Source organism: Diadema antillarum, unplaced genomic scaffold, assembly GCF_040938485.1.
Source record: "Diadema antillarum isolate AM-2024a unplaced genomic scaffold, OU_Dant_1.0 seq00000398_RagTag, whole genome shotgun sequence".
In the NCBI taxonomy this organism is placed as follows: domain Eukaryota; kingdom Metazoa; phylum Echinodermata; class Echinoidea; order Diadematoida; family Diadematidae; genus Diadema; species Diadema antillarum.
Genome location: NW_027271389.1, coordinates 1616535 through 1688623, shown reverse-complemented (window position 1 = coordinate 1688623; position 72089 = coordinate 1616535). Strand labels below are relative to the sequence as shown.

General features: G+C 38.4%; 2 protein-coding genes across 2 annotated transcripts; one reads left to right on the top strand and one right to left on the bottom strand.

Moving 5' to 3' along the window:
- The first annotated feature begins 20823 nt into the window (after positions 1-20823).
- On the top strand, positions 20824-23865 carry LOC139732031 (galanin receptor type 1-like). Its single transcript, XM_071642906.1, has 2 exons — positions 20824-21298; positions 22416-23865. Exons 1-2 carry the CDS (start codon positions 21032-21034, stop codon positions 23427-23429), a joined length of 1281 nt encoding a protein of 426 aa, XP_071499007.1. The 5' UTR covers positions 20824-21031; the 3' UTR covers positions 23430-23865.
- Positions 23866-43870: 20005 nt separating this feature from the next.
- On the bottom strand, positions 43871-68809 carry LOC139732072 (monocarboxylate transporter 9-like). Its single transcript, XM_071642947.1, has 4 exons — positions 68626-68809; positions 51015-51161; positions 47387-48616; positions 43871-44458 (listed from the first exon to the last, which is right to left on the bottom strand). The coding sequence occupies exons 1-4, from the start codon at positions 68807-68809 to the stop codon at positions 44259-44261; spliced, it is 1761 nt and encodes a 586-aa protein (XP_071499048.1). The 3' UTR covers positions 43871-44258.
- Between the last annotated feature and the right edge of the window lie 3280 nt (positions 68810-72089).

Sequence of the window (72089 nt, the reverse complement as noted above, 5' to 3'; positions counted from 1 at the left end):
AGAAGAAGAAGAGAAAATCTGGCGAGGGAGGAGAACAAGATGTCAAAATGTATGATGTTGGACTGTAGCGATTTCTTGACGTACTTGACGTCAGCGTGAGGAAAATGTATTAAAATTGAATAAGTATAGATAAAACAATAATAATATGATCTTATTTCATCCAGGGTACCCTCTGAGAACTAGATATGTATTCTGCTAGAGGTTACTACTATCATTAGGCCTGTATACCAAGCATTGTCAAGTTCCGATTTTTATAACTGGGTCGAGAAGGCTAGTTTGCAAGCACAAACCCTTCATTGGTCCGTGCAAAAGCTTCTCCTTCTTATTCCATCCACTGTATAGCTGCTTCCATTTGGGAGCAGTTGACAGTAAGGACTATGGGACAGTGCCAGTGATGCATATTGTCTATGTTTGTGGCGCAGACTCCTAATACGACCGACAAGTGTTTGTGCCTACAAACTAGAAGGCAAACTAGAAGGCAATTGTACGTACAAACACCTTGTCCAAGGACGCAAGCACTTGACCGGATTCGAACTCGGAACGTCCGCTTGAAGGGTCTGTATAATCCGGTACGCCACCGTGCCTTCAAAATGAGCGTTCGAAAATCGATGTTACGTCTGTCGGAACTCTGTGAAGCTTGTAATCAGATTGAAAGATTGAAGAAACACAGTATACGTGTACACGACGCTATTCATAATATTGTCGTATAATGAATTAAACATATCAATATCGAATAATATTTCCGCATTACTTTCTGCGGTGCAACTGAGTTTGTGATAATAGAACTGTTGAATTCGCCTTTGTACTGTTTGACATATTTTTGAGATTGAAAAGTCTTATCGTGACTGTTGTACAGCAATTTCCACTTCAAGTGCTGATCATGACATCAGTCCTTATCGTTACTGGACTTCGGGGAACTGATTTGGTTTACAAGGAAGTAGGTTAGTACCTACTTGGGTTTACAATAGAGTTCAAAGGTATATTTGTCTCTTGAGAGAAGTACACGTGCACACCATTGAAATTTTCTTCAGCGACTCCATTTCAAAACTTCCACTTGTTGAACGTGCAATCAATGTGTACGCACCCAATACGGACTACAGAATTTTGACGGATGTCAATCCACCAAAACCTAGCCCCTGGTTCCTGCAACCATGCATGCGACAGAAGTTTTATTTGTTGAAAGCTCTCGCATTCTTCCTCAGTGGAAAGTTGACCCCGCTGGGTTCAATCCAAGGAGACATCCTTTGATCACGGCAGTTCACAATGGGTGATGGTCCCTGTACGTATCATGTGGATAATTGTCTGCTGCGATTAGGCATTTTCAAGATGTCATTGAATGAATCCATCCATGACATGGAGGACAAGGAAGCCGTGGGTAACAAAGGCGCAACAGAGCTCTAAATCACGCAGCAGACAAGAAATTAACCGAGTTTTCAGCGATAGCGATCCGATCTTTACGGCACAACAATCGTCCACTCTCGTATACGTGAGACACAAAATACACAGTGCACGCCGTTAAACTGCATGAGTTCTTACCTCAATTAGCGAGTCGATGTACGGAACACAGAGTCCACACTCTGCTGCTTGAAACATGCGATGTGTTACAAAACCTGCACTGTTATAAAGTCTGTTTGAACAATCGGAAACCTCACATTGGGATATTGATTCTGCCATTGAAATTGCGGGAATGCGCGCCGGAGTAAATAGCAGCCCGAGACACACCTGCTCCGTAAGTAATGTTAAGCTAACACACTCATGTTGTTGTGTTATACATGTACGTACTTGTGTTTCTGACATAAAGTTGTTCCTGACAACTCAAAAGCTTGCCCGAGGCTTGCCCCGAGACATGTCAGACATTGTAACAACTTAATGGTAGTAAACTGATTATAGGTCTTTTAAAGAAAGACATGGAATTCGCTGGAATAGCCAATGACAATTAGGACTATAAGGTCGTCAGACACGATGTCAGAGAAAAAAATTACCCATTACTCGGAAGACAGTAGTACATCTACTAATTGCGCTACCAAGTACTAATGTTCTCATAAGTTTCGAGACAGAGAAAAGGATCTAAAAACTTTCAAGGTACTCCCGCATGTATACTTTTGTTTTTGATCAATAAATCTCATCTGAGCCCAGAATACCAACTTGGGTGAAAGACAACTTCCTATCACACTATAATGGTGATTGACTTCAACTTGGTAGCAGTGCAACGCAAAGTGCATTGCACTTCATTGCCGTAACGGTTGCTGTTCGTTATTCCGAAGGTTCGTTATTCCGAAGGTTCATTGTTCCGAAGGGTCGTTAATCCGAAACACGCAAATTCCCTATGCCTAGAGGTTCGTTAATCCGAAAATGAAAAAGGGTTCGTTAATCCGAAAATTTGTGGCGTTATTCCGAAGGTTCGTTATTCCGAAGATCGGTTAATCCGAAAATAAAATTCGGAACAATGAACCTTCGGAATAACGAATCTTAGGAATAAAGAGCCTTCGGAATAACGAACCTTCGGAATAACGAGCTGTAACCGCCGTAACATACGTTAACATTGCTCTCCTTGAGTCGCGCTCCTCCAACCCCTCCCCTTCTCCATCTCACCCCACCACCACCGTAAATGTCAATTTCTTAATTAAAGAAGGTACCTTTAACATCCACACCTGCTCATGCGTATATATATAATTTCTATATCATGTCATATCCTGTATCTAATATTCATATCATACGAAACCCTATGACATGTGTGAAAACACAGAAACTCATTATAGTGTATCAATGTTTCGATCTTTGGTTAAGACCTCAATGGGATATAATGCATCAGACAAAAATTGTTATCATTGTCTATGTGCATGTGTGTGTGTCGGTGTGTGTATCGTTTCTATGTGTACGTGCGTATGTATATGTGATAGAGCGTAGCGGCGCTCTATCATCTTTGCTATAAGTACCTCCTTGGTTATCATAATAATCTGTCATGTTGTATTCTGTTTCACCATGGAGCTAGCTCCATGGGTCGATTTATAACCTAATGCCATGTACGGGTGGAACATTTCCAAACTTTTCCAAGTCAAAACAGAGATGCACGCCGGCGCTGGCAACACGACGACCGTTGCCATGGCAACATGAACCTTGAGTTGGACGATATCGTCTGTGGTTGCAAGTGGTTATGATGGGATGGGTATGAGGCCAAAGGAAATTTAATTGATCAAATATCAAGGGAACGACAATACATGTGTTATCGTTTGCAGTGATGCTATAGTAACACACAAGCAGAGAGAGAATGACGTCACATTACTATGGTTACTCCCGTTTGAAAAAAATAACAACCTTCAAAATCGCTTGAGATTCTGCTATACAACATAACTGACCAGGGAGGTGTGCCTCGCTTACACCTCCTTGGTCTGTCAGAAGCCATTTAAATTTTTTGTTTTGTTTAGGTCTTTTGTGCGTGTATATCGATATGAATCACAGGAATTTATTTAGTTAAATGGATGAAGTGATTGAAATGGGGAAAAACGCAGACAAAGTGATTTGCTCCAAATTTATACCTAGTCACTTTAATAGTCTTCTCACATTTTGTGACTCATTAGTCTTCGTATCTAGTGTCCCAATGTCATCCTCACTGACTAATCACGGCATCTGCAACAGAGCTTGCTGAAAATAGTTCCTGGTGTTTCAAGGGGTTTTGGCCAAACACTTTGTTCTTTCCTCTTACTGTATATGGAGATATGGAATGCCGGGCCCTTTTCTTTCAACGTCATGTTATACTTGCGTTAGAGTGTGGTGTCCAATCAGAGGCTTGGAACGTAGAGCGCGTTTTGTTTTGTTGATGTGTTTTCATTTTCCTGTTACAACCATGACACTGAAACAGTGCCATTGCCAAGGTCCCTGACGCTTCCTCACACAAAATGTAGTTCAGTGTGCTTGTCATAAGCGGATGGAGGACTCTGGCGCCAGTGCATCGTGATAACGGCGCTCCAAGCAGGAATTGTCTTCAATAATCTCTGGGAAGTGATACTGTCGATACCATTGATCGGTTCGTGATTATACCATATTTATACTAGTAGCTGGTGGTGTTAAAGGACAAGGCTGCATACCATTTACTGTGAGTATGATAATATTTTGGCTCATTTACCGTCTGTATATGAAGAACGTTCTTTGTGCGAGGAGTGTCTTTAGAGTTAAGATAAAACGTCGGACAGCAGTTTATAGGGCAGTATGCGATTTATCTACTCTTTGAAATGGAGAGCGAGAGGTAGTAATATCTCACGTTCTTGGTGTATTATGTTAGTTATCTCGTAAGTACGTGGATTGCCTAGCTACATTTTCTTTGCGTTAAGACATAAACTTTATCAAGATGGTTGTCCCAGATTTCAGATTAGTTAAAATGGTAATACAGCACGTTATTGGCTATGTGGAGACTGAATTGATAAATAAAAGCGAAAATAACATCCCCAATGCAGAAAGTGAATATGGTCAATGCAATTGTGAAGACTGAATCGATCAAAGAAAGAAAGAAAAAACCCACAATGTAGAAAGTGAAAATGATCAACGCGATTGTGTCTATGAAGACTGCACGTGACTACCCTAAACGCCTGCCGTTCGGCACGTTTTACAAACAAACAAGGAAGCGCTGGAAAAGGGTTTGCACAGGACGCAACGAGGGCGTATTTTGTTTCTTCGTTTATATCAATGCAGTCAATGGAAATGAAGGGAGGTTTAACTCAATAGGAGATAATTATAATTATTATATTTTTTTATCATTATTATTATTTTTTTAGCATCGCACATTACTACTAAACCTCATGGACTAGGACGTGTCACATGGGTCTAGGGCAATTACCCCCTGGGCAATTACCCCATACATGCTTTTCTCCCGACCCTAACCCTAATCCTAATCCTGAATCTAATCCTAACCCTAACCCACACTCTAACCCTAAAACCAAATCCTAACCCTAATCTTTACTCTATCACTAACCAGTATCTAACCGGGGAAGGACGGGGGGGGGGGGGGGGGGGGGGGGGTGGTAATTGCCCTGTGGAACCAATGAGGTAGGGCCTACTTACCTCCTTGGTAGAACCAGGGCGTTGGCCACTCCCACCTCCCTAGAACTCCTCACACATTGTGGCAACACTACGGTATACTTCCTAATAAATGCTTAATGAAGCTCTAGACTCTCCAATAAGAAGTCCTCAGTTCGAATCTTGTCCTGTGTATAAGGACATATGGGAAAGGCGTTTTATACCCCTTTATTTCAATTCTCACAGGCTTCTTTATCCATGTGTATGAATGGGTACATGGAAAAAAGAAAAAAAAAGACCTTCCATTTTACAGGACACGCTGTGAAGTATACGATTTCCTACTTGTAGAGTTGTGGACGTGCAAGCAGTAACGTTTCACTGCCAGCCGATACTATTCATATAGGTATAATGCGAACAAAAATTAATTCGTAAGGCTGATCACTGGACCATCGTTTATGTTTGCTGTTCCTCTCGGGTCGACAACAATAACAACCACCTCTCGTCGATCGTGAATCCGAGATACCTAAATCTAGTTTGGATGCCGATGTTGTCATGGGCAGGGCTGTAAAGCTCCGGATGTGCATGAAATGATGAGCACGAAAGGACTGTAATCCCGGCACGTAGGGCTCAAACTTCCGGTACCAACAACGAGCTGCCTAATTGAAAAAGCTCGTTACATTGGCATTGGGTATTCTTCCCCAATGCATTTGATGAAAATCAGTTCACATTATATTGCGAGCAGATATCAATTTCCGCTATCGGTGATGCTTGCGCGTCCACGCAAGTTGAGACCTTTCGCAGTATTACATGATCACTGCCAAATATACGCCGACGGAGGCGTGTAATATCTTTGACACTGCATTTATATTACTTTCGATATGCTGTATGATCATTTTATAATACTAAGAATTCTGTTTTGTTATGTTTGTGTGACCGCTATTCAAGTCCAGCTCTGCTACTGTTGACGGTCTGTGTATATTCCCAATCGTATATAGCGAACTTTAGAAGATAGGGACTCTTTTGACTCTCAACCACAAAGCCCAATGGTTGAATCCAGTACATCGGTATAGACAAGACGTAAACGCACCATGGTCCCTTCGATTCAAGTGCATGTACAAGTGCAAACCAGGTAGCGATGGGTTAAGATTAATGGCACCTCGGCAGAAGACATGAATAGCGTTAGGAATACAGCATACATTATCGTATTTTTATTATTATCATTTCTGGGATAAAAATGCAGATAAAATGCATCGACTGCGATTATTCTTGGGTGTAAATAAACCAATATGTGTGGTTTTTTTTTTTAAATTCAGTGATTCTTGAATGGGCTTAACTCAGCCGCTTCGAATAATTCCTTAATCCTTGAATTCCGAGTAGTGGCTTTGCTACTGTGGTCGTCGATTTTAACTGGGTGAACGCTTCATCCGTTATTAGTATACATGTATATAGAGCTTCCTTATCCGTAATTACCGAAGCTTATACGTGTATCGAATACCGCAGGAGACTTGTTGAAACCATACAGGGGGAAGAAAAGGAAGTTCATCCAGATGCCCTTTGTTCAGGGGAAGTAGACGAGAAGGAGGAAAAAATGACTTGAGTTTGTTTATGATTTTGTTTCCTTCCTTTTTCACAAGAAAGCTGCTTCGTGTGTGTTTGTTTGGTTGTTTTGTTTATTTGTTTGTTTATATGTGTGTGTGTATTTCTTTTTGTCTTTTCTTTTTAAAGGCAATTAGCCTAGTTTTGTTAGTTCAGCAGTTAATATTAGTTGTTTAGGACACTGCACACACCAACCTCTGCTCCAACAATTTGATTCTGTATTTTTCCATAAAAATCACGGCATCTGTTGTGTTCCAGTTCACGATATTTTCCTCAATTACAATGCTATACTGTTTGTGTGTTTTTTTTTACGTGTATTCAAATGTCTATTTTCAATCGCATTTTTGTTGAGAATGAAACGAAAAGAAATGAAATGAATATGAAAATTTTCCAAAGGGATAAGACACTTAATTTCTGATAGGCTCCTAGGAAGTATGGACCAAGTGGCCCTTTTGCCTTTTAAGATTGCTTTATAGTATCGGCTTTCCCTGTCCACAACTCCCCAATCCGCCGTAGTATAGTTGTAACGAACACGTTCTACGAAAACGCTGCATTATTAACCCCCGTCTCCCCAAATAATGATGATAATAATAATAATGATAATAATAATAATAATAATAATAATAATAATAATAATAATAATGATAATAATAATAACAATAATGATAACAATGATAGTAATAATTATAATAATAATAATAATAATAATAATAATAATAATAATCATAATCATAATGATAATAATAATGATAACAATGATAATAATAATAATAATAGTATTCCCAAGTAGTAGGAGTAGAAGTAGTAGTTGTAGTAGTAGCAGTAGTAGAAATATGAGGAGCAGTATCATCACATTCATCGTCATCATCACAATCTTGCATGAATTAGGAAGATGCTCTATTATCATTCCTATCTACTTAATACTTCTCAGTTTCGAGTCATTATGGTTGGTAGATGCATTACCATTGTCTTTCCTATTAATAAACTAGTGTAAAATTCAGAAACTTCCATCTCTTTCTCAGTAACTTGCCATTTTTTAACTTCCTTTTATCGGATGATACGTTTACGTGATGAGATACTGTTATACCTGTCCCCCCCCCCCCCGAAAAAAAATCAATTATCCAATCAAGTTCATGTCTGGAAATTCATATCGTCTTGTCTTTTAGCGCTTTATGTAGACAATGTATTAATTTGGTAATCTGCCCTTTTAGCTCCAGTGCTACGTGGTTCAGCCGAAGCGACGCCCATTCACCACCAAGCCGTTCGAGAGTGTGGCGTTACACCTACCCACTTCTCTTTAATCATGTTAATGAACATTCTCTGGTTTGATTAGCTTGTCAACTCTTCTGCGCGGGGGCCCCGTCCCGTCGTGACATCCCTAATCCCTGTGAGATCAGAACCGGATCTGCGGAGATTTGACCTGGTATTAGCCACTTACTTCCAATCTCTCCATTTCATATAAAGTGATTACGATCACCTCGTAACTGATATCTTCGGCGCTCACTTTTCTGGTATAGACACTGTAGAGGCTATGCTTACTTTCAGTTCCGATAATCACTGCAAGTTTATGGCGGGAAGTTGTGGTCAAATATGGTTTCGATTTCGTGTATTTGTACTAGGGAACATATTGACGCACAGGTATAGAATACATACTTGCAGCAAGAAAGCCATACACCGAAACTTTATTGTGCGATTATGACAGACAGACAGAATAAAAACTAAAGAAGAAGCAGAAGTAGCGGGAAAAAAAAGAATTTGGAGGTCATCATCAACAGCAACAACAACAACAAGAGAAAGGTGAAAGGATACACACTATATAGGAAATTATAAATCTCCGATAAACGCTCGTAAGTGGCGGTATGATAAGAGTTGATGAGAACAAAAATTTAGTAAGGAAGTATAGGGCTCACACCCATAAATATTTCCCCATAGGGATGTGTGTTAACAATCAAATTCCAAAAATTCTGTAAAATAGCTGGGAGAAATGAGGTGTTTCAGCTTCACTAACCTGGATAAGTGAGATATACCCTTTCATCCATCAAATTCTCAGGTTGGATTCTTCAGCTCAAATTCTGTCCAGGGGTCCGCAAAGCCAGACTACGAGTTCTTGTCACTCAAAAAGTCACCTATTTTCCGTACACGTACCCAATGAAATATAGTCCCCTCAAATTCCATCAGAAAAGCTTTCATCTTCCAACCAAAATGCAGTTTGTAGAGGAATTCATACTCAATATCTACAGCTATTCAGTTTTTTGCCAAACTACATCATTGATTTTAATTAATTTTTTTTCTTCATTTATTTTGGTATCGTTGGTACGAATTTGTGAAGGGGTCTGGGACATTCCATTGTATTTACGGGTGTGAGCCCTATATGAACGATGTTGGGGGTATGGAAACGGTGAACGGGCAGGCAGAGAAATCAAGAGAATGAGTTGACGGAGTCGTGCTCAGATATGGTTGAAACCAATTCTCTTGGAGCGGAAACTATTACAGCGCTTGTGGCAACCGCATTTTGTTTTGATGGGGATATGCACGAAGAAACAAAAGGCGGGAACTTTTGAATAATAATTGCAGTTTGGACTCATCAGGTTGTAGTAAAAAAAAAAACACACACACACAAAAAAAAACCATCTATATCCAACAGTTCGTCAAGTCTTATCATTACCTTGAAGGATATCAAATTTTGCGGTAAGCACTGTAAAATAGTGGTTACAACACCAGTATTCTAAAGAGATAGTTCTGGATTCGAGCCCTAGTCAGCACGTACTTTCATTTGTTCATGGTTTTGTATCCAAAGTGTTGACAATGCTTTTATGGTATATTATATACTTATATATAAATTTACAGAAGCACGTATAATATAAATGATAAGACCCTCATCAAGAGCAATATACTTACACCTTGGAGTCTGTCCTGTGGAAATAAATCCCCTATCAATATTCGCACTCGTAACTTTGTCATAAAGTAAAGGGCTTGAATAGATTTGAAAAGCTTTAATTGATTGTCGATCCGTGCTGAGTGCATCAATTCATAACTGCATGCTTTAGATTCAATTTTCATGGGATCATTGTCCTGAAACAAAGTCTAAAGAGGTTGAGGCGTGTAATCACAGTTTTAAGTGACAAGGACGTATTCTTAATTAATGATATCATTGCAGCTACACACAATACTCTCTGTTTGCGGAATGATACTCTCCTCGGAGTAATATATCTTATCCAGATCGACCTTTACATGTGATATGTACCGGAGAAGGCATTAACCTCGTTAGACAAAAGCAAATTAAAAAGAAAATCAAACAAGAACATTCAAATTAAACAGCTGGGCCCGAAGTCATGAAGATGGTTCAAATTTGAACCCTGGTGTATGCAGATTTCTTATACAAGTACGTAAATATACGATTGACAGATTACGAACGCCAACAAACGGCCAGTAACACGAGCATGTCAAAGGTACGCCTATATTTCACGCTTATTTTAAACCTTCGTAATTTCGGACCCCAGGGTCTACATTTTAATTCAACGTGCGCCTTTGAAAATCATCGATCTATAAAGATTACGTAAGTCGGTAGTGGGTGGAAGTCACTCATTTATTGTAAGAGGACGAAGTAGATTATGATGTAAGAGAAACACAGAAAATGAGGAATGAGAGAATAGAGAAAATAGATCCATGAATGAAAATGCGGGTTTTTTTTCATGGTGTCAAATGTCAAATATTTTCGATGAAAAATTATCATGACCGCCAGAAAGTCATCTACCTGAGAAACAGTTTTGCGCATCCAGCACTCCCAACCACCTAAATACGATATGAATAAGAAAAAAAGTGAATAAAAAGAACATAATCAATGGCTGTTTCTCTCCCTGTAATGAGAGAAAAGAAAAGTAATCCAGGATCTGTACCAGCGATTAATGATATACTAAAGACATTGCAAACAGCGTTGGAGTCTTGACGACTTGACAATAATATGAAAATCTGTTAGTGTTCATGATCCCTTCCTGCTGGAAAGAATTCCAAAGTGTCCCACTGTGTGTTCACACAGTTTGAAATCTCTTCACACTGTTTAAATTCGAGCGTTTTAACACTGTGAACACAATGTGTGTCATCAGTTCACAGTGTGAAGCAAAGCATTACTATGTGAATACTCTGTGAAACCACACCACAGTGTGAAATCATCTTCACACTGTTTTCACATAGTCGACTATGTCAACACACTGTGGGACACTATGTTCTTTCCAGTGGGCGTTGTGCATGCATGAGGCTAATATACCACTAATTTTCAATCCTTTACAGATTTATTTGTGCCCCTCATGTCAGAATGAACAACGATCAATCTTATATCCATTCATAATGTACTTACTCAAATTATCTGACAGCGACTGACGCAATTCAACCCAGTATCCCTGTTTGGAAATTTCAGTCAATTGCCATCATTCGCTAAAATAAATGGCGTAATGATATGAACGAAATGTTGACACACAAACACAACATAACCCTGCTGGAAAGAACACAGTGTCAAAATCTCTTTGACAGGGAGTGTCCCACAGTGTGTTCACAGTGTGCTCACATTGTAGACTGTGTGAAAGCACCCGAATACAGCATGCAGTGTGAAGAGGATTTCACACTGTGGTGTGGTTTTTCACACAGTGTTAACATAGTAATGTTCTGCTTCACACTGTGGATTGGTGATTCACAGTGTGTTCACAATGTTAAAAAGCTTAAATTTAACAAAGTGAAAAGATTTCACACTGTGTTAACAATGTTTTCACACTGCGTTCACATTGTGCTTCACACTGTGTTTCACATCGTGTTTCACACTGCAGGACACTGCTTCTTCCCAGCAGGAGACAGTGTTCCTCGCCATTAATCAGACGAACATCCGATAAATCACACGATGGCATAGAAATACCTTTCAGCAAATTACGATGTACTTGGCATCATTTTTGCAGGATCTTATCTGTTTTCCTTTATACATATAGTTGTTTTTTCTCTCGTTCTTCACCCTTCTTTCCCATTATTATTATCATTAGGGAGGAGTAGAATGGACGAAACGAGCCAGTTATTTTGTGCACTTGCAGTTCATTTTTTTTCTGTGAAGTGTACCAATTACAAACAAGACAAAACAAATTAAAAAAAACATGCATAGAAAAAGAGCTTACAATATTAAGGAACACATGGATTACTAGTATAGTAATAACCGATGTTTTATTTGGAAGATGAAGTCATATCTATTAGAAAGAGGTGGGCATTTTTCTCACGTCTCAAACAGATCTGCCATCTTCCGCTCTCTAACCATGGATGTTGTACTACCTGGTACACCGTACAATAATTATACCTCCTTGATCTAACTTCATCTCCACTGGGATCCCCACAGCTGTATTAGGTGACGTCACTTCTGATTTTAGAGAGCTATAATGTAAGCTAATCAATGAATCGAGTCTATGTGACGTCATTTCGACCATGGTCACCCAGCACTGTGGTATCGCGGTTTCCTGCACAGATTGTGACTGTTATAACTGTGATACTCACAGGCGTTTTTCGCTTTCATTTACCTTTTTGTTTTCGATTAAAATTTTACTTTTTGATTGAGTGATTTCTGTAGGAAGTCCACTATCCTGTAAAGACATTGTAATGCTTAAGAAAGCGGTTGAAAGTCCGGGTTTGCCGAAGAAATGTGAGATTCTGGCAGTCGTTAATGTTTGCCGACGTGCAACAATAGTCTCTTCTACATCCCTTGTTAAGTGTATGTTAGAGCCTGTAAAATAATGAATTGAGATTATTACTTTGCAAAAGGAGAAACGATTTCTAACCATATGATAACTGCCATAATTCTAGTAGTACGTGTTTCATAATGATAAACTCTGTTGTCGCTGTACGTATCATTTTAACAACAAATATTCCCCCTCAAACCAGACGCAGTAAATCCTGCATAAATGCATGGAAGCCTATTACATCTCAGACGCATCGATTATACTTTTAGGTCTCCAATAATGTATATCATTATATAGTAGTAATATGACAGATTAGGTATACATAAAATATATATTTGCATAAATGTGATTGTAGCAAACAGTGAGCCAACATAACGTTATTGGTCGAATTGAACTCATTTCCAGTGAAACAAATTATGTCAAGGGTAACCGATAAAGACTTTCAGCAATTAGATAGCGTTCGTGTTTCTCATTTCGACCTATAGGCTACATGTATATACTGACAGTGGAGAACCTCTCCAATATGGTCTTAACAATTCGCTACCCACAATTACAGTGTTCATTTCTCTTCCTTTTCTTTTTCTTTATTTTTCTTCTCCCACTTTTGGCGGTGAGTTGGCTCAGTCGGTAGCGCGTCTGCCTCACGATCACGCTGCCCGGGTTCGAACCCGAGTCTGGACTAAGCAATGTTGTGTGTACGCATACCGTCCCCTCTAACAAGAGGCGAAACACTCTGTCCCTCGGATAGGACATAAAATGGAGGTTCCGTGTATGAGAGAGTAACAACTCATACACGTAAAAGATCCCGCTTCATTCTATCATCGCAAAGAGCGCGGTGTTTAAACCCGGTGAAGTGGTCCCACCTCACATCCAACTGGACCCCATGGAAGACCAGCTTAACGTAGCTGAATATGGGCTATCAAGCCATCTTCTCAGATGAAAAATGAGCAAAAAAACAAAACAATTCTCGTCTGTTTGTTTGTTTGTTTGTTTTTGTAAGTCCTCATTGCTTGTTCAATTTGTGTTTCAGAGTTTATTTTGTAGACTTTTAACACATAGTTAAGCTGTGCTTTGAACAATATTCCATCACTTTGAATTGTTATTCATTTGTAAATATTGTTTTTACTGTACAAAATATCAAGTAAAATTTACTTTAGAAATTTACAAAGTTTCTTATGTTATTCAATGCTGAAATAGACAAGTTTTGAATTTCGTTTATGCACATGTAGGCTACACGATCTGGTTTAAGAGAGAATCGTTACTGTAAACCCACGATGACAGTTTCGGTCCATAATTGAAGCCTTAATCTTTCACACGTGATGATTGTGACATTTTAAATATTGTAAGTCGTCGCATCTTCCACCTCCCTGTTTAAACCGATACTTCTGATCGTATACACGTTCTCGGTCAAGCCTTGTGTATATAAATCTTCTTCGATCCTTTAATCCGCCCCTCCCCCTCCGACTTTCAAGAGAAGGTCTACGAATAAATTGTTGAAGCATGAGTTGTTGTGATTTCTGTCAAACAGTTCTGCGAATGATTAATAACGCGCGTTAGGGCCAGACGACGGCGCCTGGTGCGTGGCGCTGCGTATCTCGTGTCTGAGGATGCCCCTGTTGCTGTCAGATTCGATCACGTGAGCACATACGTCACTGAAGTAGGGAGGATGCAGTTTTGGTCGCTCCCCTCCTCCTCTTATAATCCGCACGCCGATGTATCTGTAGTTGTCATCTCGAAGAATGTTAATGAGATGGAAGATTCATCACTGCCATAGAGAGATATACTAAATATAATATGTTTCTATGATCATTGTGTGCATTTGAATGCTCCGTCCAGGGGTTATGATGTGTGTATCTTTGCTTAGTCGGCGTCCATACGTGTTGCAACGTCTGGTGTTACTGTTTTGCAGATCTTTTTTTGACATTTTGTAGTATCAATTAGGTAAACACCATTTGATGCAGTTTTCTCTTTCTTCCGCCTTCTCTCTGAGAAAAAAAAAACAGTCCATCAAATTCACATTATGATATTGTTCATCTTGGTTCTCTGTCCCCGAATTATTACAAGCTGTTGAGGAGAGAGGCACAACGTGACGGAGGCTCTGACCTTTCACCTTACAGAGGGTCAAGAAGCAGATTCGCGGCGTCTAGACGTGTCTTTACCATCCTTCAGTAATTGGCTTGAAAGGATGAAGCAAAATCAGACAGTCAGAATGTATACAAGTTTCATCAAAATGAGACTTGACTCACATAAGTCATGAAAGTTTAGAGTTTCGCATGTTTTTCACCGAATAGTGATCAGGTGGGGATATAATTAGATGGCAACAAAAGCAGATTAGCTGAGGTGGTGATGTTACAAGTCGCCACCCTCCCAGCAACTGGCTTATGAACCGAAATAAACTATTTTCTAAAGTCATATTTTGCGTTGATGATTTTACCGGAAAAAAAAAAGAAAAAAAAATGTATCTGCCGTTAGATATCTCAGGCAGTGCGATGTTATGCTTCTTATCTTTCGCTGACAAAAAAATAAATAAATAAATGAAAATCTCAAGCAAATTAGATCGTCTCCGCTCAAAAACACGGCATCCAAGTAGATCATGCTACGGCCAATGTAAAGAACCCATTAACTCATGCCTGGCTCCCTTGTCATTCCGGTTCGCTAAGTAGGACGGAGTTTAAAAGGGATGGTATAGTTTTGGTTGAGATGAGGATTTTTTTTTGCGAGAAACTAAGAAACGACTTTATGAAATGTTAAAAAGAATACAATACTAAAAGGAATTCAAAGTTTATTTGATGACAAGCGGGTTCGAAATGGCTGTGATATTCATAAACAAAGAGATCCTAATAAAAGGTGGGACCCACCTTTCATTAGAACCACTTTTGTATTACTTTGTTCTTGGATATCTTAGTCATGTCAAAACCAATTTTCATGAAATAAACATTGAATTCTTCTTAGAATGTTTTGTGCATGTGCTCTTTAATATTCTACAAGCGCTAAGTGGTTTCTAATTATCTCGCAAAAAGTTGAAAGCTGAATCTCCATTTCAATCAAAACTATACCAATCCTTTAACTCGTCTCATTATTGTAGGGAAAGAGCATAAACAGAATCCAAGCATTCTCCTCCAGCTCCGCCATGATGAGGAGACAGAGCGAAATCCATCTCGTTTTCATCCTCCGTCCTGACTCGTTTCAAGGGAAGTTTAACAGAGATGCGATAATTCCGTTCGCATTGACGCGTGAAACGAATCAAAGACAGGTTCATAATATAACTATTACACATAATCAGCAGTGCCCTACCTTTCTAAAAGATTTCAAATTAAAGGATATCGATCGTGACCCCCCCCCCCAACTTTTTTGTTTTCTAGTACATGCGATACCTTGGAGATGATTCTCATGAATGTTAGGAAACCAAACTGTCGACCGGATGATCGAATTTATGCTCGATTTCTGCGATCCTCTTCTTTTGAAAGATCTCCTTTTTTTTTATCTCAAATTCATTCTTTCATCACATGCTAAAAATAACGCATCACGACCATATCGTTTACAATATAAACAAAAGAGCAAAAATATATACATGTACATATATAGTACGTGAGGGATCAGTAAAGGTCCCCATACCCTCCTCCACTTCTTCCACCAAATCCTCATCCTCGTCCAACCACCTTGCAATCCTTTCTCCTCCCCTCAGCTTTTTCCTCCTGTTCTCGACATTCGTATAACCCATTCTCCAATTTTCTACTTCTTCTGTCATTTCTTTCCGGGTTCTTCAATCGATACAAACATGTTGATAGATCGTCTTGTTGTTGAGCATAATATTGTTTGCCTATCAGTCTGGCAGTCTATTTTCTCTTCCTCCCCCCCCCCCCCCCACCTTCCCACCCCGCCCCCTCCCTCTACATGTATGTGCTGGTTGTGTCTTTACCTGAGCCTCAGGTTACATTATAGTTGATCATTAACCCACACATCCTGTCATTCAATCAGCAATCGCGTGCTGATCGGAGCTCGCAGTTTTTATGACCACTTACCTGAGAGTAAACGCAACCCGACAGTCTACGAGATTGCCTTCCTTTTTGTATGGTCGCACATAATACACATTCATCGTCTGCCTGTATAGCGAAGGTTCCATTATGTGCTACTGGCTCAATCCGTTCTTTGGTGACCATGTTATTACACCCTCTCACCCAATTTACCCCCAAATAAATGGAGAGTATGTATAGCAACCTCGTGTACTAACGCTCAAATCATCAAAGCGCTCATCAAGCAAATGAAACCCTGGCATTTATGTATACACACGTAGTCAATTAGCTTTCACTGCACAAAGGCGTATCGAACACTTTGTAGTTTTGTTTTTGTCACAGCTTGGCGTTGTGAGTCGGGGGGGGGGGGGAGGGGGATTGAAGATTTATGGTTTATTGAATAGTAGGTAGCCATTATCTGTTCTCTTGTGGTACGTTAATCAAAAGGTGCATCAATCAACTTCACATACTAGTGTGTTGCTTGCTTCATCAACGTGCTGAATACGATCTCTTTACTAAAAGTATATTATCCCATTTATTCCCGTCACCGTATGAGTCATGACAAAGTTTGAAGTCCAACACATTGTGAAAGGGAATGGTGGTGATAGAGTTGCGCCGCTGCTTCAGAAAACTGAAGAAAAAGAAGGAAATCAGTGTTTGTTTATTTGTCTATATTTATTTTTCTTCTCTAGCCATTAAAAAAATAGAATTACATTATTCATATTCATGAAATTCTTCTGTCGAGTTGTTTCTATTGCAACTAATTGATTAACTACATCGACGTTTGTTTATATGACAATTTGACAATCAGTCGCAATGAAAACCACTCGACTGAAGAGACTGAATAATTACGCAGTACTGTAAGGATTAAAACCAGCACTGGCTGTCACGCGGAAGCTCAGTGGTCTAGTGGATAAGACGCCTGTACGGAGATTCAGGAGGTCGTAGGGTTCGGATCCTGCTCGAGTATGTATGGCCATGAATTCCTTTAGTCATGGCTACTACAAAAACACTGATCAACTCAGTGCTTATTCATAAAAGCGTCAATGAAGGGCACTTTGTCAATCAGTTGCTATAGAATTACAGTTTTGTAAATAATTTACGAAAGCATAACTTAATCACAAGAAAGTAAAAGACAAGTAGAATACCATTCATGTGATACGTACTACAGTACAGTCATTATAATTTTTTATTGTCGTATAAAGAATAAAATTTGATTCAACAAGGATGCAGGGGATCGTAAGCATGACATGACTGCGCTGACGGCCTTACGGGGAATTGAACTCAGCTCTGACTTCCAGAATGGATATAGATTTATGCAATTGGCCTACTAGTAGTGTGCAGTAAGAAATCGGTAGATGTATAGGGATGTGCGCGTGCAGAGCGTGTATGCTTTATCGCCGCTACAGGGCTACAACACCTTGTATCTCCAAAATATGTCAAATCTTGTTCAGGAGAGCTAAAAACGGCAGCCAAAGCACTGTAATTAATGTGATTGTCTTTCTTTTGACAAGACATGGTGGCTTAATTTTGGGAGTAAGACAGCCAGGATTTGGACAGGACCTCACTTGACTAATCATCTGTCAAATGATAGAAAAATGATTTGCACCAAAATTTGAGATACAAGGTGTCGTCGTCCCAGCGACAGGGATGTAGAATGTACTGAATCTTCTCCATTTCTGCAAACACGTATTTGCACAAACATATACAAGTATTCACTTCTTGGAGCAAGTACGAATTGCACATGCTTTACTCGCTGCTGACCCCCCCCCCCAAAAAAAAAGAAGAAGAAGAAGCAAGCAACTGCCCACTACAAACACTTACGACCAAGAAACGTCCATCGCTGATTGAGGTTACGTTTATGAAACCTTTATGGTCACAGGTGAATGATTACTTTCCTAATAAAGGTGCTAATGAGAAGGGAAACGTGTTGCTATGGTGATATTTGTAACGATCCACTTCGCGTGTTTGCGGATATTCGGATGCGAAGAGTGGATCCTTGTCCGTACGAATGGGATCATGCTTCATTGATAAATTTGTGCGCGAGAGAACACTTGACTCTTGAGTCATCCGACGGAGCGCTTCACTCGTTAAAGGGATGGTATAGTTTTGGCTGAGATGGGGCTTCAGGTTTCCGACCTTTTTGTGACATAATGAGAAACCTTTCAAGAAATATGAGAGAGCAGAGAATTCAAAGTTTATTTGATGAAAATTGGTTTTGAAATGACTGAGATATCCAAAAACAAAGAGGCCCTAATAAATGGTGGGACCCACCTGTTATTGGGACCACTATGTTTTTTGATATCTCAACCATTTCACAACCCATTGTCATCAAATGAATTCTTCTTTGGACTGTATGCTCTTTTTTTATTATTATTATATTCTTTATTCGCTTCTTACAAAGCACATATAGTATATACAATAAAATATTCCGAAAAACATGCAGATACAATGTATAGACATGGATACAGAAATGAAATATTAAAAAAAAAAATTAACAGACACACACATAAGTCTAAAAATGCCCTCAGGGAGATCCAACAGACATCCACATATTTTCTGTTATTAATACATTCGCCCATCAACCCTCCCTCACCCGTGCCCACTCTGACTGTTCAGGGAAGAGTGGAGCACAGCACCCATCCATATCCCGGCTAAAAAACTACGTACCCAATCCAGCACAATATACCTCACTCTCTGACTACTAGTACATGATGTGTACACACAAGTGCGCACGTGCGCCCGTGCATGCTCTCATAGACATGCACACATTGTTCAATAAGTACGACGTCTTTCTTCCACCTCCCTGGTTCTACTATGCACCCGTATACGCACATTCGAATGCATTCGCAGTTTGGCATTCACTCACTCCCCCCACACACTCCCGCAAATAGACTACCAGCAATATGACAGTGTGCATTTATATAACTATGTGTACATGCAGCACAACATATGTATAAAATTCAACAACTGTCCCCGAAACAGTCATGATGATATAAAAAGAAAAAAAATAAAAATTGCATCTTTTACTCTATGTGACCAGTAAAAAAACTGCATTCTCCCTGAAAGTATTTCATTCCAGCTACACTATGCCACATTAATGTAGACATAGATACGAAATCAACTCGTTACATTCTTGAGAGTTTAAAAAAGAAAATTCTTTGTAATCCCTCATATGTATCAATTCCCTTATTTGCTCGGCATTCCTCATGGCTTCATCCATTTCACCGCATAATGCCTTCCATCTTTCATTTATCTTCGACTGGTCTAAAAAATACCTACTATTCAAAAATCTCAAATTACCACCTAGTACAGAATATGCACCAAATCTACTTATTCCTGTTATATAAGAAACAATCTGATTCTTTGTGTTTAAAGATTTTGTTATAAAATTCAAGCACCTTCTATGGAACCATAATTCAGGGCTCATCATTGCCGATAAAAAAGGCAAGAATGCATTATGTGTCTGCCATGGAATTTTCCATACTCTTCGAACAGCAGTTCTCCAGTGTCTATATAACGCATCTAAAGAGGAGTCATATAATGGACATAACTTTTATATTTCTTATATTTTTTTTCTAATTTTCTCACAAAAGTATAAACCTGAATCACCACCTCAACCAAAACTATACCACCCCTTTAGGTGGCGAACGTACGGGTCTCTCCCCTTGGCAAGATATCAGGAAGGTGGAAATCCCTTCTAGATGGCATACATGGTGTGTGCCAGACAGGCACGTCGCACAGCCGCAAGCTATCTCGTGTTATTTTCACCAGTAAATGCCGTGATCGCGAGGAATCTTTGCAGCCACCACTCGACTTCCCTTCCCGTGGTCTCCGCCACCGTATACTCTTTTGTAAGAGTACTCTTAATCGTTGCATATACACATAGGGGATCCCCCGACGAATGGATACGTGACATCCGTTTCTCACAGGCAGAGTGTTAATGTCACTTCCAACAGCATTACGAACCACTTCAAAACACTTTTTTTCATTGCCTGCCTAAGTTTTCTTAACAGTAGAATTTTTTTTTTTTCATTCGGCAGTGAGCTTTCAGTCAGACACTATATCATGTGGTTATGATAATATTTTGCCGAATATTTTGATAACCATGGACAACGAAAGTGTTTTGCACTGTGCGTATAATCACCAGCCTCTTGTCTAAACTCTGTGCAGCTTTTTACCCTTTTCTTTTGCAAATTTCTTGTTTCTTTTTCAGTGGAAGGCGACTGCTGTTGACCAGAGCCACACCGAAGTGTTTGGGACATGCGCTCGCCGCTTTCCTCATCCTGCGGTATATCCCCGCCTGGTGCAAGGTCTGAACAATCACGACAGGAAATCATTGTGACCAATTTGCTCCTCCTACAAATTGACTCCTTTGGGATATCCTATGACGTATCTTCCACTTCTAGTTCAATAACGTATCTGCCGTGATTGGATGCATCATCGGTGGTTCCGTTACTCCATTGGGTACTCAATATCATGACACATTTGACGTTACTAGCAGAATCAGGACGGTGATGATAACTACCATACTGCTTATTTTCGGTCAACATTACTACACGTGAACATCGTCGAGAGAGCAGAGGTGGAACGTTTGAGTTTCCATTGACGCAGGCGGCTCCACTCCCAGCGAAAAATTGCAGATAAGTTTACAAAGCGCAGTGTGAACGTTTCGCCGTCCAGAAGCCCCCGACGACCATTGCAGCGATGGCGACGGTTCCTGCACCAATCCTCAATTTGACCACACCCAGTGTGGTATATGCTGAAGAGGTTGGAGGAGGACCAACGACAGCATTTGACATGAGTGTGACAACACCAAGTGACCTTGAAGACGGAGGAGGAGTAGGAACTAAAGCATTGTCAAACGACGATATCTTTGCCATCGTCCTCTACTGCCTTTTTGGCTCGATTGGCATTGTGGGTAATCTCTTGGTGTGCGTCGTCTTTAGCCTCATGCGATCACGGCGAAGTCAGGTATCCATGGCAACCGTATCTTGTGATAAAAGTTATTATGTGATTATTTTTTGGTTTGATGGAAAACCCACGTGATGACTGTCATCGCACAATTAAAGACAATCCGACCTCTTGTCATATTTTAAAGTACGTTTTTTAAAGTTTTTTTTTTTTTAAAGAATTGAGGAGGAGGCGAAATGCCTTGCATCTTGTGTGATTGATGCTGGTAATTTCAGGTGGCCCTCAATAGATTTAACGATAGAGAATGATTTTTCTATAGTATTGGTCTCACCATGAGATAAGGGGATGACATAGTTTTGGTACAAATGGGACTTCAGGTTTGTATTTTGTTTTTGTAAGATAATGAGAAACCACTTATGAAATATGAAATGTACAATGGAGTGTACAATTCTAAGAGGAATTTCAAAGATGGTCCTCACCTTTTATTAGAACCACTTTGTTTTTGTATGTCTCAGCCATTTCAAAACCGATATTTATCAAATCAAGTTTGAATTCCTCTTCATAAGTGGTTGGTCATTTTCCCACAAAAAATAAAACAAAATGAAATCTGAAGCCCTATCTCAACCAAAACTATGCCATCCCTTTAAATGATAGGAGTACGTAGAGGGAGACGAGATGGTCGATATCAAATTGATCATGTTTGACTAGATGTCGACTTGTTGGCTACTAGATTGCACCAAATGAATGATTGCAACATTAATATAATTGCTTTCTCGTTGTGGTTAGGTCTTTTAAGACCAGCAGTATACTTTCTTTGCATACTGCACTTCATCGAAATATTAAAAGTTTCGCAGGCAATGTAGAATTCGAGAGTAGCTCCAAATTGACCACAGCTTTAATAGCGCAAGGATATCATCTAGGCGAAAAGAAATATTGATTGGTCAGGTTGAAATTGGTCACTTCAGAAATTAATTGGTTAGGCAGTCATATTGGTTGGTCAAGTTGAAACATGATACGAAATCAGTGGCGCGTTTAGTTTCAGCATCACTCTGTCTCTTGAAAATACTTTTGTGTGCAGTTGTGCTTGGGGTGGAGGATCTATCACGTAATGATTTCATCACTGTACTATGGAGATAATTTTGTGTAATCTGTTTCTGTTTCTCGTTCCTCACTGTAGGTCAACCTCTTCATCTTTCACCAAGCCTTCGTTGATCTCTGTACGTCAATCCTCCTCATCACATTTGGAATCACAACGATCTACAGGGCAGAGATCACGGCGATGACGATCCGGACCAGGCTAGTGCCAGCATCCGGGAACTCCTCGTATCTAGGCAACGATACGAGCTTAACAGGCGCCGATGGCGAGGTCGTCCTCGTCGAGGAAACCTACGTACCCCGAACCCTTGCGGTATTCATGTGTCAGCTGTGGTGGCCGCGCGTCTTTCTGTTTTCTATGTTCGTCGTTTCAACGTTCAATTTGACGACTATGGCAGTGGAACGTTACATGGCAATTATGCATCCCTTCTTTTACGCGACCAAGTTCCGCAGACGGCACGCAATTGTCATCATCGTCTGCATTTGGCTCCTTGCGCCCATCATGCAGTACTTTCCCGCCATTTTCCAGTACGCGGCGGAGAACGCGGCGGGAGAGTGTGGAATCCAGGAAACGTGGACGTCGTCTGCGCAGGCGGCATTAGGGGTTTGCCTCATCGCGTACGAGTTCCTCATGCCTTGCACCATCATGGGCTTCTCATCCATCAAGATCTACCGAAAACTCCGAAAGCGGGAAATGTACCTGAGCAAGGCGACCAATTTCTTGATGAAGAAGAAAAACGACTCACCGCCGACTCCCGAGCGAAACCTGGAGATGGTGAAGGCAAACCGCAACACAACTATGGTTGTCATCGTAATTTTCATCGTCTACATCATCTGTTGGTCGCCCAATCACATCACATTCCTTGGTTTTAATCTTGGAATGGACCTCAATTTCAGTGGCGTGTGGTATCAGACAACGGTGCTCCTAGCATTTATGAACTCTTGTATCAACCCTTTCATCTACGCCATACGACTCCGCGTGTTCCAGCGTGGCTTGGTGCACATGTTCCGGTCGGGATGTAAACCGGTCGACTCTTCCAACTTTGACTCTACCGTTGGTGCCAATTTATATGACGTCACTGCTTCGACCATTTGAGAAAAGCAAGAGTAAGGACAAAAACACAAAATCTGCTCTAAGCATTTCTGGATGAGACTGTAAGTGCTATATTATACGAAAATAAAGGTACTATGAATAAGAAACGTGGCTGTGGTTAAAGAGGCTGTGTTTTTTTTTGATAAAAGGTTAAGCTGTATACTCCTGATTATATTTGATGAGTTCGCGTAAAGATGTCGCCTGTCCTCATATTATGCTAAACATCGCTTGTAAAGTCCGAGGTAAAATGAGTTGTTTGGAGCGGGAAGATGGAAAGGGATAATGGATGAGTCACCCAGCAACCGGCTCCTGACACTTTGATTACACAGACGTTTTTAAGACAAAGCGAAAAACATGTATTTCGATATGGACGCGATTGGAACTATCTGTAGATAATAATCGATGGAGATTCGTGGAGATTCTCAAAGAATGTTATATATAAAAGGGAAAAACTGTATATCAAGCTCCTTTTAACTCCCATGTGTGGCACATACAATTCTGATTTGAAATTACACAATGAATTCAAAATAGTCGTTATAGCCAAATCTCTGTGCCGAAATGGAAACCTGAAATCGGTAGGCCTACTTTCATTGGTTGCATGAGGCTGCCTTTATCTAGTTAACCAACCACAAAATGAGGCTGTGCTAAAGCTATGTTGATAAGATGGTCTGTATCTATTATAGCTCTGATGGAAATGTTTTTAATTTGCACGGAGTGTCCACCCTTTACGATACGATATGTATTTTTGTTGGTCAGACATGCACGACAACAATAGCACTTTCTGGTGTATTTACACTGGGTATCATTATGCCACCGCCAACTTTGTTATAGCGAGGCTTCTGAAGATCATTCATCGTCAGCGCTCCAGTTATGTGAACTTCCTCCGTGGAAATGTCTCAAGTACGTGTTCTCTGTGCTAGCTCTCGTAATGTGAAAGCTATTCCATCTGTTTGTATAGTTACAGATGTCTCGGCAAGTAACGTAGATGTGACAGACCTCCGTTTACTTTTGATATGATTCACTATCGCTCATTGGATCACAAGCTTGCAAATGGGTCAGGGGTCTGAAACGAGTTAACATCCCATTCGCACCGCCAATGGGTTCTTTCACTTTTTACACGTAATTCGCTGAGTTGTAGAATAATAATGACGGTGTAGACACCAGTTTAAAATTGTAAACTAGACGTTTTAATGCAGTTTCACATACTTGTGCGATAACAATGTGTGCTTTTTAGTGGTATTTGCTAATATGACACGCTAAAATGCTGAGCAGTCGGTATGGACTCCTAGCTATTGAACTTTATGACTGCGCGTGTTATGTCTTAATACCCCTCACTGTCAAAATGTCGATATCCATGATTTACCATGTGGCACCATATCACTTTAATTGTCCACTGCATACCCTAACTGGCCCATCTGTGATACCCAAGATAACGGGAGGTACATAAAATGATGTGCCAACTGCATGAGACAGTATTGCCTTTACTGGCTAAATTAAGGGGCCAAACAGTAACATCTGTAAACATCTGTAAGTCGCAACACGGGAGATACTGTTCCCTCTGCTGCCGTTACATCCCGACACGTCTCGACATAATCAGGCCTATCATGTCGAATGAAGGCGCCAATTTAGATTCCGTCGCAGCATCCACGTGACAGCTGCAATATGAGTCCCCATGATTGTTGTCTAACATTGCTTCGTGAGAGGCTCATTTTTAGCGCTACTACATGATCATCGAACGACTGGCCCCATAGCAGTTAAATGAGCGCCCTTTGCTCTATATTGGGCATTAAAGGTAGTTGATCTTTTTATCTTCTTTTCTTTTTTCTTGTGGCCGTGTTGCTACCTTTTTTTTTATTATCAAAGGGCTAATAACTCAACGGGACTTCCATTACTCAGTACAAAGTCCAACCCTACAGTAGACTCATGATCGAACCATATACCGCCACATCTCCAAATGGGCCAACAAACAGGAAAAAAGAAGCAACAACACCCAACCCTTCCCGTCTCTACCAAGGGCGGAAATAAGACAGGTTTCACAAAGGAAATACTTCAAATGTGCACTTCTGCTGAAGTTTTTTTTTCCATGATGCTATGAAAGCACACTTAGAATATCATTCCTTCGTGAAACAACAAAGAGAAGCAAGGCAGTACTTAGCCACTATTATACATGAGAAATACGTCTACTGTATAGTGTCACCACTGTATAAGTCACGTGTAAAGCAGGGCGTTTTAATCCGTTTTGACTATCAAAAAGGAGATAATTTACATCATGTTCGTTATTCTTTCTGCGAATAATTCTCACGTGCTACTGAAGGAATTAATCACCTCTCTCATAGGGATGTATTGCCATTGCATGGCTATAATGGTTAGCATCAGTGGAGTTGATTTTAATGTTAAATATTAGGCAGGAGCACTTTTCGTTTTTTTGAGTACTTTACGAAACACTTTCTGCTGCTTGACTTATGTACTAACTTGCCAAAACTTTGTTTTCTGCTAAATTTATAGATAAGTAATGTGAATAATAATTTATATTGGTAATAACTGTAAAACACCATGTTCGTATAGTACAGTCGTGTAACATGTCGGTTTGGTATTGTATTGGTACGAAATTGATATCTTTATTCACTCTGAAATTTTAAATCTACTGAAATATCTGCACAGACTGATGTATATTACTGAATTATGAGCTTTTAAAAGGTATCAGCGTCTGAATTATTTGAAAGTACAGTGTATACGCATTATAATTATAGATATGACAGGATCTTTATACGTGTATAGGCCGAAAAGTCACGTTACAGCCAGGAAAGATAGGAATGAATGAGTGGTTAGTATGAACTTGTCTATAGCATCATTATCTTAATCCATTTCCTTCACTGTATATAGTGCTAGTGATTGCATGCTAGAGTTGTTCGCATAGTGACTTCAAAGAAAATCCTGAGTCTGAAATTACGCATTTCTGTTTTCTTTTTTTTTCTTCAATGTGCCCAATCTTTCCCCTTGTGCAAGCGAGAATTACATTGCAGTACTCATACGCTGTTGCTAAATCATGTAACAGGAACGTAGGCCTATACTTACGTTTTATTGCATTGTGTGTAAAGTCTATAGTACAACTACCCTTACAAGCAGTGATCAATGAGTCCTCGTTATTATAAAGTACTGACTTGCTTTGTGTTTTTGTGTAAACGTATGTAAAGTTAATGCTTCACTTCATCTCGTAAGGTATCTCTTCATAATACTGATACATTCATGAGTTTTAGAGTAGGCTTATATGTGTGTAAAGTATGTGTTTCAACTGTCCTTCGTGGTTTTGAACCGTGTATATCATGCGATGTACGTGTTGGTTATATCATATTTGTATTCTGTATGTAGAAATATACGAAAGTCATGAAAGTAGTCGAGGTGAGCTGTGCAGCAGTGAGAGACGCTTAACGTTGAATACTTTGTATCGTATCGTACTTTTGTATTGGACAGTCTGATTTGTGTCTTTAACTTATGCCTGCGGTACCATCTGTATAAAACGTATTTTTGATATTGAATTTAAAATTGTTACATTCTCTTGCCCCTCGTGAGTAAAAACGACTACAAATGTGTTTAGCTTTAAAACAAATGACTGGCCAAAATGTTTACCAAGTTATTCGTCATTCCGCATGCACTTTTATTTTATGGTAATGTTAATCAGAGCCATTTGAAGGACTGGAATAAATTGAAAGAAATACCCGGAGGTTCATGATTCCCTTTGTCTACAGTTGTGTGTAACAAGAGTTTATGTGAATAAATTGCTTTTCCTATATGCTTTGAAGAGAGCAAAACTCATGAGTATTTGTATGATGACCCAATATTTTCAAGAATGTTACAAAAACTCCAGCTTTTTTTAAATGTCACTTTCACCTATCCATAGTATATCCTGTATACTTTCGGACCTTGTTCAAACAAGCTGTGCTTTATTTAGGTCATTCGCAACATTCAGTACATGAACCTGACTCAGATTTGTTAACTGATATGTGAACATGTTCGTACATGTATGTATAATAACTTGTTGATTTTATGTCAATGTTCGTGAAATTAAACTGAAACTGAACTGAAACTAAACCTTGTTTTCATATTTCTCAATGAAAAATACATCAGATATAACAAAATAAGAATGATACATGATATCCAGCTTAAATCCACATTTGCTGAAATGTATTATTTCAAACATATAGAACATGGCGGTCAGTCTATGGCATATGAATCAAATGAAGTAAAGATGCTAGCGAAATACGATATCACATATTTAAAGACAAGCTTGTTAAGCGTATTAGGTCTCACTCAGTTGAAAACAGGGCGAAGAATAAGATAAGGGGCGCGGATACAAATAGGACCAAACTATAAAGGGAAGGGGAGAGTAAATTAATGTCCAGAGATTCACAAATTCTTCTCAAATACAATTTTGGGAGAACCAACAAACCACATGCTGTACCAGACAAACCAATGGCTGTTATTGTAATCATTATAGCGATATTGAGAGTATCTATAGTATGATATTGCGATTGAGACATCCATTTAAAACTATACAATGTGTCATGAATGATATCCAAGCCGCTTCGAGAGAAGACCCACTTTATATACATTCTTTTTTTTCATAGTAGGAGTTTCACTAAAATCGGCCATTATTTAGAATATTCAGGGATTTGCTAAGAAATCAGGATATTCTTTAACCGCAACCACTCTTTCTTTATTCCATTTTTGTTAAGTTGAAAAAAAAGAAAGGGAATGTGAAAACACAGAGAAAATTCTGTTATCTCATTTAGTGTGCACATGCGGTTGCTTTGAACAGCACGGGAATGAAAAAACAAAATGTGAAACGTTGAGATTATATCCATTTTTGTCCAATTGTAATAAAATGTCTTCTTCTCCGTATGTTTAACTTTTACTCTATCTATAAAATGTAAACTTCAACATAAAATGGCTTTCCACTTCAATGGAAGCAGCCTTAAGCCATTACGGATTCTACTTCGCAAGCCTAATTCGTCCACATTTCTGCTTCATAAAATCATAAGAATCAACTGAAGTAGCCCAGGTGAAGTCGCCCATCTTCCATAATATACCATATTCAATTTGTTTTCATTTATTTTTCATTTTCACATAATACTATAGCAACCTGGATTCGAGTGCGTGGTCGCTGCCCCGGTTCGTGTCCTGTGGCTTCTACGTCATTGCTATCCGTGACCAATCTAGGCAATTACTATCTATGCCCTACTATCGATGCTATAGCCTTCGAATCGTTAAATCGTCAAGAGTAGAACTTCCTCTCGGTATACTAGTATGATATCCCTGTAGGTGAAGGGCAAAGACCTGACATTTGATTCATAACACCTGCATGTGTTTGAATGGCTCTTTCTCTATCTTTTTGCTCGTTGTATATTGTGAAGTGAAACTTCCCAAAGATATGATTAGTTTGGGTGTTTTTTTTTCCAAGCTATAAACTTGATTGATTTTGAAATGAGTGGAAGTTACCACACAACGATGTTCTCACGGGGAAAAACTGAAACGAAAAAGCACCAAGCTATAACGGAAAGTCTGTTCCTGTTCCTGCCATTGTGTAGACGCAGTAATATACTGAGCGATATTATGTTATGTACAATATTTCACACACCTCTATGTGTACTTTTTATTTGAAAAAAAAGAGGAAATTTGGTGAATTCTTTTGGAAGTTATCTAATTTCAATACTGTCAGTAATTGTAATTCTAGAGGTTTTCTTCATTTCTATTCTGCTCTATTCCTCTCTAAGGAATAAGCCTATTGTACGTCCGTTCTGTATTTTCATAAATTACGATAATTATATACCTTTACGATATTAAAAAAGAAAAAGCGTAACTTCATATCATCATACTAAGGATATTACGATGGTGCCACAATGAAGATATTATGTTTGTTTGATGTTGTTGCTCTTACTTTGATCATTATATTTTGACTGAGTGGCGTTTTATTGTCAAACCACAATTTTAGTCAATAAGTGGTCCTCAACAAGTCGGGGGACAACGTAAGGGCTATTCATTACCACAATCGGATAATTTACCACAGGAATGGAAAACCTCTAACCTTGGGTCTTTGGAGCTTGTTCCTAAGTCAATGTCGAAAGCCTAGTTTGTTTGTTTCTTTTTGACTGATTGCCTAGATTTCTTCCGGGTTTTTTTATTCTGTTGTTGTTGTTGTTGTTTTGTTTTGTTTTTTTGCTTTTGCTTTTTGTATATGATGGTCAGTGTTTTTTTTTTTTAACTTGCCGTACAATCCACGCTTGTCGTTTATTTCTTTGGCAACAAAGGGAACATCAACAACAACAACAACAACAACAACAATAACAACAACAGCAACAACAACATTAAAAACAACAAAGCAGGCTCAGTTTGATAAGTTTATTACCAGAAATAAAGACAAACAAACAGAAAATTCCTGTCATCGTCAAAGATCGTGGCATTTTCCGGTCAAACAAGGTATAGTATTGTTGGCTGGCGTTATTCCAATAATAGGAAAAGCTATGTAATAGTATACACCTCTCAACAAACACGACAAAGGGCCTATTTCTGTTTCATCATTTTATCATGTTTGAAAGGGAAATGAGTTAAAAATTCATGAAAGGAAATGAATCTTGACACTTACCGAAAACCGATAAAATGCATCAGTTTGTATATACTCAAAACAATGAGTCATGTCATGCGGGGGATTATTCAGCGAACACTTAATGATGTGTCTCTATTTTCCCAGAGTCTCAGAATATATAACCATAATTATGTGATAAAACTTAAAATGATATAAAAATGCTTCATCCCGGTGGGGAAGCGCATGTTTTAGAAAACAAGACACCAAACAGGTTAGTCATCGCGTTCTTTATCAGCGACCAGGATGCGATGTGCATATGCATGTATATATATATATATATATATATATATATATATATATATATATATATATATATTATATGTTTATATATATATTATGTATATATATATCTGGTGGGTCATCTTCATTTTTATTTTGACTCGCAACTGCATGATTTGACGGATTCGGTGATAGCTAGCAATGGCATAGTGTATTATAGGAGAGAGAGGGAGAGATATGTAGGTGGATGATAGAGATATAAAGGGGGGGGGGGTGGGCGGTGGGAGAACACTATATCAGTGAAGTGAATGAGAAAGATGCGCCTCCCGTGGCCCCATCTTCACTGACCTGAGATCCGAAGGAAATCCTCTAGGGAGTGATTATCTCCTTCCATGCAGCGGAGACCTCTACAACATCTCTTCATCCCTCGGTGGCTATAAGATTGCATGACGCGCACCGAAGCCTCTTGTTAGTCTTATTATTGATACTGCCATCGCTGGTGTTTTAATAATGTTTATATCTTCTTCTTCGTGGTCGGACCGGAGAGATATTGAATTTGTCAGTTTACGTATACTGTTTCCTAACGGGAATGATCCCCACAGTTACAACCAGTGGCAGATCCAAGGGTGGGCGCAGCGGGCGCGCGCCTCCTTTATTTTTTGTTCTGTTTTGTTTTTTGTTTGTGTGTTGTTGTTTTTTGTTGTTGCTGGTGTTGTTGTTGTTTTTTGCTTGTCAGCCGATGAGACCCGGAAGTGGCACGAGAAACGGAAAAAATGCACGGGAGCTTCTTACTTATTTTTTAATCTTTTTATTTTTTATTTTCTATTTCATTTATTTATCTATTTATTCATTTTGCTTGTCAGCTGATATGACCCAAAGTGACACCAGAAATATTTTTTTTTGCCCCCTAAATTTACAGATTTCCTAGATCCGCCGCTGACAACGCATTTGAGAGTCCATACCGTTCAAGTTTGTAACCATAAAGGGCGCTCAGTTTAGTTTTATGAAGGAACCAAAATCCGTTACCTGGATGACTCACAACTTACACCATTTGATTAGTTTTATGAAGATTAAGCGCGCCAAACTGTGTATACGTCATTCTCTTTCAGTACTGATGTGCATGTGTTAAAAGATACAAGAAATGGAGCATGTCATGGGGGAAAGGGGAATGTACTGCTGATAGTTTAATGATTGGCGACAACCACGATTTCACGTTAGACGCTGGCGTAAAATTCTGTGTTAGGAAAGTTGATCGGCGAAGTAATATTAACCCGTTCCCTAGACATTCTAAACTTTGTGACTGATTGCATCAGATTGCTATACATATAGATTTAATGCCCTAAGATGGATGAAGAAGACTGAGTCAAAACTCAAAGTTTACCCCGCTAACAATCGAATCTGGCAGATCAGCAATGAATTATGATAATAAGGTTTTATTTACCCAGGGTAGCCTCTTCAGTGTTGCCATAGCTCTACCAGAGGGCCCTGCAATTGTTATTACCCTATAGCGATGTCAGGTACCCATTTATACACCTGGGTCGAAAGGGACATGGTGCTTGGGTACAAGCATCTTGTCCAAGGACGTAAGCAATGGGCGGGATTCGATCTCTGGTACTCCGATCCGGAGTCGGAAGTCTTATCCACTATGCCACAGCATGTTGGGGAAAAAAAAAACATGCATGGAAAATAAGTTTCAGCAATCATATGATTATCTTCTTTTTTTTTTCAATTGAAGAGAAAACAAGGAAATTGCTCGTGCTACATAACATAAGAAAATTCAACGTGGAAATGACTAGCAAACTCTCTTGAAATTAAATTCATTCGAAAAAAAAGTCAATTTGATTTATGTAGTTTATTAATCGTAAATTATAGTTTGAATCGCAACAGGCGTCGCATAACAGAAAAAAATAAGTATGAGTTTAGAAATGTCATCTAGAAATGTGACAAAATTGTATCTTTTGCAATACAAACTATATATCATACATCAGATTTAAAAATATGAAAATGCGATAAAGGGGGAGATCATAATGGGTTTGATGGAGTACCTTTGTACTTTTGCCTCCGACAGAATGTTACAAGGCTTTGTCCTTTTTATATAATGGAAATGTATAATATGTAATGTAGAGAGACATGACATCGCGGCATCGCAGTAATTCACATTAGACGATTACATGAATGGGAAACTTCACTATCTTTGATTTAAACATCTACAGTTCTTTCGGATGCTATTTTTGTTCATCTAGATGTTGACGTCAGTGAATGCCCTGCCACGTACTCGTTGTAACGTATCATGTTATCACGCATGATAATGTATAGGCCTACACTCAACAAACGTCACTGATATCATAGTTAGAATCCAACGAGAACTTATGGGTATAGATCTCTTTTGCTATTATAATCTCACATCATCTATTTAATTTACCATAGAGGCGTTTATCTTATTCAAATGCATACTTACATGATGGCTTATTAGTCCATAAATGAATGAATAAAAAAAAAGTGAAATGAATGAATAATTGAAAAGGAAAATTTTGAGATTTAAAAACCAAGAACCAACCAATCAAACAAACTGTATGATACAAAGATGATCGATTCATAGTGTTCTATGTGTGATGTATTGATAAGTTAACCAACGTGTGGCTTTTTCGTGTCTTTTCGTCTTGCCGTATGACTATGACTATTTCGCCTTATCATTCTAATTGCTATGGTTACCGCACCGTGCGTGTGGCCCTGAAAGGCCCATCGTTCGCCCAAATGCCACACCACTGCAAACACAGGAAGAACAAGAAATGTCGCTATGGCGACTGGTATGCCTCCGCCATAATGCATGGTTCTCCTTATAGGTCTGTAGTACAATGCCTAATGTGTGATGACAGTTTCACATAATTGGCAAAATATCAAAATGACAGGTTTTGTCACACATGTGTTGAATGTTCACTTTCCTTGAACTAGGTTTAATCAGATGAATGGCTACATTGTCTAAGAGTGCAGGTATTTGGGGATGTGAGGATTTTTACTTGACGTTTGAAACTTTTATAATTTCATTCATTGAGTAATTTCTAAAGGTATCGAGAAAAAGTGTAATTTCAGTTTTATATAGTAAAATGTTAGCACTTTAACCTGGCCTTTGACCCTTGACATTTGACCCTATGACCCTATAATTCCCAAGAGAACTACTGTCAGGTAGAACATGCATAAATATGTGCTACAAGGTTGTAAGTTACATGGTAGATACCTTGAGTCACTTCCAAAACATGGAGGAAGAAGTGAATTTTAGCACTTTCACTTGACCTGTGACCTTATGGCAAAAAACTTCCCAGATAAGTTTTACTGGGTAATAAATGTATATACTGTATTAAGTTTCAAGAAAAATCCTGCAGGCATTGCATAAATATGAGGGAAATAGTGAAATTTTGAGGAGTTGACCTTGAACTTTGACCTCTGACCTTTGACCCATGTCCCCCAAATTCCCTGGATAATCACTGCCAGTCAGTACACCTATATGTACTAAGTTCCATGCAGATACCTTGAACCATTTGCGAGATATCTAGAAAAAAGTGAAATTTTGAAATTTTCACTTGACCTTTGACCTCACGACCTCAAACTCTGTGGAGAATTTTTATTTTGTAGTACATGTATACACAAAGTTTCAACAAATTACAAAGATATGCGGGGTAATAGTGAAATTTTGAGCATTTGACTTTGACCTTTTGACCTTTGACATTGAGCATGTGCACCCAAATGTTGATAGGCACAATTTCGTCCACTCATACATATACGTGCCAAGTTTTATTAGGATACCTTAAACGGTTTTTTAATACGCTGTCCACAAAATTGATTACGGACGGACGGACGGAAGAACGGACGGAAGGACGGACGGACAACCCGAAATAATGCCTCCGGCGACACTTCGTGGCGGAGGCATAAAAAGCTGGTAAACTGCAGACGATATTCCATCGAGTCAGTCGAACTACAGTAGAACATCAAAGATAGGCTTAATGAACAATAATTATTGATACTTAGTTTTAGTATAGAGAATAGAATAGAGTGGAATATGAAGAGAGCAAGAGGAGGAGGAGGAGGAAGAGGAGGAGGAGGAGGAGGAAGAGGAGGAGGAGGAGGAGGAGGAGGAGAGAAGGAGGAGGAGGAATAAGAGGTGGAGGAGGAGGAGGAGATGAGGATGTAACGAAGAGGTCGATTGGTAAACGATGTTTACAAGTAGACAGATTGTTGTAAGTCAATTTCAATAAAAAGTCGAATAATGTTTTCGTGTCGCCCCTTTTACCACTTGGCTTGTTTACAACAGGAGGTCGTGAAATGGCGTCGGTAAAATTTCCTGTTGTCGCAGTTTGCATATCAAGGTAATTATTGAAGCGTCATTCTATAGCAAATACGACTTTGAGGTAAAATATTGCGGAAATACCGTATGAATATAGAACAATTTGGTAGCCTCGCATAGGAAAACAGGCTCATCAACCTCCACCACCAATTTCCTACTACTGGTTTCCTGTTTTCGACAAACACACTGCCAGCTATAAAAAAAAGAATGCCGTTTATGCCGTTTGAATTATAACAATCATCACAAACACAGTAATCAATCTAATATACACTAAAGTACTTTTATTTTCATACTGTACCATGGTTTACTAACCATTCATGTACGTGTAATTTCCTTTTTATGATCAAAAGTGATTCAGTACAACGGTGATGTATGTAGGAAAAAAGCAAATTAAAACAAATAATTGAAATAAATGTATCCAAAAGGATACAGTCATCTGTAAAGAATAGCGATTTAAGAACATGGTCAGGTATTCACTGGAAAGAATTGGATCAGCATGTCCTCTCCTCGAACGAGGTGAAATTACAGACTTAGAAGCAAATACAAGCAATAGTTACACAACACCTATAGGGTCTGTTGCATAAAACATTTAACCTGAGAAAAACTCCGGTATGATTATGATAAAGACTTACTGACAACTCCATTCGGAATTTAATTACTCAGAAAAAGAAAAAAAATCTGTTCAAAATCGACCTGAGAAAAACTCTGGTACAATATGATAAAGAACTGATAACTCCATTTCGAATTTAATTACTCAGAAAAAGAAAAAAAGATCTGTTCAAAATCAACCTGAATTTTTCTCAGGTAAAAGGTTTTATGCAACAGGCCCCTATAAACAAAGACGCACAGATTGTTGTTTTTTGTGTTTTTTTTTTTAGTTCTAGAAAATAGTGACCCTGCAACATAATTATGGCCCCTGCTCTCGGTTTAAGTGCTCCCATGAGATGCTTATCTGTCGGTAAACCCTACTCTGCAGGATAGGTAATAGCTCCGCCGACCTTGCAGTTGAGTACATTTTTCTAGATCACTGACGTATACCCATTTGTACATAATGATTATTCATTAATATTAGTCATGAAGGTCGCATTGCACTATTTGGATGAAAGGGTCCAGTGTAAAAGTAATGTTCTGTCGTAATCTAGAGTGAAATAAACACAGAATGGGGAGGTGGAGGGTTGGCACAACAATCCATAAATCATTAGATTTTATCAATTTATCATTCCAAAATTATGTAATTCATCATTATATTTCATTATGGAATGGATGGGTAATTTGACACAGTGAGAAGGAATCGTTCGATTTGACATGATTTGTCTTGTTTCCTGAAATACACTTTTAATGATTTGTGACCTCGGATGTATGGATAATAGAGATTCAAGTATAATAGCGTATTGCGTGTCCGCTTCTATCAGCGACATGTTGGTTTTCAGTCGGAGCTTTTGTTGGTTGGTAGGTTTGGTTGATTGTTTGTTCTCAAGAATGATATGGTTCGTATAACCTGCTGTGGTATGTTGTTGTTGTTGTTGTTGTTGTTGTTGTTGTTGTTGTTGTTGTTGTTGTTGCACATGCCTTTCAAAATATGTTCTATATCTGAGAATGAAAAAGAAATAGTAATGGTATAATCACTTTCTTAACCGCGGCAAATCCCAACCTTCGGGGTGACATGATTGCGGTAAGCCGACAGGATTTCTTTACCAATGTCACTCACTCGAAACCACAAAATAACACGTAGACCACTGTAGACAAGTGGAAAACCATAAAGAAAGAGTAAATGTGACCGTGCACCTCAAAACGAACATAAAGTCGCACACACTGGCTTTGCATGAGGACTGAAAATAAGTGAAATGGGTCAACCTAGCCGAACTTGACTTTTTCATATTTTCTGATAGAGCGGGTCTTCTTTTACATTAGGCTAAAATTTGGGATCATAAAACGGGCAGGAAAGTTTGTTTTTTTAGCAGTTTATCTCGAACATTTTTGGTAGAATAGTGTGATTAGGTGTGTCATTAGAATCCCTTTTTCATTTCTGAGAAACCTTGTCCACACTCTTCACTTTCAACTCTAATAACTTTTGAAGGGATAGTGCTACTGCTTTGAAAGTTGGCATTAATTATGGACAGAATGTGTTAATGAGGCATACTTAATTTCAATTTAATCTGATAATCCCTTCATTGTTGTTACTCTGGTGGTTTACTTCCTGTTTTTTGTCCCATTCATCGCACAGCCAGCACTCTTTGGTATTAAAAGATTAAGCGCTTGAATAGACACACTCAGAGCCTCTTTTCTCAGTTCACACTTTTCCTGAGTTTGTGCTTTCTTTCCAATATTTAGATAGGTTAGGAGAGTCCATTTGATTTGAGTTATACATCATTTTAAAGCTTAAAGTCTGCTCTTTCAGAATATGGTCTTAACTAAAAATTCATGTCTGGCGATTTTTGTTTTGTTTTGAGGTGCAGGGTCACAAATGGTGTTACTCGTAAATACCATTGATGGATTGATATTTCTTTTGTAAGTAGCTTAAGTACACTTTGTCAGTTGCCGTGAGGTTATATCTCTAAGCACTGCATTGCACTCAGGGTAATACAAAAACATACCGACACACAAAGAAACAAAACCTAAAACCAAAACAAACAAACAAACAAACAAAACAAAACAAAACAATGTCTCTTGACCATGTTGATGCAGAGTGGTAAAAGAATCAAGTCTTATAATACATTTTGCGAAATGTACCAACTATTCCGATATTGATAAATCACAAATCAGTCGAGTCCGATCAACAGCACTTCATCAAAGATATCTTGATATTGATTAGTGTCTGATACAAATTTCACGTGACATAGCTTTACATTCATAGCATTAATATGAGGACTCTTCACGCTACAAAAATCAGGGGACTATTATTCAATCCCGTTACGTGACAGGGTTGTGCAAAAACAACAGGGGGCGCAATTCCGTAGGGCCTAATGTCTTGAACACGGTCATACCCACTAACACAGTTTAAAAATGTCTAAATCGCAACTCTCAAAGTCCTATAACTTCTTTATTTTATGTACCAACTTGATGAAAGTCATTCCGAATTCTTTCGTCGATTTTACCCTATAGATGGACCAAGGAGTGGAATTCACTTTAAAGGGATAGTACAGTTTCGGTTGAGATGGGGCTTCAGGTTTCCAAAGCTTTTCAATGATGAATTTTTTTTTCAGATGAGAAACCTCTTATGAAATATCAAAGCGCATAATAATTCTAAGAGGAACTTAAAGTCTATTTGATGAAAATTGGTTTTGAAATGGCTGAGATATCCAAAACAAAGTGATCCTAACAAAAGTTGGGATCCATTATTTATTAGGACCACTTTGTTTTGCTTTGTGTTTGGATGTCTCAGCCATTTCAAAACCGATTTTCATCATATAGTGGCATTGAGATGTATAGCTATTGGAAACTCTGAGGGAAAAAAAAAAGAATTTTGGAGAGCTGATTAAGTTCGAAATTACACAAAATGAGCAGCGATTGTTACTTTAGAAATGCAAAGTTCTTAGCGTCACCCATCCAAAGTGTTTCGGGTTTGGGGAAGAGGATATGCCTGGATTTGAGACTGATTTAAGACGAAAAAATACAAAATTTGTTCGCATCAGAGAATGTTTTCGATGGAAACTGCAGTGACGCTGTCTTTCATCCCCTGGAATTGTGTTTATCATCATAATTATGTCTACTGCCCTCTCGATCATGTCTTGTCAGATTCGTGCGAGGGGGCAGACGTGACCTTTGACATCAATAACAAGTTAGCCCTTTCCTTCTTTTACCTTTGACGATCAACTCCACAGGAATGCCTGTCTGCCATCTTGAATGCCATCGCCCATCTTCGAAATAGATTGCAGCGGTTACCATGGTTGCAAAAAATGGAATGATCCATGATGATCCACTAAATATCCGTGGTATGATTAGGTGATCTATCAGGATTCTGAAGAAGCTCGACTTTCTGACACATGAATTCGGCTGAATGCCAGTCTTTACATTACTTAACATGACGCAGAACTATGGCTTAACGAACATCAAGCCGGTCTGCCTGACATTGCCTGAAGGCTACTCCTGTCACATTATTTGTGCATGGCTTTGGCAAAAATGATGAATAATGGCAATAGCTTTCATGTTGCCCTTTTGCATACTTCACCATTTGTATATATGAAGAATAAGTGCTCTTGAGTTAATCCGCTTTCATTTCTGCATTACATTATACACAGTACTGGTAATTCTGTTCATGGTTTCATTTATTATTTTCATTTACAAATTAAAAAAAAAAGTATCAAAACTTTGATTTGAAAACTCGGTCTTCAGTTAGTGTAGCTTATAAGTCAAATATAAACGAATGCCCTTTGATGTTTGAGATGTTGAGAACCATGCACTTTTGAAGGGCCACTTCAATATCTAAATAGATTGATGAATAATGAAATGAGGAAAATAGTGTATCATCGGAAGCCACTTATACTTCAGACAAAGTAACGGAAAACTCCTCTTCACGATCAAATATTCATGTTTCCGTTTGAATCATATAAAAGTGCAATGTTCTTGTTTCATGATACACCGATAAAATATGAGCGATATCATATCACTTCACATCTCATAAAGTGATTGGAACATCAGAATGATACAATATGACAAAATCACTCAGGCTGGGGTAAATCACCAAGCAATTACTTACAGAATTGCTGTCAGTGCAATCATTGTTTAATCAACAGACGTCTCAAATAATTTGGAGTGAAGCAACGGATTTACTCAGCATCATATTTGAATTCACTTTAAAGTATAAGAATGGAAGATCCTGAAGATTTATCCGAAAAGCCTATCCGGGGGACTTTGATGACATCATCAGCTCATTAACTTGGACATTAATCATATTAGTATTCCATAACGTTTAATTCTAATGTCTGATGTTGTTATTTTATTCATTCAGTGCGTCTCGTGATGTCTTGTGTGACGTATGCATACTAATATATAATACAATCAAATCCAATTCAATTAAATTCAAATGATTTGAATTCCCATATAAAGTAATGCAAAGCAACATACATAACGCTTACAGGAATACATATATTTAAGGAACTTTGAATCACATAAGTATCAACAAAACATGGATATAATATCATAATTATATCACCTTTGGTTTTTAGATAAACAAGTAAGCAAACACAATCTTATTTTGTAACTCTATATGGAAAGCTCTATGTGGAATATATATATATATATATATATATATATATATATATATATGTGTGTGTGTGTGTGTGTGTGTGTGTGTACGTATATATGTATAAGCATAGGGTTTACATTACCATATATTATATATATATATATATATATATATATATATATATATATATGAGATAGATATATAGATATATAGATATATATTTACATACGTAGACATACATTGAACAAAGAGCCAACAGGACTTTGATGAGTTGTTCACTTTCTGCGTTTAATTGCCAAGTTTTCGACCTTTTTACGGATTTTCTCCAGGGCTTGAAATTAAAAATGACAAAGAGCTATCATTTTCTTCAACGAAAAGGGCACAAAGTTATATAGTGAAACCAAAACAGCAGTTTAAGTTAGCTTTGTATAAAACCAAATAACATGTTTACATGTAACGGTATTAGCAATAAATGAACCTAGAATTCCTTGGGACATGAATTTACGTGAACCCTATCAGCTACCAACTACCAAAGCAGTTACCACTCATGGAACTCATGTGAAGCCGACAGTGGGTGCAATAAATTTCGTATTATAGACATGCCATTCATAATTCATTATTATTGTCACACGAATTATTTCTTCTTTGAAAACAGACTCCTTAAGGTTGCCGACTTGTTTTTATACAACTTAGGCACATTTATGTTTCAGTTATCAGCCAACGGCTTGCCTAACGTATTTACTCATATGTTTCAGAAAAACTATGCCGTCCATGCTTACCCCACAAGACAAAGAGAATCATTTCACCTTCCACGTACTCGCACACTCCTTGCTCAAAAACCAATTGTTTTTACCGGACCTAAATTCTGGAATGATCTTCCCGCCGATTTAATCAATTGTTCTAGTATGTTTACATTTAAACAAAAATTGAAATTAATGTTGATAAATGAATATAATCAGTCTGATTAGAGTATTTCAATATGTTATATGCACAGTATCCTCGTTCAATGTATATTTCTGGTTTATGCTCCCGTTATATAATCACTGCATCTGTATTTGTATTAACATTTTGAACTCATTATGAAGTTGATTATAGATAATGTGCACGTATATACTTGTGTACCTATATGCCATATTTTCACTCAGTTCTTATTCTTTGGGTTCTTGTTTTTTGTTTTGTTTTTTCACTTTTTCTTTTTATTCTCTTATTTCTTTTTCCCTTTGTACTTTGATATTTTAGCTTTCATATCGTTTCGTCATTATTACTTTGTGTCCTATCTCCATTGATTGCATAGCAAATTTACACCGGTATTTTTTCATGGAACCTGCGTTTACAAGCTTTGCTTTTGCGGTTCCATCATATTTCACAAGTTATAGAGAATAGTCTTATGTACATTATGTATGCTGACACACTTTCTGTTCATGTCCCGACGTATGACATTTGTATCTTGCTTGGTTTGTATTCTTTTTTGGATGTATTTTGATGTCAAGTGAAATATGAAAATAAACGTGCTGGAACTGTTCACTGTGTCTCGAGTGCAAGACCAGTGCAGTTTCAGTCGTTCAATTCAATTCAATTCAATAATACACCCCCTTCTCCCTCCCCCCCTTCCAAAAAAAAAAAAAAAAAATGGATAAAAAAATGATAAGCCATTGTAGTGCCAACAAGCTGTATTTGAAACTAAAGATTCATCAACACACTTTCTTGATAATTGCTGTCAACTTAAATCAAAACGATAACATAACAGTGAAGCCAACTTTTAGCATAGACGGAACTTGTGGACTTAGTTGACTTTCATGTGTCTGATTACATTGCCACGACGATGAGTGTACCTTCGAAGTTTGGGCTTCCGACGTGAGGGTCGTTGTCTGACGTTAACCACGTGAGGGCGTCCGTCTATAAACAGATAAACTAGTTTGGCATTGTTGGCTTTAAAGGACAAGTTCACCTTCATAAACATAAGGATTGAGAGAATGCAACAATATTAGTAGAGCACATCAGTGAAAGTTTGAGGAAAATTGGACAATCGATGCAAAAGTTATGAATTTTTAAAATTTTTGTGTTGGAACCGCTGGATGAGGAGACTACTACAGATTGTGAGTCATATGCGTACAACAGTATAAAGAAAATGTAAAAGAAAATTCAGCATATTTTCACTTTTTTCGCATAATAAAAGAGCTCTTGACTTGCCTCTTTCTAAAGGCAGGGGGAATAATATTACCCATAACATTTGTCGGTAACGAGTCAGGGGAATGTGTACTTTTTTCAAAAGATGGCATTTTGTGAAATTCTCTTTATATTTTCCTTATATTGTTGTACGCATGTGACATCTAAGTTATTCATACACTGGAGTAGTCTTCTCATCCAGCGGTTACTGCACAAAAACTTCAAAAATTCATAACTTTTGAACGGATTGTCTGATTTTCCTCAAACTTTCAATGATGTGTTCTACTAATATTGCTACATTCTCTCAATCCTTATGTTTATGAAGGTGAACTTGTCCTTTAACAACACAGTAACATGATCGAGGGTCTCACGCAGGTAAATAATGTGGACCAGCCCGAACGGCATCAATTTTTCTTACTAAAGACACTATTCAATTCAATTCAATTCAATTCAATTCAATTCAATTCAATTCAATTCAATTTAATTTAATTTAATTTAATTTAATTTAATTTAATTTAATTTAATTCAATTTAATTTAGTTCAATTTAATCTAATTTAATTCAATTCAATTCAATTCAATTCAATTCATCTATTTTCATTTTTTCTTTTTCCAACAAAACATAACACATAATAAATCTGGAATTACACCACAAACATATACATTCGACTTTGCAAAAGATAAATGATACAAATAAACAAAAGAATGCATACTGGCAAAAAAAAAGTACAAAGTTATGCTTCAGTTGAGAAAAAAAAGAAAGAACTGACATGTCCACTAAAAAGCAAGCTTTATGTTGTGAACCACTCAAAGAAAGAACAAACTTATGAATATTATTACTTATTGACAAACACTTATCACAGATATAATTTACGACAGAACGGAACAAAACAGGGGAAATACAAATACATGACACGACTTGACAGAATAGATAGAAAGAATGGAAGGAGAGAAAGGAAAAAAGAGAATGCCTACACGATGAACTATATAGGAAAATGGAACGGGGGGGGGGGGATTGAGGATGTGCTTCAGAGAGCTGGTACTGCACGCAGCTGTGCAAAGATTGTGATGGCTACTTCATTACGTGATATTGAATTCAGTGATCAATTGATTGGTGGATGGATGATGAACCCTGAGGTTGATGAGATCTAACTAATAAAGAAAAAATATCAGAGAGGATTTAACTGAAAGACTTTCAACTTGCGCTTAAAAGAATGCAAAGATGGGGAATTGTTTTATTTCACAGCTTAAAGGGGAAGGCTAGTAACTGATAAGTGGGAATCAGTGGAAATGCTGGGAGATGATTGTTCCAATCCTTGTGGGATTCATTCAAGAGTTCATTGTATATCTATTGTTGTGTGAAAATGATTTGCTTCAGAACGGTCTCATATTCAAGTAATGTGCAGTTTAATGCTTCCAGGTTAGCGTCCCTGGTCAGTGACGGAGCATTAATCTGCACATTACTTGAATATGAGACCGTTCTGAAGCAAATCATTTTCACACAACAATAGATATACAATGAACTCTTGAATGAATCCCATAAGGATTGGAACAATCATCTCCCAGCATTTCCACTGATTCCCACTGATCACTTACTAGCCTTCCCCTTTAATGAATTCCAAAATCTAATCGTCCACTAAAACAGCTAAAACTAAAACAGACATGGGGAAAATATTCAACAATAAGCCATAAAAACCTGTTAAAGCTGTTTAGGTGTGGTTGTTGAGGGTGAATTCACCTACAAAATACTCCTCAATATTGAAGGCTGGCTAATTCCCATATAAATCAATGGAATAACATTTGTTTCGGCGTAAATTGAGAAAATTCGCGAAATTTTTGAGTGGCGAAATTTCATAGTCCTTCTTCAAAAACCGCTGTGCGGAGTTCTAGCAGATTAACCATCTTGTACGATTTCAGGACTAGCGTGAAATGATTTGGTTACATTAATGAATAACGACTGACACTGAATCTTTCGTGTATAGATTTATCTGTTTTTTTTTTAAATATCATTTTACATTCGGCTGAGGAGTTGGACAATTTAAGTGGATAGCTGTGATCCGCAGTCCTTTCTTTCTAGTCCTATTCTGGCGCATCCAGCAACGATTATGAATATACGTATATCGAGAAGCAACGAACTATATGGCTCAATACAGCTAAATAGTGAATAAAAATAAAATATTTTACATACGGTGGTTAAAAGTTGAAAATATTGCATAACTAACTATATGTATTTAATACAAATTATCATATTGATACCCGATGTTATCTATGTGTTTACATCTCCGTTATACCATCATTTTCATATTCAAACTTTCCGGGAAAGCTTCTTTTGCTTCAGCACGTTCCTTCAGAATCCGCCGTGCCTTCTTGGCTTCCAGCTGCCGCAGCTTCGGCTCCAGGAGAAAAACGAAACCGGACAGAGCGAGAATGCCCCCAAATACGTAGAACGTTAGATGATACGTTCCAGTAACATCGTACAGCCAACCTGGAGTGAGATACAAAGCGAATGGTAGTCAGATATATTTGACGAATCAGTACCATTCCTGCATATCAACAACGATTTCAAGGATTGTTCAAAAGTAAATTATTCTTTTACTACTGACTACACCAAATCTATAACCAATGCACATACTCATGGATAATAATCATTCACCCATGCCACTATTGTATTATGTAATGCGACAGTGAGGTTTAATAGTTCAGAGCCAATTGTATGTGTGGTCAACTGGTTGTTCCTCAGCATTCCGAAGACGGTCGAAACTTACAGGTTGTTTTTCCAACCCGTTTTTAAGTCACTGTTGTGAAGAGAAATAATTAGCGTCGAATGTGCGTAAAATGTAATATTTAAACAGTCAAACCTGTTTATAGCGACCACCGTCGATAGTGACCACCTGTCGTATGCGACCACTACACACAATTCTCCCCAAGAGAAAAGCCAATGCCAACGACCCTGTCAATAGCGATCACCTGTCTACAACGGTCATTTTTCCGTCTTCCTAAATGGGTGGCCGCTAAAGACAGGTTTGACATAATATGTACATCTAATTTCTTTATAAATGTATTATATGTTTTGAATATCCAATTGCGATGCTCGCATTGGGCATTATTCCTTATTCTGTTAAATTGAAATAAGACTAAAAAAAGTATTAAAAAACCAACAACAACCAAAAAGCACACACTAAAAATACACTGAGCAAGTTGAAGGATAAGTCCGGAAAGGGGGTGGGGTGGGGGGGGAGAGGGGCACTTGCTGCTCAACTTAGCTCCATGACAAATTCGAACTTCGAAGCAACGTCCCAATGGTGTCTCTTTTAACTTCCTTTTCAGGGTGTCAGGGGTTTCACGACTAGTATACATACATTTTTTTTTTCTGTCACGGTTCTACAGATAGTACAACTCATACCCCAGCTACAGTTCCACTGCCTGGGGACAATGATGACTGTCGAAACATGAAGCTTCGTGGTCGAAACGTGAACGTCCAGTATCTTGTATCCTAAGCCGCCCCGAACCCCTGAATAAAGGCCCCCGTGGGAGTCCACCTAACTGTTCGTCATGTTCCTGGGAATTATGTCCACATCATTTTGGTTAAGATTTTTATCATGAACTTTGAGAGAGAGAGAGAGAGAGCGCGAAACGACAAAATGATCAGACGTCCAGTATCTTGTCTCCTAAGCATTTAAAGGACAAGTTCACCTTCATAAACATAAGGATTGAGAGAATGTAGCAATATTAGTAGAACACATCATTGAAAGTTTGAGGAAAATCGGACAATCCGTTCAAAAGTTATGAATTTTTGAAGTTTTTGTGCAGTAACCGCTGGATGAGAAGACTACTGCAGTGTGTGAATAACTTAGATGTCACATGCGTACAACAATATAAGGAAAATATAAAGAGAATTTCACAAAATTTCATCTTTTGAAAAAAGTACACATTCGTCCGACTTGTTACCGACAAATGTTAATTCCCCCTGCCTTTAGAAAGAGGCAAGTCAAGTGCTCTTTTATTATGCGAAAAAAGTGAAAATATGTTGAATTTTCTTTACATTTTCTTTATACTGTTGTACGCATATGACTCACAAGCTGTAGTAGTCTCCTCATCCAGCGGTTCCAACACAAAAATTTTAAAAATTCATAACTTTTGCATCGATTGTCCAATTTTCCTCAAACTTTCACTGATGTGTTCTACTAATATTGTTGCATTCTCTCAATCTTTATGTTTATGAAGGTGAACTTGTCCTTTAATGAATCATGTCATTTGCTTCCTCATAGAGGTCTAAAGGGGCAACCCACAGAATTCTCACAAAAATTTTTGTCTTTCAAGAATGCAGCAGTGGACACAATGCAATTCAACTAAGATGCGCTCCAGCTTTCTCAGTGTGGCAAGATGTTTAAGATATTATTTTTGTTGTTATTACTATTACTATTATTATTACTATTTCATTAACATTATTATAGTTATTATTATCATTATTGTTATTATCATTAGTAGTAGTACATTGTAGTAGTAGTAGTAGTAGTAGTAGTTGTAGTAGTTAGTAGTAGTAGTAGTAGTATTTATTATTATACTATTATTATTATCATTATCATCATTATTTTGTCATACCTACCATACCTACTTTGGAGCCCAGCTCCTGTGCCCCCCTCCAGTCCAGAATATAATATGAACAGTATAATAATAATAATAATAATAATAATGATAATAATAATAATAATAATAATAATAATGATAATAATACTAATAATAATAATAATGATAATAATAATAATAATAATAATAATAATAATAATAATAATAATAATAATAACTTTGTATCCTCTTCACCAAATATGGATAACTCCTGTCAAGTGTTAATTGCAATCTTGCCATGCATCATATTTCTTTCAAATGGGATGGAAATATCAATTTTGTACAAGTTGAATCTCTCTGAAAAAAAAGAACAAACCCTTTTAGGGGTCCTATCTAATCACTATACTGCGACTTCCATGATCTACAGATACACGTATTAACCTCTTACATTACGTAGAATCTATACGGTTGAGCTCGACTGAATTTCTTTTCAGGCAGTATCTTTAAAAAGAGACGATCAACATCAACTTTCAGATCGCTAATTTACACGAAAAAGGGGGAGGATGACAAGAGGAAAAGAAGAAGAAGAAAAAAAAAACCAAAACAAATCATGGTGTACAACCACCTGCAAGAGAACCTTGAGTTGAGTCAATCTTAGGGTATGAAAGAGTTTTGCATTCAGTACCTTTCTTCATTGGATTCCTTGTATAATACTGCAGTACTTTAACACTGGGGAAAGAGCTGGCTTACACCTGTATACTCTCCCCTCCCCGTCCCTCCCCGTCCCTCCACGTCCCCTTCCCCGTCCCCCTCCCCCTCCCTCCCAGTAACGAAAGCGGGTGCTCACCTCCAAGGACAGGGCCCACGATACCACCAAGTCCGTGACATAGTAAAACGAGCCCCACTGCCTTGCCTAAGTGCGCTTTCCCCACGCACTGCATGGCAAGTACAACCTCCAGGCTAAACGTGGCGCCACTGGAGGCGCCAGCCACTGTGCAAGTTAAAGCGTACAGCCAGTACGTCGAGCTCGCCATGCACACGACGACAGCCAGTCCGCAGGTGACCATGAAGATCATGTACAGATTCGTGGGGGACAGCCAACCCAAGTCGACGAGGAAGCCGCTGGCGAAGCGGCCGATGGTGCTGCCGATGCCGATGAAAGAGATCAAGAAGGACGCCACCTGCGGTTCGATGCCACGGAGTATCACCATGGCGACGAGGTGGTTGGTGACGGTATTGTAACAAAAGCCAACCATGAATTGTGAAAATAGTAAGATTGATAGGCGAAAGCTGTGGGCCAGCATGGATACTCCCACTGCGCGGAAGGCCGCGTGCAACGGGTTATAAAGTTTGACACTTGCATCCAAGGTTATGACTTCAGCAATATCACAATTTGTTGCAATGGATGACGCAGTCTTGACTTTGGTAGTTGAGCCTCTTTCATTTGTATCTACTTTATCTTTACAGCATACGCTTTTGTTCGGATCCAGTTTGGTAAAGGATTCGCTATTTTGTAACGGACTGGTAACGTCATAATCGCAACCTAACTTTGCCTCTGGCGCCGTCGAGGGACTGCTACAATCTTTACTGCTCCTATCATTCGTCTTTTCACAGATTGTGCTCTGTGTTTTGTTGGAGGTGTTGGAATTGATATTAAAATCAGAGTTTTCCTCCGTGCTAATGGGTCGGTACTGATGAAACTTGTGACTTGCGTCGTTGGCTAAGTCGTCGGACCCCGACACCCGCTGATATAGGGCGCCATTCTGACCGCTGATTTCCAGCGCGCCGCGATCGAGTACAATGTTCCCCTGGCCGTTCATGACTGGTTGTGTCTCCCACGAGTCCTCCGGCCGAAGGAGAAGACTCGTAACAATGAGATTCCCCACGATGGCACTGACGATTAACATGCTGCCCTCCCAGCCGTACATGTCGGTGAGAAGCTGGACCAAGGGCGGGAAGAGAGTTAACCCCAGGCCCGACCCGGCCGACGAGATACCGCGAATCGTGCTGAAGTTCTTGTCGAAGTAATTGGCTATTGCTACGGCGTGGGCCGGGAACAGTGCACCGCAGAACAGCCCTAGCATTAGAGAGAGGAATACATAATGATGAAGATTAGAAAAAATCTCATAAAGTTTCTGATAATGCTTCCAGATGATGATATCACCTCTCGACAGTGGTCAATTAACTGCCGTGTAGGCCCACTCACGAGAGAAGAGCCATTTGAAATCACTCTCTAGCAGTCACCTGCCTATAGCAGCCAATTTCTTTTCGTCTCCCTTAGTTGGCCGTATTACACAAGTTTGACTGTATTTCTTTTCAGCTTCAGTTTTAATCCCTTTTATTCATTAATTTGTACAAATACAAATCAACAACAGTAATTTCACTGTGATGTGGCACATCATACGTGGCACATTAATGCTTCCAGGTTAGCATGCTTGTACAGTGACGGAGCGATCGTTAACGGCCCATTAACGATCACCCTGACACTCTACAGGCATGCTAACCTGGAAACAATGTACTACACATTACTTCAATATGAGACCATTCTCAAGCAAATAATTTTCACACATATATAATGTACTCTTAAACGAATCCCACAAGGATTGGAACAATGATCCCCAGCATACCCACTGATTCCCACTGATCAGTTACTAGCCATCCCCTTTAAGTTCTTATTTCGCATCAATATAATATTTGGATCATAAGATCATTTCAAGTCATAAGTGCATTCCGAATCTTTGAGAAATTGGCATGGTTAGATATTTTCTAAGTGATGTATTGTTTTATGAATTCATAGATGTATTGTGTATTTCTGTTGGATTTCAAAAAAAAAAATTATCCCCCTTTAAAATCATATGCCAAAGTATATAAATCCATTGTTGCCTGTAGTTTGGAAAAAGAAAAACGCAAAAAAGGTAGAAAATTACAGCTACCTTCAAGATTGATTGAGCAGTTTGAACCATTGTACTCCCCTAATTACCACTCGTTGACCCCTTGTCGAGATAAGTACACGCATATTTGGAACACGACTGATTACATCCCGATGTCTGTTCGCCTCGACCAAGAAACAATTGCTCTCATACCGATATTTTTTTTTTTTTAGGTCAGATCTTTATATTCGATGTGTCTATATAACCTTGGGCTTCTTAAAAAGGAAGATCGATCACGGATGCAATCGAGGCAATTCGAACCGTATGTCCCGACCCTCTTTTTACAATCAGCGGGAGGTCAGTGTCGCTATAAAGCGTGGAATGATTATCGTACCAGTATATAGGCATCGTAGGATGTATAATCAAACGAAGAATAAACGCAAACTAGACTTTTTTTTTTTTAGGGGAGGGGGGACATGTTTGAAATCTCACCAAACGATGTGAAACTCGGGTCTCTAGAAAGAGTTTTGGCTCTGCTCATCGATAGCGTTATAATGCTGAAAACTTTTGGTAGAAAGAACGAAAAAAAGAAGAAGAAAAAAAAAAACCAACAGAAACTGGAAAGATCTTTTGCAATGAGGTTATCAGGAATCAGCACACGCTTTCCAGAGAGGTAAGGTTAAACCTTTTCTTTGCCAAGGACTTTGGACAGTTTTTACAGAGCCGTGGCCTTTACTGTGCTATTCAACTCTCAAAGCACACAAGGGGTTAAAGGGCTGATATATATATATATATATATATATATATATATATATATATAATTTACATATATAATAATCCAATACATATATATACATTTTTTTTTGGGGGGGGGGCTTCAGGTTTTGAAGTTTTCTTTTTAAAATGAGAAATCACTTACTTATAAGATATGAAAGATAATACAAATCTTAGAGGAATTCAAAGTTCATCTCAGAAATTCAAAACCAAAGTGGCTCTTGAAAAACTTGGGCCCAACTTTTTTTAGGAACCACTTTATGTTTGGATATTTCAGCCATTTCAAGTCGGTCTTACATCAAATAAACTTTGTTCCCTTTTAAGAACTTAATGCTCTCTCATATTTCATAAGCAGTTTTTCATTATCTCACAAGAGACTGAATCCCCATTATCACCAATAATGTCCATCCCTTAAAAACGACAGACAAGTACGACTTTCAGAGCAAAATGTTGACCCCAGCCTTTTGTATCTCTTTTTTACACTTGACAAGAAGCTACATATCATTTTCTTACTTTAAATATCCTGGGAAAAAGGATCTCGGACGTTCATTATCATACAACGTATTACATACTACGTTTTCATTGAAACACATTCAACTTTGATTTTGGGCATTTACGAGATTAAGCTACTGAGCTACTACCCAATGTATAGTTCGCAAGGAAACCAAGAACGGAGAATTGACGGCAGCAATTGATAGACCAATACCCTCACCCTTCTAAGATATTGAATGAGAAGGCAAGGAAACTTACCAAAAACAAACAAACAAACAAACAAACAAACGAACAGACACTGATAGGATACCTATGAAATGGAAATGAAAATACATTCACCTGATATTACTCCATACGTCAGGCATAGCATCAGACGAGAAGGCGCGAACACACTCAGTAGTATTCCTAGCGATGTCATCAGACCGCCTACTACTCCTACGATCCGACACCCGACTTTACTGATTATTGCACCGGAAGACAACCCACCTGCATGTAGGAAGAAGACAATGAAGGGAAACATGTGTGACATAACCTTTTGATAGATTTATTTGATTCATTCTTCATTCATTCTTTTTTCTTTTTTTCTTTTTAGTGTTCAAACTCATGTGTACCCCAAATCCTACCATATCCAAGTCACATTATGTTTTGAAGTTTATTCCGCCAGGAATTATGTTTTACACTTGTACAAAAGAAAAAAAAAAATGAATTTTCGCCATTATGACACTATGGCCCGACTTCACGAAGGTGGTACAAATGAAAGCAGGGTTTGAATTATGGACAAAAACCATGGAGCGCCAAGTGTCGCACGGAATATTTCGTTATGAAATTGGTCATTTCGTCGACAAAATGACCAATTCGTTAACAAAATTATCATTGCGTGGACGAAATGTTTGTTTAGTTACAAAATGTTGTCATTTCGTTGCAAAATAATCACTTCATCGACGAAATGACCAATTTCGTAACGAAATATTCCATGCGACACTTGGCGTCCCATGGTTTTTGTCCATGGTATAAACCATGGATTCATTTGTACCACCTTCATGAATTCGGGCCTATAAGTCATATAAGTGGAAACTTGTAAGGGGATGACATTATCAGCTCATTCGTTCGATTATGTACATTCATATCAACTATTCAATAACTGTTAAAAAAAAGAGCAGATCTTCACACTTTCAAAACTTCACTACTTTTTATCTGATTCTGATCAGATTGTCCTTGTCAGTGCTTGTTGTGTAATATACACGCAAACACACACACACACACACACACACATATATATATATATATATATATATATATATATATATATATATATATAAACTACTTAAAATAAGTTCTGCAACTAAAATTTTGATAGATCATATTTCTCTTATACCCGCGTTATCTTCATTAAATATGACATAGTAAGAAAGCCTGATTAATTGTCTTTAAAATGACACCTCACTTGCTATGATTGGGTGTTCTTGGAATGTGCAAAACAGCTGAGTATGGGGACAGATTAAAAGTGAAAAATCGCAACAATTCTGATATTGGTGATGTACAGTTTTAATGAAAAAAGGCTACACGAATAAGCAATGCTGAAATGAGAGCACTTCCAAAAACTCCCATTTCCTAGACATTAGATGACTTTTTGGTCAACCTTTCTGTTCTAATAATTTTAATCTGCAGATACTACTGCAGTTTTTAATTCATGGATGAAGCCTGGAATCTAATAACAATCTCACAATGCCTTATTTCCAAGCACATTCTTTCCCTGAAACAACAAAGCAAATGGGAATTACACTGTTTGGCATAACACGTTTGCTCCATTTTGCAACATTTCACATTTGACCTTTCCTCATTCTAAGTCATACTGTGTATTCCAGGAATGCATAATGTAAACAAGTGAGTTGCCTTTGTAAAGAAAATTAATCAGGCTTTCTTATGATGTCATAATTATATTTGAATAGAATGATGTACTTTTCTAAGAGAAATATGATACATCAAATTGGACTGGCAGGACTTTTTAAAAAGGAGTTTGTACATATATATATATATATATATATATATGTATATATATATATATATATATATATATATATATATAAAGTCACAACAGAGGAATGCAGGGAATGCATTAATAGCCAATCTTCATTAAATCAGGGAGGTCTTCCACCTCCCTGATTAAATCAAGATTGGCTATTAATGCATTCCCTGCATTCCTCTGTTGTGACTTTATTATTGCTATTTCTAGTACTGCCAATACGCGGAACAACTACAATATATATATATATATATATATATATATATATATATACGTATATTTAGAATAATATTTCATTGGTCTGGAATTCCCGCCACTAATTATTGATACCGTTCTAAGTTTCCCCAAATCAAAATTAAAAATTGGGTAACATCAACTGGTTGCTAAAAGATTGGAAGGTGTTACTTCAATCACACCACACCTGAGCTCCGTTTTATCAAAAGATATAATTGATTATAAATTTCCTTACCACACAGGCTGCCGTAGACTTACAATCGAAATCAACTGTATAATCAAGTATAACTCTTCATAAAACAGGGCCCAGGTTCTGTGCCAGGCCACCTGACCTTATTCAATGTTATTCGTTTGTTTCATTTTCTCATTGGAGGCAACCTCATCAACAAGACTGTCCCTGTCAAAAGTCCAATTAGGGTCAACCCTCTGACCAACCAAAAACAACTCTTTTAACCTTGACTTACCAAAGCAATTCCTGCAAACAGAAGTTGCACTATCAGCGGCTGATATCTCACGGAAAAGTGCAAGCGAGCTATCAAATGAGTATAAATTATGTATGTTTTATCTTGATTTTAATACAAGGAATTCTCCTGATCTGTTGTTGCCGAGAGATTATATACCTTAAAAGAGAATTCCAGATGATTTGCGTCATTTGACGTCATGTATAGTACATAAATCGACAGCTGCATGTATAGATTTGTGGAATTCGTTGAGGTCCTTAAGTGGAGAAACCAATACGCTGAAAAAAAAACACCAAACAAATAATACTAAACTAGAAAAGCTCTCTGAGAGCGCAGACCTCCGCCAAGCTGCCACTTTCCACCGATGATCTTGCTCTTCCCAAAGAGATTTTTCTCCATCCCACCACTGGGGAAAAGTTCTTTCTTCCCAATATAGAAGCCTTTATTACGTCATAAACCCTCAGCTGCACGGTGCGCCTCGCCCTAGCAGAAAGTGGAGCACGCACTTTAGTGCGCACGTGCAAACCTCAAATACTCGCAGCCTGAACTCCCAAGTTCATTGACCCTACCTGCCAAAATATAAAATATCGTTCATAAATTAATCTGTTACTTGTATCATTTTAAACCTTTCCTGCAAGTTTCATCCAAATCCGTTGACTACTTTTTGAGTTATTTTGCATACGGACAAATTAACTAACTAACTAACAAACCAACGGTTATAACCTCCCCCATTGGCGGAGGTAAATATTATTATCAAGCAAATAAACATTAGGGGGTCGATGAGTAGTACGTCCCACCATATAGCATTGTGTGCTGAAAGTCACCCGATTTCCCAATATAGACGCCTTTGTTACGTCATAAACCCTCAGCTGTACGGCGCGCCTCTCCCTAGCAGAAACTAGAGCACGCACTTAAGTGCGCGCATGCAAACCTCAAATACTAGTACGCGCAGCCTGAACTCCCTAGTTCATTGACCCTACCTGCCAAAATATAAAAAAATCATTCATAAATTGCCCCCAAATTATCGGATCACTACCAAAAGTTAATCGTTTGTCACTTGTGTCATTCTCAACCTTTCCTGCAAGTTTCATTCAAATCCGTTCACTAAATTTTGAGTTATTTTGCACACGGACAAACAAACAAACCAAGGGTAACGAAAACATAACCTCAACCTTGGCAGAGGTAAGAAGCATGACGACAAAGAGGCTCACAATATATTTCAGATATATGTAGCGAGGTAATTCCATCACAATAATAGGCTGCTTACCAAGTTCACCTGTGTTTAGTATACAAATAATGACTGCAATGAGGGGCACAGTTAAAATCATGGGCCAAAGGTGATGTGAAAACCATAACTATGCCCGAAGCGAAGCTGAGGGCATAGTTATGGTTTTCACATCACCGAGGGCCTACATAATTTTAACTGTGACCCGAATATCAAGTTGTCATTAGGCCTATTTGTTTTATATACCGAAAATATAGATTCTTATTTGATTGGTTAAAATGTTTTAACTCAGCGTAAAAGTTCGTCCACCCAGCGATTGTTGACATTTGCTGAGGATCATCATTTAACACAACTGATTGATAAGCCAACAAGAATTACCCCCTCCTCCTCGACAGTCATTGATCTCATTACGTCTGCCCCTGAGAAAGTTACTCATTGCGATGTTATACCAATGTGTCTCAGTGATCACTACATGGTGACAGCAACTTGGGGTCGAGTTAAACATAAAACTCAACACCATAAGTATGTAATGACACGTGCATATGAGAGAATGAATGTTGACGATTTTTAAAGAGATTTGTCTAATGAATTATGGAATGATGTAATAGAAGAAAAAGATGTTGAGGAGGCGTACCTGAAGTGCATAACGAAGTATAGGAAAGTTATTGATAAACATGCACCACTTAGGAAAAGAAGAGTAAAACAAAATAATGTACCCTGGATAACCCCTGAAGTAAAAGATATGATGTATAAGAGAGATAAAGCTGAAAAGAAAGCTAGAAAGACTGATAGTAGGTGGTAGTAGAGATTGGAATCATTATAGAAAGTTGAAAAATGAAGTAACATTGATAATGAGAAAATTGAAGCAGAATTATGTACTAAATGGTATTAATAAAAACCAAAGTAATAGTAAAAAGGTGTGGAAAGTTATACAAAAAGTATTACCCACTAAAGCTAAAAATAGAGATGTGCGTGATGTTAAAATAGATAATAGGGAAATTACTGATTCTTTGGAATTGGCAAATGTGTTCAACGGTTATTTTTCGAACATGGTACATCAGATAAAACAAGATACAGTGTTTCAAGGAGATTTTAGACAGTATATCAAGATGGAGTCTGATTCAACTTTTGTATTTACTAAAGTGACTGAAAGTGATGTTTGTAATGTATTAATAGGGAAATTACTGATTCTTTGGAATTGGCAATGTGTTCAACAGTTATTTTTCGAACATGGTACATCAGATAAAACAAGATACAGTGTTTTAAGGAGATTTTAGACAGTATATCAAGATGGAGTCTGATTCAACGTTTGTATTTACTAAAGTGACTGAAAGTGATGTTCGTAATGTATTTAATAATATGTCTTTAGATAAAGCTACAGGTTTGGATGGAATACCTGCGAGATTCGTTAAACTGTCAACGCCATGTATTCTTCTGCCATTTACTCACATAATTAATCTATCCCTTTTCAGCGGGGTCATCCCGCGTGAATGGAAATGTGCTAAAGTCGTTCCTTTATTCAAAGGCGGCAAGGAAATAGAGTTAGCAAACCTATTTCCATTCTACCGGTTTTGTCTAAAGTCACTGAAAGAATCGTTCATTCTCAAGTCACCAAATACTTATCTGAGTACTTTATTTTGTCTACTAATCAGTCGGGGTTTCGACGGGGTCACTCCACTACCACAGCTTTGTTAAATGTTACCGAAAATTTATTGTCCAGTATGGATAAAGGCCTGGTTTCTGGGCTTGTAACATTAGATTTGAAAAAGGCCTTTGACATGGTCGACCACACAATAATGGTTGAAAAGTTAAGATTATAATATGGGTTTGACCACACCAGCCTGTTGCGGTTTACGGATTATTTAAACGGAAGAATGCAAAGAACAGAAATGAATGGTGCCATGTCTAACCCTGCACCTGTTGTGTATGGGGTGCCACAAGGCTCGATACTGGGGTCGGTATTATTTTTACTTTTTATAAACGATATTACTCACACGGTCAAACATTGAATTGATTTATCTCTTTATGCAGATGATACATATATGTATTTTTCCTCCAATAATCCTGTTGAAATGACAAGATGTATAAATCAAGATTTGAAAGAGATTTCTACGTGGTTGACGGCGAATAACCTGGTTTTGAATGCTGATAAATCAGAATATATGATTTTGGGTTCCAGGAAAAAGTTGAAGTATTTTCATGATTTTGGTATCATTCTTCAAATAAATTGTATAAGATTGAAAGAAGTATATAAATGTAAAATTTTATGAGTTGTATTTGATCCAAACCTTACATGGAAACTTCACGTGGATTATGTGAGAGGGAAAATTTTGAGAAATTTGTTCCTACTGAGGAAAATCCGGTTTTGTATGAATTTTAAAGTTGCAAAAATGTTGTATTTTTCTATTATTCAATCTCATCTGGATTATTGCTCACCAGTATGGAGTAATGCTGCAAAGTCCACTTTAAATAGGCTCTTTGTTATACAGAAAAGGGCTTTACGTATTGTTTTAAAGGTAGATAATTTAGAAAGAACTTCGATATTGTTTAGTAAATCAGGTATTTATTCAATATAATGTTCGTCGGAAAAGAGTAAATGTGATTTTGTTGCATAAATGTTTGTACGGCTTTGGCACCACAACATCTTTCGTCAAGAATACATTTAAAAGAACACAGTTATAAACTCCGTAATTCTCAGGTTCAAATTTGGTTACCCAAACCTAAAACAAATTTTATGAAAAGAAGTTTTTTATATGCAAGTTCTGGTTTATTCAATTCATTGTCATTGGTCACCCGAAACACAAAAGATATACATTGTTTTTGTAAGAAGATGAAAAATGAGATCCAGACTTCTTAAGTTGTAATTTGATATATTTGTATTTATATTCTTAAAATCCGTTTTTTATATAAAGTATTGTTTTATTTATCATTTGGTCACCGGTTCCAAGTTTCCGGGTTTAGATATCCCCTTCTTCATAATATATACACACACACACACTCAAATACATTTTGTTGTCGTTGATTAGTATTTTGATTATAGGTATTTAGTTGTGTTAAGTTTAGTTCTCTGAGCATATTTTTATTGTTTTTGTCCGGCAATTTCTATTACTGCCGTTATTTCAAAATATGATATTGAGATGTCAACTGTGAGTCATTGTGTGTATATCTTTTTCTATTTGCTACTGAAATAATTTTGATTTGATGAATTTATCAATTTGTCGACTGTAAGTCACTTTTTAAAATTTTTTACAATGATTTCATACCCACGTTGTACAAGTTAAAATGTGTATTTATCGCTGTTGTTGTTTTTTATATGAATTTTATATGTAGGTCAAGTGGACCCCTTTGAAAATCAGCTGTGCTGAAAGGGCTATCCACCCTATTGCTGGAAATAAATAAATAAAAGGTTACCTGAGTTAAACAAGGACTCGTAATCAACGCTGATCGACAGCGCGGTGGTCGTATCATTAATGGTTATTAATCACGTCCTTTCAGGATACAGGAGGGGCCTTTCTCTCGATGCACCAGAAAATCATTTGATATAATAATTCCTTCATATTTTCTGTAGATCGTTCCAGTATCTGCTACATTACATTTTTTTTTTACAGTCTCAAAATGATAAAAGAGTCACACATGAGGTTAACCATAGAACTATAAAGAGCTATTACTTTTTGACGAATTGTTCCAATTTTTTTAAATACTTTTTTGCAGGAGTTTCGCTGATCTCCCTGCATTTCCTTAAATTCTGTTTCTTACACACTACGTTTTTCATCTAAAGTAAAATCAAACCACATGGTAGAGGCTACAATGTAATCCCGTAAGATTTTTGTGCCAAGATTGTTGTTGTTGGTTTTTTTTTGCTAACTATTTTGGGGTGCTGAATCCCCCCTCCCCCCTCCCCCCTCCCCCCTCCCCCCCCCAAAAAAAAACAAACTTTGGTTCCATCTTTTTCCAACCACGTCTTCAGCCGCCATTTTGAATTTCAAAATGGCTGTTCAAGTGTTATAACAAACTGTATTCTGACCCATATCTCATAAAGTGAGCATTTAACCTGTATAGCGAGATGTGTAACTGAGGGATGGACAACGGAAAAAAATCATCAACAAAATCTGAAGCCCCATCTCAACTGAAAGTGTATCATCCCTTTAATCAAGGAGCATTCCAGACGATTTAGATAATTACAGCCACAGCAGGTAGTACATAAATCAATAGTGCCATGTACATATTTATTTTTTGGTGTTGTTTATTGTGGAATTTCATGTGATCCTTGGGCAGATACACACAGTACTCTGTGATTGTAAAATTCAACATAATACACTGAGTAAGGATGATGACACGGGTCATGTAACACACAGTAATACTTGCTTAACAAGTTCACCTGTTGCAACTGACTGACAAAATGTCTCAATTGCCTTACACTGGCGTTAATAAGCATCGATTAAGCAGTGTTTTAATATCTCTGTACCCAGCAATATTTATACAGCTGTTCAAATGCAAAAATCTTGAAATCATCTGGTCTCCATTTACGTTGTTTGGAGTGACGATCCTCAGTCTGCTCCTTATATGTAACTATACTAAAGCGAGAGAGGCTAAAAAGCAAAGTATACATGGTGTGAAACATAAAAAAATATCTAACACAATTTGTCCAAGCCATCTTCGTAATGAAGCTTAGCTTTTGAAGACGATTCCTTCCATTCCAATTGAGATTTTCATCTGTACTTCTGAGTGTGTCCTCTGTAAGTGTACATTCAAAATGATAATAATCTATTATTTGATGCGTTTGCTTTACAGTAAATGCTTACCGACATCTAATGAATAATACATTTTAAATATCATTTTGCCGACACTTTGTTAAAATTTTGCTACATTTCCTGTATTGATAACGGAATGCAGAAATAAAACCGAAGGGAACACTGAGCTTCCTTTTCTTGCTATAACTACTAAGGTCGTTTGACAGAGGCTATTATAGAGCATCTGAAATTATATCATCAACACACTGTCCGAAGAGAAAACAAAGAACCGGGAATTGATCCCCACGAATGAGAATCAGTCTTGATAGCATTTATTTTTGTTTGCTCGTTTGTTGGTGTGTTTTAACGGGTGCTGTTCGTTATTCCGAAGGTTCGCTATTCCGAAGGTTCGTTATTCCGAAGGGTCGTTAATCCGAAACACGCAAATTCCCTATACCTACAGGTTCGTTAATCCGAAAATGAAAAAGTGTTCGTTAATCCGAAAATTTGTGGCGTTATCTCCGAAGGTTCATTATTCCGAAGATTGGTTAATCCGAAAATGAAATTCGGAACAATGAACCTTCGGAATAACGAATCTTATGAATAAAGAGCCTTCGGAATAACGAACCTTCGGAATAACGAGCTGTAACCGTGTTGACACCAATGTTATGCATGCACGTTCTAGGGGCCAGTGATAGTGATCAAAAGATATACCGTTATAATGACGCGATTGCGATAGCAGACCTTATATGGTCCATGTATATGTAAGGGTAGTTCATCTATACTTGTCGACAACGTGCGGTGATGATGATTAGACAAGAGGTATGCGTTGTAATAGTGATCTTCTATAGCTACTCCATCAACCAATCGACTATAAGTCAAACTTAAAGACCTAATAAAATGCTTGCAAAATGTTTTAATATGCAAAAGAAATGTAAAATATATGTCATGATTATCAATGTAAATATGTTGTCAGTGTCGTTCCGGTTTTTATCGCTTCTAGAAACTCCCCCAAATATCACATTTTTGGAGGACCCCGTTGCAGCTTTTGCGAAAAAGATAGTCACGTGACCAACACCCCTGAACCGATTGATGACGTATAAGCACGGAGTTGTGCTCAGTTAGCAGACGCCGCTCAGCACAGCACTCAGATTACTAGCTTGGTACACGCGCGTACACGATAGCTAGCCCGGCCAGGCCCGCCCGCGGGATGTGCGCTCCCGGTCGACCAACTGACTGTCGACATGTACGCATTACCACGTACATTATCACTAAGTTAGCTTGCACAGATACCTGGTACCTCGAGCATAATGTCTTCCCCTATATGGGTAAACTTCGACATTGATGATGATGATGAAGACTGCAGCTCTGACGATAGCGGAGAAGAAGAGGAGGCACATGAAGTTGAAGGGGAAGATGGGGAGGGAGAGGCAGCCGATGAACCAGAACGTTATCGTGGGGCTGCACCTTACCGATATGAACCAGCTGCATCTCGCCCGCTGCCAGTGCAAGAGCGTATTAACATGGCACCAAGCCCGAGAATAGACCTCACGGAAACGATCGCCTGGGAAATACAGAGTGGTATGTCTGGTATGCCCCCATATTTAGTTTAACGTTAGAAAGGATATACTGTATTCTACATGATTGACATTGTAAGTTGTAACTGTTTGTCTAGTAAGTAGATTAGAAGAACAGGCCCAGCTCGCTCACAAAGTGAGCGGCTACTCCGGCCGCAGCAAGCAAGTGGGAGCGTCCCGGCCGTGGCCTGGCCCGTCGGCCGGCGCTTACAAGTTAAACTACCAGTAGTAGTCTAGTAGTAGATCTAGTAGCAGTCTACTAGTAGTTATAGTAGTCTACTAGTAGTAGTAGCTAGTCTACTAGTAGTAGTAGCTAGTCTACTAGTACTACTACTAGTAGTAGTACTACGGCACTAGGTCTAGTAGACTAGTAAGTAGTAATGTTTGTTAGCAGAATCTTTGGTAGTAGTACAGAGGCTACACTCTAACGCTCTAACGCCTAACGGTTAGGGGGATATGTTGTTACAGGGTGGGTCGTGGCTCAAAAAAAAAAAAAGGCTTAACCAGTTTCCCATAGTCAGTTTCTGCAACATTTGTTATCAGTAATTTAGATGCGCCATTTTCTAAGAAAAACGATACCAAGAATTATCGTCAATTTTGGTCGAGTAGTTTTTGTTTTGTGCTAAAAATCATACTGTGGAAGGAAGCCCAAACGCCGTGCTTATCTACCGATGAATACCACGGTGGGGCTGGATTCACGAGTAGGTCTAGGCCTATAAAGCAGGCGAGTCGCCGTAGTATTAGTACAGACACGCAGTGGTGGTGGGGCTATCGTGAAATAGGCCCCACCGCAGTGCGCGTGCACCGTACCCGTGCGTTTATAGCAAGCAAGGGTAGGTCCTCCTAGGGTTTAGGGTTAGGTAGGGTTGTATTTATGGTTAAATTGACCGTTAAATTACTAGTAGTCGAGGGCCATATTATGAAGTCATTTTCGCCGCATTCACGAGTATTCAATGTGGAAGGTAGCCCCACCGCCGTGCTTACCTACCGAGATGAACGCCACACGGTGGGGCTGAAACAGACGAGTCGCCGTAGTATTACTATTAGTACAGACACGCAGTGGTGGGGCCTACTTCACGAGTTTGCCGAAAATAATGGATATCCAAGCGTACCACAGTTGTAATCTGTATTATTGGCAGTATTGAATCCGATACAGTTCATTAAATATTCTTTTGTCTAAAGGCTTAGCCAATGACAATAGTGCAGCGCAGCACCTGCTGTGCGCTCGCTAGCTCGCTCCCCCGCCAGCGCTAGCCGGTGCAGCCGCCGGCCGGCTGCTGTCGCTGCGCGATGCGCTGCGCTAGCATAGCCTTGCCAGCTCGCTGGCTACGGCTAGACTGGTCGTGAACGACTCCGTTCTTAGACGTCATCACAATTTAGAAGTGATAGTGCGCCGCATGCGGCGAAAGTATAGCAAGTTTTCCAAAACCGAGGAAATTGCATCCATTATGTTAACAAATATAGAACAAAATTCAGAACAGTAAAAAACCCCGCACAACCATAGAATTACTTAGAATTTAACATTTAATATTATTACATCATTGAGAAAAAAATGCCTAAACCATTTTATTAGGTCTTTAACACATGGGTTCACTATACTTTCCCTGGGAAAGGAACATGGAAAACACATATCATTAACGGAACATAAACAATTCACGGGTATATGAGGGTGAACTTGTCCTTTGACATCCATAATAACCTATAACAGTTGATCCTCCCGACACTATATTTTCCCAGAGGTTTATTAACAACTAACAATGTCCATGAGGCAAGTGAGGGGTCATACGTACGGACACGCACGCACACACACACACATACACACACAAAAAGTACTCTCAGTTTTACTGAATAAAATCTAGCAATACCTGCATAATCTCTGTCCCGCATGCATTTCAGATTTTGCCGCTGCTGCATACGCGATCAGTACAGAAAGTGAAATCATGATTATGACCGTGACCATAAGTACCATTAGAATACACACGCAAATCATTAGAAAGAGAAAAAAAAAACCAGCATGCTTGCTAGTAGGATTTAGTATATTTTCCATATTAGAATTTAATGTGTGTGTTTGTTTTTTTTCGTAAAGCAATAATCTTCCTGAACCCGTACGCCTACTTTAAATCACTGTCTACTAGTTTGCGTCTTCACAGACACGAGGTGACAATCAATATATCCGGATGTCCTCCGGGGGAGCGGACTCCGTACCTCGAGTTCTGTTGTCTATTTAGTCGGGGTATAAGGTCTATAAGATTCACTGTTAAACCCCCAAAAGTATATCATTCATTAATCGAGTATCAACTATTTTGAGAGCTTTAGCCTTGAATGTCAAGACAATGACGGATAAATCTCACCTATCTGTCATGACTATTCTTTAAAAAAAAAGGTGTTGCAGAAAACCTGTTAAAACACAATTTTTCATTCGTTTTATTATCCAAAACTTTACCATGATGTAGATGCAGTTTCGCTCTTTCAGAAAATATGAAAAAACAAAACAAAACACAAGATTGACTGAGTTGACCCATCTCACCTATTTTGAGTCCTGACACAAAATCAGTGTTTACGACTTTCTGTTGGTTTTGTGATGCACGGTCACAAATGTGACCGTGCACCTCAAAACGAACATAAAGTCGCACACACTGATTTTGCGTGAGGACTGAAAATAAGTGAAATGGGTCAACCTAGCCGAACTTGACTTTTTCATATTTTCTGAAAGAGCGGGTCTTCTTTTACATTATGCTAAAATTTGGTATCATAAAATGGGCAGGAAAGTGTGTTTTCTTAGCAGTTTATCTCGAACATTTTTGGTAGAATAGTGTGATTAGGTGTGTCTTTAGAATCCCTTTTTCATTTCTGAAAAACCTTGTCCACACTCTTCACTTTCAACTCTAATAACTTTTGAAAAGATGATGCTACTGCTTTGAAAATTGGCATTAATTATGGACACAATGTGTTAAAGAGGCATGCTTAATTTCAATTTAATTTAATAATCCCTTCATTGTTGTTACTCTGGTGGTTTACTTCCTGTTTTTTGTCCCATTCATCGCACAGCCAGCACGGTTTGGTAAAGATTAAGCGCTTGAATAGACACTGTACTTCAGAGCCTCTTTTCTCAGTTCCCACTTTTCCTGAGTTTGTGCTTTCTTTCCAATATTTAGATAGGTTAGGAGAGTCCATTTGATTTGAGTTATACATCATTTTAAAGCTTAAAGTCTGCTCTTTCAGAATATGGTCTCAACTAAAAATTCATGTCTGGCGACTTTTTGTTTGTTTTGAGGTGCAGGGTCACAAATGGTCTAAATAGGGGCATTAATCGCCCAGGCAGTTATGAGGTACTTGTGTTAGTCATTTGTTTTGACACCAGAATCACATGAAATTCCCATTCACGAGTTTTAACCAAATGCAATGTTTTTAAAGGCATGTTTCCCATGGCAGCCAGTTGCATTTCAACATGGCAGGATACACAGGAAGCAGTCCCACCTACGCAATTCATTAACGTTTTATATTCCTATGTATATGTTCAAACATAAAATGAATTTGTTACCTGAGATGTTTTCTGGTATGTTTAAATGCAACGATTAAATTCATAGTTATAACACACGAAATAGTAATAAATGCCATTTATTGAAGGTTAGATGTATATAATGCACTCTCTAAAAAAGTCGAGTGAAAAATAATCACTCTTAAAGGAGTGAACACAAAAAAGAGTGAATTTAGAGTAAAATTGGAGTGAATTTTGAGTGAAAATGTTTATTTTCACTCGTTTTGGAGTGACCTCAGGGATCACTCCTAAATCTACGAGTGAAATGTGAATTTTCTGTATTGCTTGCAACATGAAATATGGGTTAAATATACATTCTGGTGTGCCGACGGGCCATTTTGGATTTCAACATGGCCGCCTATAGTATCAAAATGAACCATCGTTCCAGAAAAAAGATGTTTCAGAATGTCTGATAGCACACGCATGCTCAGTGCCCGAATTAGAACCTTACACAACGTATACGATATGAGATATAGGCCCAAAGATACGTTTGCTATGGTGGCCACTTTGAATTTCAAGATGACCGCCTACTAAAATGATCCACCATTTAAAAAGGCATTGTATATTAGCATGTTTGACATTATAAGCACGCTTTTTGCACCAAATTTAAAGATTTCATAATGCTCACAACCTGAGATACATGGGTAAGAATACATCTAGATAGGTCGGCCATTTTGAATTTCAAGATGGCAGCCTACAAATTGTATCTACACAATCTGCAATATAAGAAAATGGTGTATCAGAACGTCTAACATCATAGATATGCATTTTACATTAAACCTTCTTATGATGCTCACATAATGAGTATTGGGTCAAAATACAATTCGCTACGGCGGTCATTTTGAAATTCAAAATGGCGGCTGTAGACGAGGTCAGAAAAAAACGGAACCAAAGTGTTTTTTGTTTTGTTTTGTTTTGTTTTTATTCAGCACCCCCAAAATTGACTAAGTTAGCAGAAAAAAAAAAGAAATCAATTTTGACAAAAAAATCTAACGGGATCCAATACTTTGACAATCCGGTGGTAATAAAAAAAACAACAACAAACTTACCAAAATGGTAAATTCATGGGTTAGTAAACTGCTTTTGAAATCGACATAAAAGGGTAATCAAGACATAAGGTATTATTTTAACCATAATTAAAGAGGCATATAGTGTGAAACATTGTTCAAAATGCCCGGAGCCGACAAAAGATTGTGATTCAGCGTGATTCCTGGTTGGCATTCTGAATAGAAGCAGGATGTGCGCAGTGTACTCAGAACATCCGAACGGCAAAAAGAGTCGCTACAATGTTGCGCAATGTGATGTAGAACGTACACCTTTGTACTTTATGGTTCGTTACATCAAAGCTAGATCATTGATTTTGTAGCGTTGCTTTACATACTAGTCTATATTAAAATGCCTTGCATTGTCAATAATAAGACTTGACCTGGGCTATTTCCTAACTTTTCCATGTATAAAACACACACACACAAACACAAACAATTAGGGGATACTCTAAAGTGCAGATTTTGGACATCCTTCCCCCTCTTGGTCACTTCGACACCCCCTCGCTGGTCATACCTCCCCCAATCATGAACATAAACCGTACCCTTGACTACCAGAGGCGGATCCAGGGGGCCCCATCCCCCCCCCCTCGCCTATTAATTTCCAAAGCGGAAATATATACATGTGGTTACAAACGGCAGTTTTGGACTGTAATGTCCAAATTTTCAAGCTCGCTCGCATTCAATCGTTATGTCATTCTCCTGATGTTGCTGCCAATAAAGATTTTTGTAAAGTCTTCAACAAAAATTTATTGGAAGAATACACATAATTGGAATAAACTTGTTTATTTTGTAATTCACAAAGCAAAAACTTCAATTCTAGTAATATAAGTAATATCAGTACACTCATCAATAATTCAAAATGTTAATTTTGTACACAGTGTAAATACACTTGTTATTAATGTAAATAATTGTCTTGTTGAATTTATATATTCTTTTTCTGTAGTCAAGGGCCAACGTCCACTAGCGTTGCTATTTGTTGGACCCTTTTACCAAATTTGCAATATTATGTTTGTACTTTCATATTCATATTCATTATTGTGATTCTATACTTTCATGTCTTGTATTCCTGTTTATTGTATTATCATTATTGTATTCTCAATGATTGTATAAATTATCTGTGATTGTAAACTTGAACTTAAATTTGGTAATAATAAATCATTCAGTACAATTGCCAGCAGTTGCGCCCGGTGCGCCCCCCCCCCCCATTAATTTTCAAAGCGAAAAAATATAGCTACGAAAGGCAGTTTTTGGACTGTAAAATGTCAAAATTTTCAATTTTGCTCGCTCCGCTCGCTCGCATTTAATTGTTATGCAATTCTCCTGGTGTTGCCGCCAGTAATTTGTCGTTTCATACCGTCATTCCATAATCCACGTATAAGGAAAACTGACAATATTGCTCAATGACTGCGCTGTGGAATGTATATAATACTATCACATTCCATTATTAAAGTTTGCAGACTGACAGCGCACGCACACACGCGCACACAAACATACACACGCACGTACGCACAAGCATACACACCCTCAAAATTACTTTTCCACGAAGTGCCGCCCCCCCCCCCAATGTCTTGACTAACGGTACGCCACTGTCAGCAACAATAAGATGTATCCTCAAAATTACAGAAATTTAGTGAAAACCAAGGATAACATTTAAACGAAAAGGGATATCTGGAAAATCAACAAAAGTCCTGATAATGATTTATATCGTGTCCATGTTAATCGCATTATCAGGCACACGATATTGAAATAATTATCAAATCATTATCAAATCACAGTATATATCATGTATGATTACGTGATAATGATTTTATATTGTGTATATCATGTATACATTGTATATACAAGTCAGTAGTACAGCAGGTAAGGCAATGCGGTCGTCGCTTGCACGCGAAGTTGCGACTATTGTTGGTGTCTAGTATAACCTGTGAACTTTGAAACCACATAAAGATCTAATTTCCCTTATTTGCCTTTTCACTCACGTGAGATAAGATGTATGCATTTAAGCCAACTTGAGTATGTGTCGTGCACGCTTAAAGGTCTCATCATTCAAGTAAATATCAGGGTTCCCACAGAAATTTGAAAACAGAATTCCATGACTTTTCCATGACTTTTCCATGACTGAATTGCTGCATTCCATGACTTCCTTTCTGGCACGGTTTCCGAAATCAGACATATTATGATGGCCTCCACCTCCCCTCACAGTCATCCGTTCCACCCACTATCTTACTTATGAAAAGTACATCTATTATCATTAGTATATGTCCCGGGAGTTATGTAGAATTTTGGATGTCACAAAACTGGGAAAAATGGAAATCATGAACACCAATTATAATAGCAGAGTATGATCACAGAGAATGAGAGTTGCGAGACACGACAAACTGGAAAGCTGCCATAGCCAAGAGGTAAATGCAATTTCATGACTTTTCCATGACTTTTCACAAATTTTCCAAATTCCCTGACTTTTCCCTGACTTTCCATGGCCACAAATTTTTCCAGGATTTTCCAGGATTTTCCATGAATGTGGGAACCCTAAGTAATGTGCAGTTTAGTGCCCCGTCACTGTACAGGCATACTAACCTGGAAACATTAAACTGCATATTACTTGAATATGAGACCGTCCTGAAGCAAATAATTTTCACACAACGATAGATATTATATAACGTACTCTTAAATGAACCGCACAAGGATTGGAACAATCACCCCCCGGCATTCCCACTTATTCCTACTGATCAGTTACTAGCCATCGCCTGTAAGGTCACTGCCCATTTAGCCCCGGACAACAATGATACATGCTATATTATACGACCAACCGGAATTTCAGCTAGACAGTGACAGCAGTGTGGGTATACGTGAGGAGAAAAACCAAGTAAATTTCAGATCGCTCTATGAAAGTAAATTACACTGATGATTTCAAAGCATTTTCATTTTGTTCAGGATCAATTATGATCAAATTATGATCAAACTAAAAATAATGATGAATGACCAAATCTATGATCTATGGATATTATCTTTAAATAGATAAATAGATTTTATGATACGTATTGGATTACCAGAAGATCGCAGTTATTGTTGCTACACTCGAGCACGAATTTGTTTCAGAGTAGGCCTACACTTACCGATATGGTATATCATAATCTGTATGCTAGCGATGATACTGACTTCCGCCGCGGTACACTTGAAGAAATCTTTCCAGGCGACGAGGTAGATTCCAGAAGTCACGAAAAACCCATCGGCGATCATCATTCCGACGGCCGTAGCGAACAGTACAACCCATCGCCACTGGTTCTTGGACACCTTCATCGCTGCAAAGTGAGACCTTTATCTGGGGGAGTATGGAATAAAGACAATGTTTGCATAGCGTCAATAGAATGATTATGGTGACAGGCCCTCTGCACTTAAAGGGATGGTATTGTTTTGATGAATGTTGGTATTTAGATTTTAACTTTTTTGTGAGATAATTGGAAACCACCTACATGAAATATCAAAGAGTATACATTAAGAGGAAATCAAAGTTTATTTGATTTAAAAAAAAAAAATCATTTTTGAAATGGCTGAAATATTCTGATACAAAACGAAACGAAGTGGTCCTCATTAAAAAGGTGGGTCCCATCTTTTATCAGTACCGTTTTTGTTTTTGTTTTTGTTTTTTACTTTTTTGGCAACTCAGCCATTTCAAACCCGATTTTCATCAGATACTGTACATTGTATTCCTTCGATAGGACTATAATTTTTTTTTCATAATTCATGCAAGTTAAAGTGTTTCTAATATCTCTCAGAAAGTTAAAATCTGAATACTCATCCCAACTAGAACTATGTCATCTCTTTAAGAGGTTACCCAATCAAGAAGGTACAGTGTACTCAATGAGCGGCGAATATTTGCGAACCTTGCGAATTTTTGGTTTCGTCAGTAAAATGTTCCATAAAATCAAAATTTGGAACATAGATGCAAAACAAACGCGTGAACTGTTTGCGAAATTGATTGCAACTGTTTACGAACTTGATTGCGACCGTTCACGACCACTGACGACACCTAAAAATTTGCTACTTTTCAAAAACATTCGCAAACAATCGCCGCTAAGTGAGACATTCGCTTTACTGTTCTTCAATTAGTGTTATTGTCTCATATCATGTGGAATTGCCATCATTAACCCACAGACACCGCTTGCGGCGCTCTTTCATCCATATCCTACCTTTGTTCTACACCTCTGAACTTTTGCCCTCTTTCTTTACCCACAGAAAGATACCAAGATAACCGAACCTGTTCGGAGTGTGTATAGTCATTAGGTGACTGTCTCTCCAGCCACCGAAAAAATGACAACGTAACACCCGCCCGTCAAATTTCATGAGCGGTATGTAATAGTGTATGTACGGAAGCTTAAAAGTGCCAACCAGATGACGAGATAAGAAGACGAGAAGACAGGTTAAATACCGAGAAGCCGAGTTATTGCAACTCGGCAAGTCGACTTGTTTAGGTCAAGAAGACAAGAAGCCGATTTCTTGTAGCTCGGCAAGTCGACTTGCTTGGGACAAGAAGACATGATATCGAGTTGTTGAAACTCGGAATATCGACTTGCTTGGGACAAGAAGACAAGATGACAAGTTATTGCAACTCGGCAAGTCGACTTGTTTAGGTCAAGAAGACAAGAAGCCGATTTCTTGTAGCTCAGCAAGTCGACTTGTTTGGGACAAGAAGGCATGATATCGAGTTGTGAAACTCGGAATATCGACTTGCTTGGGACAAGAAGACAAGATGACAAGTTATTGCAACTCGGCAAGTCGACTTGTTTAGGTCAAGAAGACAAGAAGCCGATTTCTTGTAGCTCGGCAAGTCGACTTGTTTGGGACAAGAAGACATGATATCGAGTTGTTGAAACTCGGAATATCGACTTGCTTGGGACAAGAAGTCAAGATGACAAGTTGTTGAAACTCGGCAAGTCGACCTACTTGGGACAAGAAGTCAAGATGACAAGTTGTTGGATCTCGGCAAGTCGACTTGTTTGGGACAAGAAGACATGATAACGAGTTGTTGAAACTCGGAATGTCGACTTACTTGGGTCAAGAAGTCAAGATGACAAGTTGTTGAAACTCGGCAAGTCGACTTGTTTGGGACAAGAAGACATGATAACGAGTTATTGAAACTCGGGATGTCGACTTACTTAGGACAAGAAGTCAAGATGACAAGTTGTTGACTTCTTGTCCCAAACAAGTCGACATTCCGAGTTTCAACAACTCGTCATCATGTCTTCTTGTCCCAAACAAGTCGACTTGCCGAGTTTTATCAACTTGTCATCTTGTCTTCTTGTCCCAAGCAAGTCGATATTCCGAGTTTCAACAACTCGATATCATGTCTTCTTGTCCCAAACAAGTCGACTTGCCGAGCTACAAGAAATCGGCTTCTTGTCTTCTTGTCCCAAACAAGTCGACTTGTCGAGTTTTATCAACTTGTCATCTTGTCTTCTTGTCCCAAGCAAGTCGATATTCCGAGTTTCAACAACTCGATATCATGTCTTCTTGTCCCAAACAAGTCGACTTGCCGAGCTACAAGAAATCGGCTTCTTGTCTTCTTGTCCCAAACAAGTCGACTTGCCGAGTTTCAACAACTCGTTATCATGTCTTCTTGTCCCAAACAAGTCGACTTGCCGAGTTTTCAACAACTTGTCATCTTGACTTCTTGTCCTAAACGAGTCGACTTGCCGAGTTTCAACAACTTGTCATCTTGACTTCTTGTCCCTAACGAGTCGACTTGCCGAGTTTCAACAACTTGTCATCTTGACTTCTTGTCCCAAGCAAGTCGACTTGCCGAGTTTCAACAACTTGTCATCTTGACTTCTTGTCCCAAGCAAGTCGACTTGCCGAGTTTTATCAACTTGTCATCTTGTCTTCTTGTCCCAAGCAAGTCGATATTCCGAGTTTCAACAACTCGATATCATGTCTTCTTGTCCCAAACAAGTCGACTTGCCGAGCTACAAGAAATCGGCTTCTTGTCTTCTTGTCCCAAACAAGTCGACTTGCCGAGTTTCAACAACTCGTTATCATGTCTTCTTGTCCCAAACAAGTCGACTTGCCGAGTTTCAACAACTTGTCATCTTGACTTCTTGTCCCTAACGAGTCGACTTGCCGAGTTTCAACAACTTGTCATCTTGATTTCTTGTCCCAAGCAAGTCGACTTGCCGAGTTTCAACAACTTGTCATCTTGACTTCTTGTCCCAAGCAAGTCGACTTGCCGAGTTTCAACAACTTGTCATCTTGACTTCTTGTCCCAAGTAGGTCGACTTGCCGAGTTTCAACAACTTGTCATCTTGACTTCTTGTCCCAAGCAAGTCGACTTGCCGAGTTTCAACAACTCGTTATCATGTCTTCTTGTCCCAAGCAAGTCGATATTCCGAGTTTCAACAACTCGATATCATGTCTTCTTGTCCCAAACAAGTCGACTTGCCGAGCTACAAGAAATCGGCTTCTTGTCTTCTTGACCTAAACAAGTCGACTTGCCGAGTTGCAATAACTTGTCATCTTGTCTTCTTGTCCCAAGCAAGTCGATATTCCGAGTTTCAACAACTCGATATCATGTCTTCTTGTCCCA

Coding starts and splice junctions, on each gene's coding strand:
- LOC139732031 (XM_071642906.1), top strand. CDS start 21,032: ATGGCGACGGTTCCTGCACCAATCCTCAATTTGACCACACCCAGTGTG. Junction 21,299..22,415: donor TGCGATCACGGCGAAGTCAG/GTATCCATGGCA, acceptor TCCTCACTGTAG/GTCAACCTCTTCATCTTTCA.
- LOC139732072 (XM_071642947.1), bottom strand. CDS start 68,809: ATGAAGGTGTCCAAGAACCAGTGGCGATGGGTTGTACTGTTCGCTACG. Junction 48,617..51,014: donor GACGTATGGAGTAATATCAG/GTGAATGTATTT, acceptor CTCTAATGCTAG/GGCTGTTCTGCGGTGCACTG. Junction 44,459..47,386: donor CGTGGGCCCTGTCCTTGGAG/GTGAGCACCCGC, acceptor ATCTCACTCCAG/GTTGGCTGTACGATGTTACT.